The sequence below is a fragment of the Lathamus discolor genome, chromosome 3, assembly GCF_037157495.1.
Source record: "Lathamus discolor isolate bLatDis1 chromosome 3, bLatDis1.hap1, whole genome shotgun sequence".
Taxonomy (NCBI): Eukaryota; Metazoa; Chordata; class Aves; order Psittaciformes; family Psittacidae; genus Lathamus; species Lathamus discolor.
In genome coordinates this window covers 48698740-48770828 of record NC_088886.1, presented here as the reverse complement: position 1 = coordinate 48770828, position 72089 = coordinate 48698740, and the positions used below count along the sequence as shown (strand labels likewise).

General features: G+C 37.0%; 1 long non-coding RNA gene across 1 annotated transcript; it reads right to left on the bottom strand.

Annotated features, from left to right (window-relative positions):
* Positions 1–12229: 12229 nt before the first annotated feature.
* Positions 12230–70080, bottom strand: LOC136010977 (uncharacterized). The gene is made up of 4 exons (XR_010611120.1): positions 69815–70080; positions 43960–44013; positions 15852–15998; positions 12230–13587 (listed from the first exon to the last, which is right to left on the bottom strand). It is a non-coding gene; the product is annotated as an uncharacterized LOC136010977 (long non-coding RNA).
* Positions 70081–72089: the final 2009 nt, after the last annotated feature.

The window sequence follows — 72089 nt, the reverse complement described above, 5'->3', positions numbered from 1 at the left end:
CGCTGGAGGGAAGGGATGTCATCCTGAGGGACCTTGACACGCTTGTGAGGTGGGCTGACGTCAACCTTATGAAGTTTAACCATGCCAAGTTCAAGGTCCTACACCTGGGTCAGAGCAATCCCAGGCACAGCTAGAGGTAGGGCAGAGAAGAGATTCAGAGCAGCCCTGTGGAGAAGGACTTGTGGGTGCTGGTCGATGAGAAAATGAACATGAGCCGGCTTCAGTGTGCGCTCGCAGCCCAGAAAGCCAGCCGTGTCCTGGGCTGCATCAAAAGGAGCGTGACCAGCGGGTTGAAGGAGATGATCCTGCCCCTCTACTCTGCTCTCGTGAGACCTCATCTGGAGTGTTGTGTGCAGTTCTGGTGTCCTCAACATAAACAAGACATGGAACTGTTGGAACAAGTCCAGAGGAGGGCCATGAGGATGATCAGGGGACTGGAGCACCTCCCATATGGAGATAGGCTGAGAAAGTTGGGGCTGTTCAGCCTGGAGAAGAGAAGGCTGCGTGGAGACCTCATAGCAGCCACCCAGTGTCTGAAGGGGCCCTATAGGGATGCTGGAGAGGGACTGTTCATTAGGGACTGTAGTGATAGGGCAAGATGTAACGGGTTAAAACTTAAACAGGGGAAGTTTAGATTGGATATAAGGAAGAAATTCTTTCCTGTTAGGGTGCTGAGGCACTGGAATAGGTTGCCCAGACAGGTTGTGAGTGCTCCATCCCTGGCGGTGTTCAAGGCCAGGTTGGATGAAGCCTTGTGTGGGATGGTTTAGTGTGAGGTGTCCCTGCCCATGGCAAGGGGGGTTGAAACTACATGATCTTAAGGTCCTTTCCAACCCTAACTATTCTATGATTCTATAAAATACTTAGACATCTGCTATAAGAGAAATCTTTTATATTATAATTTTAGGTGGGCTCTGGAACATGATATTCATGAGGGCTACGTACAGCCTTTTGTGACAGTTTTCAAAACCAGGTGGGCTAATGTTGGTTATTGTTCCATGATGAAATTAAGTAGATGATATCACAAGGGTATGTCCATCCAGGTATTTTTATTCTTCTATGTCCCTCTAACAAAACACAGAATGTAAAATTGCACGGTCGCTGTAGGAATAGCATATAAAGAAGAAAGCACTACCATCACAGTTGTGCCAAAACTTATTTTTATATCACTAGAACAGAAAATAATCATTGCACTAAATACTGGCAATAACTGATATTGGAATGACAGGGACACAGCTTCAAAGCCAGCTCTATTTTAGAAAGAGGGGAAAAAAAGAAAAGAAAAGAAAAGGCTATCCTATCAGCACAGTACTTCACAGAAATGGCCTACTTCTCTAATTAGGTGCTTTGTCTGCAACAGCCACACTGCAAATACATCCAGTTCATATCTTCATAGCCTCAGAAGATGTTACTCATTTGCTACTTCCAAGTATTTTGTGAAAAGCTACACAATTTTTCTCTTGAGAGAGACAGGAAAAGAATAAAGAGAAGCAACTGGCTTCAAAGCAGAGGAAGTGAGTGCCAACACCTCCTAGAAATAAGAGCATGCCTACAGTGTCATGTGAAAGGAAAATACTATGAGCCAAGGCTGCTGCTCCTTCTGCAGGTTTAAAGGCACGTGAAGAGAATCAAATCAGTGCATCTGGATACAGGTAGAAGAGAACAAGAAATGCAAGATGGAAGGAACCAGAATAGCTAGGCACTGTCTGCCAAAAGAAGCTATTGCAAAGGGAAAAGTGGTAGACAGGAACGACCATAACCATCTCATCTACCTGGAATAACCTTCACCTACCCGTTTCAGCATAGACACTAATTGTAGTAATGAAGCTGCAGCAATAGCTGCAGCACATCTCCATCACCACTCAGTGGCAGGATGTGTCTGCTTTCCTCGCCCTTGCTCCCCTCACGCAGCATGCTCAGTGCTGCAATCAGCATCACTGTGCTTCCAAGTCAGCAGACTGCCTGATCTAGTGTAAAGCAAAGTGCAACCTGAACTAGTAATTCAAGAAGCTTTTAAATAAAAACTACTCAGGATGTTGCTATAAATGGACTGACAAGTATTTCACTCAATTAACTGTCAGGGTAACCACAGGTAAAATCTGAAGTGATAATACTTGTCAAATGCCCAAGCTGACCCGCTTACAGCAACTTCCACTCCATCATTTTTATGCATCTAGATGGACCTCAAAGCATCAGACTAATGTGTTGACAAAATTAGGAAAGGGGAATGACAGAGTCAGCTCTTAATCAGAGAACCTTGCTAGTTTCACTGCAGCCGAATCTCTTTTTAAGAAACAAATAGCTGGTTTAGCCCACTACAACTGCAACTGCCATTAATACACAAACATCCTTCATCTTCAAGAGCAGGCAGCTCTACTAAGTTCTTAATCTAGAAGACCAGATGCTACTCATTAACTTTACTCACCATTATTAATCATGTGACATTAAAATGCTTTTCAGATACTCTATATATCACTCTCCAAACCCAAAGTGAAAACAGCCTTATCACTGACCACAGCAACAAGATCTAAAATCTTGTTTTTCAAAGCTTGGGGAAAAAAAAAAAAAAAAAGTAAAAAAATTCTTACACAGTGAAGACCATTCTACACATCCATGTCTGACATTTTAGGGACTGACACTCACTTGAACTATAGTGTAGACTTCCATTTCCATTTCCTTCACACCATGCAGGGAAAACTCTGGTTGGTACAGAATGCCTGCAGCATGATTAATTACCAACAAGAGAAAAGCTGCTGCCATACTGTTCCTTCTTCAGTCTCCATAATGATATCTCAAAGTTTCAGGCTCATTTAGAAATGTTTATTCTCACATGGAGCATTCTCCAGGGCTATGACCTCCCTTATTTATCTGAGGAAACATGGGTCCCCTTATACTTTCCATTAGCAATTTATGTTCTCTATAGCTTAGCCTATTAATTATCCCAAAACAGAAGTTGGCAGACACCAGAGTCTTTGTAAAGTCTACATTATGGGGACTACTGACTTAGACATAGAATAACAGAATCAAATAATCAGCTATGATGGAAAAGACCTTTAATATGAAGTCCAACCATTCCCCCTAGGGCTGCAAAGTCAAACACTAAACCATGTCACTGGAAGCCTCATGTACACTTCCAGGGATGCTGATTACACCACTTCCCTGGGAAACTTGTTCCAATGCCTGATTACCTTTCAGTCCAACAGCCTCATCAGTATCTGAGTTTCAGATAAAATAAAACGGTTTGGGGAATTTTCTACAAGCTTTCAAATGCATCAAAAATTATTGTTCTGTCCTGCCCACATATCCCTTCCCTACACTAAACTTGTTACACATCAATATTAAAAAAAAGTTTTCAGCAAAAGATTTTTTATACTCTGATATAAAGGAAAAACTGATGAACTATAATCTGAAGTAGACAGTATCATTGCACTTCATTACTCTTGAATGACTGGCCTCCAAAGAACTTTTACTATCAAAAGGCAGAAAAGGCAAGAGCAAATGTTAATCTCTAATTAATCTGTGTGAGAAACATGAAAACCTTTTCAAAATCTTAATTTACTGTGCTTCATATAATAGCTTTAACAACTATTAGTTAGTTAGGAAAAAGTCATATATCAGGAAACCCCACATCCCTTAGAACTATCCATCTTCCAAAGATCCATGGACTCAGTCAGGTATCTTGTCTGAGACATCTACAGAAACCATCATGCTGTAGGAAAGCTGTGAGGGAGTCTGTGGAGAAGAGCCACACCAAACAAAGGTAAAACCGGCTTCACAAGAATTATTGAAATGGGGATTGTCAACTGTCCTAGTTTACAACAGTAAAAAAACACACTAACATGGTGAAGTATAAAACCCTACCAAATTAACAGGCAGTGGGCAGAAGATGGCAAGTCAGTAACATCACAAATCTATTTTGGAAAGCCACAGAGGCCAACTCTTCTCCTCCTGACTGATGGCTACCAGCAAAGGCTTTGTGAGTGTCTTATTCTAGGCAGTAAGCATACTAATGCTCAGCTTGTTAAATCATTTAAGTCCTAGATATCTTTTGAATATGTTAGCCAATAAATAAGCGTATTATACCTCTACGTTGTGTGCCTCCTTCTAACAGATTCTTTTTCTTATTCAGATATGTTCAGCTGTGCACAAAATGACCTCAAAAGGGAGAGTTACAAGGCCAAATTTCCTAAGGAATTAACAAGATTAAAGCATTCAAATGTTTAAAATAGATTTAAATCCTAATTAAATGAGCAACTATCAAGATACTTACTTTGTTTTTAATATGTACCTTGTTTCAACTATACTTCTTGTACATCTAACTTGGAAAATCTGATCCTAAGCTTATTGTTGTTCAGAATAATTGGCGGCAGTAAGGCCACCACAGGAATCTAAAGAGAAACACATGAATGGGCATACCCATAAGAATTATATTACTGAATCCTGGAGACAGTGAGTATTTTACTTCTATCACTGGTTTCAGAAGGAAAATCAAAACACACAAGTTAAATACAAGGATTAGAAAAAGTTAGAAAGTCCAGGGTATAGAGTCACTAGGAATATGTATTAGAGCACTGCTTTCACGAACAGACAGTACACATAGAGGAGGGTAGGATCTAAGACTTCATAAACATGAAAGACTAAGTTTAACTAAAAATGCTGATAGAAGACTGTAATAATACCCATACCCCTCTTTCCTGAGGGAAGGAAGGGTATTTTGTGAGAGGAAGTACAGACAACCGAGTTTGAGGAACCTGGCCCTATCTGAATGAGAACAATATTACAAGTAGTAGAAAACTTTTCTAGGACTTCTACATTTCATTTTTAAATTATAAACAACTCTATTACAATACCACACGGCAACTTGGCTCACAGTGTTCATCTGAACATTTTAGACAAGGGCTGAGAACAAGTCTGGAAAAAAATATGGGTGATTTTTGTTTTACTTTTTTAGTCTAAAGTACTCCCCTGTGCATTTACATAGAACTGGACATCTACCAGTTTAAAGGTTTTCAGTCTTTTCTGGATGTTTTTAATTTTTTACACCTGCAAGAATTTATAGATACAATAATACATTATTGCCAAACATCTAGAAAGGACCCTGCTTTTAGCAGAAACTGGTTTAAGCATAATTAAATCTTTGCCAAACTTCCAACCATTTATGTTCTTCTAAGGATCTCACTCATAGTCACTTCTCTGGAGTCAGTGTTTTCTGAAGTCATGAATATGTAAGGCAAGTTCTCTACAGATTCTTTAACACCTAACCCATTTACCACAGGTTTATGCACATGATACTTTTGTAAAGTAACAGTTATTCTGAACACTATATATTATTTTTTTTTGTGCAATTATTCCTTCTTTATGTTTTTTTTTAACCAGTCATTGATGCATAGGATTTTTTTCACTAATAAGCTGAAAGAAATCAACTGTTCACTTAGAATCATAGAATACTTAGGGTTGGAAAGGACCTTAAGATCATGTAGTTTCAACCCCCCTGTGGTGGGAAGGGGTACCTCACGCTAAACCACCTCACACTAAACCATCTCACCCAAGGCTTAATCCAACCTGGCCTTCAACACCAACAGGGATGGAGCATTCACAGCCCCCCTGGGCAACCCATTCCAGTGCCTCACCACCCTAACGAGGAAGAATTTCTTCCTTATATCCAGTCTAAACTTCCCCTGTTTAAGTTTGAACCTGTTACCCCTTGTAATGTCAATAAAGTCCCTAACGAAGAGTCCAAACCCAGCATCTTTATAGGCCCTCTTCAGACACTGAGTGGCTGCTATGAGGTCTCCATGCAGCCTTCTCTTCTCCAGGCTGAACAGCCCCAACTTTCTCAGCCTATCTCCATATGGGAGGTGCTCCAGTCCCCTGATCATCCTCGTGGCCCTCCTCTGGACTTGTTCCAACAGTTCCATGTCCTTTTTATGTTGAGGACACCAGAACTGCACACAACACTCCAGATGAGGTCTCACGAGAGCAGAGTAGAGGGGCAGGATCATCTCCTTCAACCCGCTGGTCACGCTCCTTTTGATGCAGCCCAGGACACGGCTGGCTTTCTGGGCTGCGAGCGCACACTGAAGCCGGCTCATGTTCATTTTCTCATCGACCAGCACCCACAAGTCCTTCTCCACAGGGCTGCTCTGAATCTCTTCTCTGCCCTACCTCTAGCTGTGCCTGGGATTGCTCTGACCCAGGTGTAGGACCTTGAACTTGGCATGGTTAAACTTCATAAGGTTGACGTCAGCCCACCTCACAAGCGTGTCAAGGTCCCTCAGGATGACATCCCTTCCCTCCAGCGTATCAACCGAACAACACAGCTTGGCGTCATTGGCAAACTTGATGAGGGTGCGCTTAATCCCACTGTCCATGTCAGCAACAAAGATGTCGAACAAGACCAGTCCCAGTAACTGCCCCTAAGGGACACCACTCGTTACTGGTCTCCATCCGAACATTGAGCCATGCCCACAACTCTTTGTGTGCGGCCATCCAGCCAGTTCTTTACCCACCAAGTGGTCCATCCATCAAACTGATGTCTGTCCAATTCAGAGACAAGGATGTCATGTGGCGCAGTGTTGAATGCTTTGCACAATTCCAGGTAGATGACATCAACTGCTCTACCCTTGTCCATCAGTTCCGTAGCCCCATCCTAGAAGGCCACCAAATTGGTCAGGCAGGATTTCCCCTTAGTGAAGCCATGCTGGCTGTCACCAAGCACCTTGTTGTTTTTCATGTGCCTTAGCATGCCTTCCAGGAGAATGTGCTCCAAGATTTTTCCAGGCCTGGAGGTGAGACTGACTGGTCTGTAATTCCCTGGGTCTTCCATTCTCCCCTTCTTGAAAATGGGGGTTATATTTCCCTTTTTCCAGTCATCGGGAACTTCACCTGACCGCCATGATTTTTCAAATATGATGGCCAGTGGCTTAGCAACTTCCTTCGCCAGCTCCTTCAGGACCCGCAGATGGATTTCATCAGGTCCCATGGACTTGTGCACGTTCAGATTTTTAAGATGGTCTCGAACCAGATCCTCTCCTACAGTGGGCACAAGGTCTTCATTCTCACAGTCCCTGTGTCTACCTTCTAAGACCTGGGTGGTGCAGTCAGAGCCTTTGCCAGTGAAGACCGAGGCAAAGAAGTCATTCAGAGCCTCAGTCTTGTCCAAATCCTTTGTAGCCAGTTCTCCCGATAGCCTCCTCAGGGGTCCTATTTTGTCCCTATTCTGTTTTTTGTTTGCTACGTAGCTGTAGAATCCCTTCTTGTTATCCTTAACCTCCCTAGCTAAGTTTAATTCTAACTGGGCCTTAGCTTTCCTAACCTGGTCCCTAGCTTCCCAGACAACATCCCTGTACTCTACCCAGGCTGCCTGTCCTTGCTTCCACTTTTTATAAGCCTCTTATTTCTTTTGAATTTTCCTCAGCAGCTCCTTATCCATCCAAGGAGATCTCCTGGCCCTCCTGCTGCATTTCCTTCTAGTTGGGATGCAGCACTCCTGAGGTTGTAGTAGGTGATCCTTGAATATTAACCAACAGTCTTGGGCCCCCCTCCCCTCCAGGGCTATATCCCACGGAACCTTACCAAGCAGGTTCCTGAAGAGGGCAAAATCTGCTCTTTTCAAGTCCAGGGCAGTGAGCTTGCTGCACGCTCTTCTCACTCTCCTGGGGATCTCAAATTCGACCATCTCATGATCGCTGCATCCAGGGCTGACCTGGAGCATCACATTTCCAACGAGCCCTTCCCTGTTGGTGAGCACAAGGTCAAGCATGGCACCTCTCCTTGTCAGCTCCTCTATTACTTGCAGAAGGAAGTTGTCTTCCACAGAATTGAGGAACCTCATGGATTGCTTGTGCCATGCAGTGCCATCTTTCCAACAGATGTCAGGGTGGTTGAAGTCACCCGTGAGAACAAGGGCCTGTGAGACAGAGTCCCCAGAGAGAGTTCCATACTCTCCAGCCTATCCCTTACATAAAGGGCAACTCCCCCTCCCCACCCGCTGGGCCTGTCTTTTCTAAAGAGCCTGTAACCTTCCATTCCAACACTCCAGTCACAGGAGCCATCCCACCATGTTTCTGTGATGCCTATTATATCATACCCCTGTAGACATGCACACATATCTAACTCCTCTTGTAATTCCACTAATTCCACTTGATGTATGGCAGCAGTATTACAATGTGCATCAAGACTCTACATATATTATGTACTCCCTGGTTTGCACAACAGCGTGTGTGTGGTCATGAAGTGGCCTGTATCTTAGAATAGGGGTCACAAGAGATTCATGAGGAAGGTTATTTCCACACTAGACGCAAGCATATTACTGAAGTGCTTTGCAGTGAAGTTATAACATGAACTGTGAGATCACAACCCTGGCACTAAAACCAATGTTATTACTGAATCGAGTTTTAAAATACATGAATTGAATTACCAGTAACTGATCATGGAATCATATTGCAATGTATAACAATACTGGTCTGTCTCTTAAGTATTATCCAACATCATCACCAACAACTCTTTCATTTTGACAGGAGAAAGCAGCCCATTATCAGGAATGGCAGGAACAGCCGATCCCTGACGCTGAGTTGTGTATTTATGACAGGCAAGGAAAAATGAGACAACATTCTCTGCCTCATGTGCAATCTACACTTCATTTTACTCGTCTATCCAAGCTAGATAATTTCTGAGACAAGAATTAACATACTATCATTAGTATGGACCTTTTCTGGAGAATCTTGAAGCACTAGTGTGAGCTTACTGCAAATGATTTATAAATATAGGAAATACTTAGTTCACTACTCCCTTACTATATTCAAACACATTAGAACAGCTCAACAGCAGAGGTTGTCTTTCAGAAAAAAAAAATTTGCTTTTAGCAGTTATTTCTGTATTACTTCCTTTTCCACTTCTGAACTGTTTTATTTTTCATTATACAAATTAATTTACAAAGAAATGTTTGTAATATCAGCCATTACATAAACCCTGGCTTGGAAAACATCTAAAAAAAGCAAAATATTTTGTAGCGTCCTTGGCAAGAAGGAAAAGGGCAGGCAAATTACCCAAAACTTCAGACAGTTTGCCATACATGAAGCACCCTTTACTGCTCAATGTGCTAAGTCTGAAGTACTTGAGTTACCCATTTTCTTTTACAGTTTATTACTTACTTCTTTGCATTTAAAAATATGAAAAAGCAAAAAAAAAAAAATAAATAAAATAAAATTACCCAAACAAAAACCCCCACAAAACCAAACCAACCAATCAAACAAACAAAACCCAAAACAAAACAAAACAACAACCCACAAACATCATAAAAGCAAAGGAAGTGAAGTTAGAAACCACTTCACTACCAAGCAAGCAGTAACATCCACTGAGGCATAAAGGAGAATTGCCGGATATTGTGTAAAGGACAGAAATGTCTCCTGGAATCCTAAAATGATATATTCTTTTCCATTTTAGAAAAAAATACCTCACTGACTGCAAACCCAAATCACTTTTCCTCTTTCCTTGCAGTAGCAATCCAGTTACATTAGTATCTTTTATGTGCTGACTACAGACAGTTCACTTCATTTTTTCATTTTAGATGTTACTCTAACAGAAAAAATGGTTACCCAGCTTTAGATTCTGATGCTTATTTATTTTGAGTAATCTTTCCTCTGATATTTTCATAGCTCAGAGTGGAGTATGTGAGCTTAGCTGACAGATAAGTAGAAATATGTCCTGTAGTTGTATCAGTAGCAAAACAATGATTATGGTACTGTGGGTATATGGTCTTTCCTTTTCCCAGTTTATCAAGAATAAGGGACCTGAAAAAGGCAGTCTTGTAATATTTGGACAAACTTTCTTAAATCCAGCGTGCAGTTTTCATTGTGTAACATCTAGTATTATTTCAAGCAAAGTGTTTCCCCAGTATTTCTCAGTATTACCTCTAGGTGTTTTACTGCTGTTTAACTAACATTCTCGCAATTATTTTCTCAGATTAGTATCTAAATTACACGCTGTTGTTGCAGATTGTCTTACTGTGACATTGGGAATTTCAAATTGTATCTATCATATTATTGTCCTATCTCAAAGACTTGTAAAATATGACTGTCCTGAGTTCACCAGTAGCAGTTTTTCTCCTTCTTAGTAGCTGGTGCAGTGCTGTGTTTTGACTTCCAGCTTGGGAACAGAGCTGATAACACTGATTGTTTTTAATTGTTGCTAAGTAATGCTTATTCTGGCTAGGGACTTTGTGAGTCTCATGCTCTGCCAGGGACGAGGGGAGGCCGGGAGGAAGCAGAGACAGGACACCTGACCCAAGCTAGCCAAAGAGGTATTCCACACTACAGTACGTCATGCCCAGGGAGGTAACTGGGAGTTACCCGGAAGGGCACGGGCTCTCTTCGGGGGGACCCAAACTCGTTCGGTGGTGCTATTGTATTCTCTTCTCTTGTTATTTCCTTTATCATTATTACTATTGGTGGTAGCAGTAGTGATTCTCCTCCCCATCCCTCCCGGAACAGAAACAGCCCTGTAACTAAGGTATAACACAATTAATTAATACAGGAATCTTCTCTCTTATCAAACACTGAGGAACTAACACTTCCTAATTTTGGTAAATTCTCAGATGTTTCTTTGTAATTCTCCATTTGGAAAAAGAAATGGCTATCCTCCAGACACCTAGGGAACAGCAACACACTTGTGCTTGGTGCTTACACTTTGCCAGTTACCATCCTTGTCTGAAATAAGGTACTGGATACCTAGTAAGGATTAGTATTAACACAGATCAATACCTTAATTCCTTGACTGGGTAAATCTGTTTCAGTCAGACAAAGAAAGTGCAAGAAGTGCAAGAAGTAAGACAACAATAAATATGTCCAAATTGGACCACTAAGGAATTTCTGCAGTCAAGTACAGTGTTTTAGAAGTTCCTCTAGATGTACCCAAGTTTGTCTTCCCCAGGAGTTCAATATATAACTTAATTTGCCTGAATTTTAAAGCAGAAACACTTAAATGCCGTTCAAATTTCTTAGTTATAAATTTGAAACCGGAAGTTTGCCTGGTTTATACTACTTTCTGCACTTTTTCCGAGTGCCTGTATCTCTGACTGATCAAGCATTTATAGCGGTGTTCAAAGTACATACTATGCATGATGCTGTTCTATTAATACAACATAGTAAAGCAAACAGCAAGCTAAAGCCTGATGAAATGATCTCATAATTTTTTTCTAAATTGTAGCACTGCCTGGATTTGAGGGGGGAAAAAAACCCAAAACAATCTGCTACAAAATGCTTCAGTAAATTGCATATATTCTTCATGCATTAGGGAAAGAGATCTGAGTGTTCTGTAGTTAGCATAATACTATAATTGGGTAAGTCACTATGGTGGTGACAATGACAAAACAGTATCTCAGACTCCATAATTACACAAAGCTGATTTAACATAAGTGAAAGATTGTATTAATCTTGGACATTCTTCACCTGAAGAAAGGGGTAAGTACTACAGGGCTAGGCCCTTAAATACAAAATGTATCAATTCTCATCCGTCCAATATTAGATTTGAAACATAGAAGGAAGATTTTTTCAACTGTTCCATTGGGCACTGAGAGTTGGGTTTAATACTGAACTCTGGTAAGACTCCCTGTGAAAGTCTGAGCTCATCTTCTTGTCAAAAATTTTCACCTAAAAATTTACAATTCTGGACTCAAAATAAACATTTGAAATTCCTGAGTAGGTTGCCTAAAATGCTAAGTGTGTCCTTCACAGCTACTCTCTTCGTGGATTATCTCATGTTACACAAAAGAACTATTTACAGTTTTGTGCATAGTATAACGACTGATAAGCTGACATGAGTTTTGAAAAGATGTGGAAAAAACCATAATTTTCTATTTTATATGTTTACAAACTAATATATTTGTTATTAATACTAGTAGTCTTATAAATACTAGTTCTCATTCATTTTCAAAAGAAAACTTAAACCTATGTAAAAAACTGTATTTAAAAAGACTATAGAGCAACATTAAATTTCCTTAAATCTATATCCCCCTATAAAATACTGCCTGATACAAAGACTGAAGTATTTTAGTTAATGAGTTCAATAAATTGTATCCTTAAATACCATGAGGATTAGGGCGATAATGAAAGGTTTAACAGATGTCTTTGGAAAAAAAAATAATAAAAACCTCACCAAAACCCCCACAGAAATTAGGTAAGAGTTTATTTTAAAGAACAGAGTTCACTTCTGAAGTTCACATATGCAGAGATTTTGGATTCACTTGAAAGATTCACTTTAAATTACACAAACACACTCTCAAACTGGCTGCTTTAGAACTTTTTACAAATCAACAGATACAGACAAACTAATAATTATCAGAGTGAAAATAAACAAGTAATTTTTGTAGATAGATAATACACCGTTGTATTTTTTGTATTAAGATCAAGCAAAATCCTTCTGCTGACTTGACATGAATTGACTGGACCACAAGAAATTTTGGGCTAAATGCTGCAAGTATCTGAAATGAGCACACCATATCAAGAGATTTGCCTAATTCTGGTATATGGCTATTAATCCAGGCCTCAAAATCAGACAGCTTACATGAGTGTTGCTTTCCTTAGAAGAAATAGTGAAAAAATGATTGGAAAATGAAGAGCACCAAATCGTATTGGCTTTGCTTGCAGTAATCACGAACATATAAAATTTTGAAATATCTGCAAAAATCCTAAAACACACCATAATTGATGACAAACAGTCTCTGCAATCTCTAAGTGTAACATTAATGGTGAAAGATGAGGTAAGTGAAATGATATCTTACATATTTCCCATTTCAGGAAGTTGCTGAAGGGCTGAAAGAAGTTCATCTAAGAAATGAAACATTAAGAATACAGGAATTGATTTCAGAAATTAAAAGACAACACTTTTACTACATAAGAGGTGGTTGGTATCTGGGACATCTAGTATTTGTCTAATACAAATAGAGGCTACACAAGACAACTCCATGAAACTTCAACTATCCCATTAACAAGTCAATACAGCCTTACGCAGAAACTTTTTGGTAAGAAAAGTTTTGGTAAGCCAGTATTTTTATGGAATTTCTCAAGCTATTTCTTTAATTTATACATTTGAAAAGTCAGCCTGCCTGAGATTACACAACCGTAGTAAATGAAAGTAATTTATGATGCAAGATCAGTGTGTTACTTTAAGTCATACAAAAATTCAGAGAAATTTCTTCTCCTCCTCCCCCCAGAGAAATATTTTTCATCTTGTATGCATTATTTAGTATCTCAAGCCTTCAAGCCATGGCTTACTGCAGGAAGCTCATAAATCATATCTTCCATATCAGTCAACTAACCTTAGAAAAGCATACAAAACAGGGGTGCTTATACAGTATCTCTCTGTAACCACAATTACTTTACCATATAAATATATTTCATCTGCAGACTAATATGAGTTGATTTTGATATAGTAGTACACTAGATCATTAGCAAATAAATGTTTGTGTCTGAACCTGATAGAGCTATTTCAAGAGGAAAATTTATTCATGAGACAAACAAATCAACACCAGACTGTCCCAAAGCATGTGGTACCAATACGGGAAAGTCATGGCTTTTATTTTCTTGTTTCCTGCAAATAAATAGATTAAAAAAGGGTCAGGACCAGCCTCAGGTTTACCCTGTCACAGACAATTATAACACACGCTGCATAATCTCAAGAAAATGCTTGTTATTCTTCTTTATTTCACCTGTTGTTAACATTGATAAAAGATGACAACATTTGTTATCGTTAACTTTCCAGTCTGAAGCAATTACATTTTCTTTTAGCTGCAACGTATTCTAGGAAATAGTAATCACTTTCATTCACATCAAGCTTTCTGGAGAAAGCTGATTCTTCTAATGACAGAGCACCACAAAACACAGCTGTTTGTGATGGAAAGTGGCAATGTAAAAATGGCATTGTATGTGTTGAAGAGAAAAGTCCAGTAAACAATGTCCCTCCCAATACCTCTCAGCTCTAAGTATGTTAAAAAAGGAAACTGAACATTACATACCAAATTGCACTTGATAGGCACAATCTAGACATTATTATTTATAGTAACCTACAAAATCAGCTATCAAAAGGGGTGGCACTAAATTTCACACACAAGTAGCTTGTTGTTTACAGAAATGTTTTTGTTCACCTAAAAAGCCACAAAGGCATTAGTCCCAATCAATTGCGCTTCAGAGAGTATAAACCCAATGTTTTATATATATGAGTGGATATCATTAATTATCATATATATACTGGGCATTTTTCATTTAAAACTGTAATTAAGAACACCCTACAAAGGATAATATACAATAATCTAATCAGGGAGAAACTTTCTATTTCTTTAGAAAAATCACCTAGTGTTAAGTATCAGAATTACGTTATTGATTTAGGCTCATTGTTCTAAATTGTTAAAAATTCCCACTGCATGAAGCTAGACAGGTGGTATAAAACCTACCATGAGCACTTTCAAGTTTCAGTACTTATGCTTATGTATTAACTGTTCACAATGAAACACACATACACAAATAAATGTGAGGAATGCCACACACGGAGACAAGAGACCAAAAGAATACCCTGAAACCAGTAAGTATCACTTTTATTGGAGAAACAGCAAACTAGTGAAATAGATCACTGCTATGTAAGCCACTAATAAAAGCATACTGAATGAAAATTCACAGTGAAAGGAAACTTTAGAAAGAAAAAGGTTTCCTAAAGGAATGCAGAAATCAACATACATTGATTTAAGGTAAGGCAAAAATGTTAAGATTATCAAATCTATAGGATGCTTTATGGCAGGGGAAAAGAGGCGGGGGGAAGGGAGGAAACAAAAACAAACAAAAAAAAAAAACACCCCAAAACAAACACACCAGACACGAAACCAAAAACCAAACCACCTTTGTGTTACTTAAAACACTTACTAGACTTCCCAACTCCTAAGTGCTGTTCATGCCAATTTAAAATGAGAAGTGAAAAGCAGTGATGTTTAAAGCTCACTTTTGCTTTTCAATAAACATCTGCATCAATTATTTAGAGCTTATCACAGAACCAGAGCAGTGTTACAACTACTATACCTTTACAGTAAGCCTCAGAAGAGGCCTGATCCTTAAAGATCAATCATTATCTAATGCAATTTGGCATGTGATCTTCAGTATCCTTTAACATAGTTAAGAGCTCAGAGGTACTGGAAGGAACATTGGTCACTGAACTTTTTCTCCTGAACACATTGTAATCAATTTTACATTGGCACTTTCAGCCAAAGGCACTTTTCAAAGCATTATATCCAAAAGACTTTAATTTTTTAATTACTGCATTTATACACTAAATTTCAAAACAAGCATTTTGACATGGTTATCAAGTATTATCCACTTTGGCACATAACATAGCTTTTCATGTAGGCAGAGTTGTTAAAGTTTGGTTTGGTTTTTAAACTTTCCGTGTCTAATTTTAACTGAGTTGAACACAAAGATGAACTTTAATACAGAGGGAAAGGACATTTCTTATCTAGCATGACAGGCTGAACCACCTCCAGGGTGTCCATTCACTGAAGAAGTCATATTCTATCTTACTCAATGCAGTTATGAAAAATGACAACACTACCCAGAAGATATCAGTGCACTTGAGCAGACTGTTCAATCTTGCCATTGCAAAATTTGGTCAACCGACTCTCCCTCATGGCATTCATGAGTCAAGACTATGAACAGGTCCTGAAACACCACTTTCAGAGGACAGTCTGCCTGCTATGGTAACAGATTACATAACCTTTTAGTACGTTTATATGCAATCTTAATGAATCCATATAAAAGAAAGCACACTCATAGAAGAGTATTAGCATCCAACACAAAGTGACTCCAAGTGCTCACCTGGGTTGCTGGGAAAGGCTGCACTACCATCTCACCAGTTTTGGAGATGCTGGGAACAGTAGCAGGAAAACATGACCCACAAGCTTCATACACCACCAAGTCCATAGCATGACAGATCAGCTTTGCCTCATCTATTCATCTAGGTAACTTAAGAAATGAAAATGAAATTAAACAGAGACATCTTGCCAGCACTGTAGGAAACTACTGCTGCTGGATGGGTTATGATAATTACTGAACTTCTACTGAGTGATTGTGACAACAATTTCTACAATCCTTTTGACTATTCCTTTGGAAAAAGTTCATACTAACACAAAAATTAAGTCTTGTCTATAGAGCATTTCTGTAACATACATTGTTTCAAATATTTCAGTATTTTATGCTGTTCTGCAGTGGTACCAATCAGAAGCAACATGTGAGACCTTGATGACATCTGGCCAGCTCTGACTCATGCCTCAATGATGGCACTCAATGCACAGCCTGTAAGGAGGGAATTTCCTTCAGAAAGTACGCTCCTGACTCAAAATAGTATGTTAATATAGAGATACCCAGTATTTTATATAGTGATGAGAGTACAGACTGATTCTTCTAATATGATGTACCTATCACATACATTTTCCCCACATCCTGCAGAGAGAGTTGAGTAGGCTACTTCAGTACATGCCTAACTTTAGATGCCATAAGGTATTCAAGTACTTAAAAAAGTGATGTTTAAGAGCTCCACTAAATAAGTGAATAAGCCTTTCTAACAAAGCAGCTGAACACTGCCACAAGCATCTACAGTCTTCCAGAAATCCTGGGGCAGAGGGTGGCAACAACAAACCTCTAGGCATTTAGTTCTGGAAGTTAATAGTAAGAAGGCACAGTGAGCAGGCAAGGCTATGCTTATGTTTTGTCAAATGCTTTCTGTCTTTTCCCACAAAATATGTATCGGATATGTAATCTCTTCTTCCTAACTTTTTAACCTGTAGACACTATAATAAAAGGACTTAGTTGCACACTTATCAGTCATCAGTTTCGGATCTTCTAAAGACTTTTGAAAGCCAATGTAACCAACTGTTAAAACAGATTCATTATGAAAAATGATGTTTTCACTCTTGGCAGACATGACTATGCCATACTCCAATGAAAGTCCATCAAAACTCTAAAAAAGATTCCACAGCTTCCCAAACCTGCTGAAAGCCCTGAGAGATGTGTCCTGGATTTGCTAAAGTTCCATTTTATTAACCTCTCAGAAAAGGTGGGGAATAGTGTAGGGCATCTTCCTGCATAAAATCTATACTTATTTGCTGCTTACACTGTAGCTGCACATAAATGTGATGTTTCATTTTTTTACAGTACTCTTCTTGCCATAGCCTTAGTGAGACAATAGAAAACATTTCACATACTTTTGGGCTTATATTTATCCTCAGTGTATTCTGCAATTCTCAGCTCCATATTTCTTCACCATAACTAATAGGCTCAGATGCTGCTAAAGAATTTAACACACATACGTTCTCTCATATGACTCCTATAAAAGCTTCCTCCCTTTCAGGAAGGGGCTTCCTATAGATGTATAAAGAGTGGTATAGAACAAACTTCTGTGTAACATTGTAGTGGCATTAATATATAAATTATGAAAAAAGAAATAGTACAAACTGGAATTCAAATATTACTTCCGTTTGAAAATCAACTATTTTTCATCAGGAAACCCAGAATTATTGTTAGACTGTATAGTCCTTATTACGTCGTCTTCTTTGACAGACTACTGACCTATGTGGGCTTTAACTTCTGGATATGAAAGCAACATATCATTCTCGGTCTGGAGACCTAGACTATCTTGTTAAATAGCATACCCATATTAACAGTATGCATGCTGACAGAGGATTCAGACCATTAATTTCAAAGTCATCTGCCCTTGCTTTAGTTTATTAGGCTGACAGTTTCACTACTAACAAAAGATAAATATGCAAGCTTATAATTAGAATTATTAGAATATTTGCTCCCCTATAGTACTAAAGCAAAATAATAGCTTTTATTGGTAGGTTGCCTATATAAGCAGACACATCAGTGTTGCTCAGCTTACATATTAAACCAGTGACAATTTCTCCTTTTGGCTAAAAAGAGGGAGGAGGGAGCAATGGTACAAGTTATATTAGTTTTATTTTAAAGATGACCTCAGAGTGGTATTTCTCCTAACAGACCATTATTCGCATTATTGATTTCTCAGAAGTTACCAGCTGACGGTCACCTTGACTAAATGTCAGATTCTTTAAAATGTCATTTACAAAGAGGGTTGACTTTCAATTATGAGTGCAGATGAGCAAAAGGTTCATGGAATCATCTGAAGTAAAGCATGATCCTACCTTAACTCTGACTGGCATGCTTAACTCAATCCAGTGCTTTTTAGTATCAAGACAATACATGGGAGTTCACATTTGCCTTATGTACCTAATGTGAAGATTCCTCATCAGTGGAGCAATGAGGTACAGCTCAGCCAACAGAGAGAACTGGAACTTGGCAGAGAAAAATCAGGACTCAGATTTCTGCTCTAGAACTAGCACAAACCACCACCAAGCAGCCCCTCATCATCTGGTATAATTCAGTCCCCATTCATTCCCACCTGCCCCAGCCTCACTCTCATCATCCCTTCAGCCATATAAATTTCTGCTTGAGAGCACATACACTATAGGGAACAGAAAGATACCGCTGGAGGATTGTCAGATTAGTATTTTAGCAAGATTAGTATTAGATTAGTATTATCCAGCAGATTGGCATTTCGGAGAAACCCTAAGAAAATAATATTTATCTTGCTTCATTCTTTCATCAGCATTAGCAAGTCCAGTCTCTTGCAAAAGTCAGTGTAATTGCTTAGAAGATTCAGTTCTTTGCAGCCTAATTTTCTGGGAAACTGGAAGTTCTATAAATAGCTATGCTTTTCAGTAAGATAGAGAACGAGCCATTATTTATCTTAAAGCACTGACAATTTTCTCAGCTACTTTTGGCTTAGTACGTCACAGAAAATTTGCAAAACTCAAGCTATAAAGATTTGGGGGCTGAATTTGATAACTTCAGAGGACACTAAAAATGTAAAAGGGCCTGAAATTATACTGCAAGTCAGGTCAAGGTCTTCCAGTCACATGTTGTGGGAGCAGACAGCATCCTACACAGGGGTGATTCACTAAGATAATGACAGTTCTCAGTAAGTCATGAGCTGGAGACAGCACAACCACCTCCACTATGCATAATTTGGAGTACTCTTCAGAGAATAGCATAACGTCATTTTTTGGGTGAAACAACTTATATCTTATCTTAGACTGCAAGACTGCTTTAAGCTCTAAAATGTTCAGTTTAACTGTGCCTTTTGGTCAATGGACTATTAACAGAATATTCCTAATCAAACATCTTTTAAAGCTTGTATGTTGTGTCTAAATATTCGACTCATATGAATCCTTTCTGTACCTAGTTATTTACAAAAATTAGACTGGTAAACAGAAATGTACAGTCCATGCTTTTGCTACAATGCTGTAAAGTCACCTCCTGACCCAAGTCCATCCTGGAGTGCCTTTTCTGGTACAGGACGAAATGCATTTCAGACTGATATACTGCTTGGCTCAGTGACTTTGATATCTTTCGGAATTTCTAGTGTCACGTTAAAAAAAAGAGTGGCTATTTTGTCTAGAGTGTTTTTTTAATGCTGTAGCTGGTTCTCATTAATTTTTTGTGACATGCCTAGTTGCCATGGAGCCTAGAGTTCACGTACAGCTTGTTCATTCTATTTAATTTACTACCATTTAATTTTAAAATAGCTCAGCATGCAAAAACTCTGAAATTTCCAAAATTTGAGATTTGGATTTGGGATTTTGACTCACATCCACATTTAGTAAAAATCAATGTCCCCCTAAAAATAAAGGGATTGTTATCATACTTAAGGTAAGCACTAGGGTTTTGAATGAGACCAAAACATTCAACACAAATGGGTAAACCAAGGTTCTGCCAAAGTAATGGTGTAATTATAGCCATGTTTTGCATATTTTTATTCAAAATACAAATACTGTCCATACATGTTAGAATTCTTTGCATTAAGTATGATGTCCAAAATCTGTTCTAGTAAAAACCTCTGAGATTTCACTTCACATAGTTATGACTTAAGTTGAATGAAATGTCTAAAAGCTGTGCCCTTTCAAATAGACTGTCCCAAGAGGAAGGGGAAAAGAATAATGCGGCACATTTATGGCCTATAAATGGCACACAATATAAAGGAAATGGGGAAAGTACAAGGGAACTATCCTTGTGACACAACAGCAAAAAGTACAGCCAGTCACACATGCTTCCTCAGCTTTTTCACTTACATCCTCTGAGAAACTATGTGTAATGGTAACTAATCACCAAAGATGTGCATACGGAAACCAGCATCTCCTCTGACCCTAATTTGTTGCTTGTGCCCTACTTTTACCAAGTTTTCTTTTCAACACCTCTCTTCAGCGTCTGCTCAGCTAGTCTAATATTGAAGACTAATCACAGGTTAAAATTCCAAAACCATTAAATGAATACTTAGCTTCGCTTTCAAGTACATAAGCTGTACAGTACCCTGGATGACAGAATCGCAAGACACAGACCCCTTGCTTATTCTTACTTCAAACCCATTTCTCTTTCCCAGGCATTTAGAGGGATAATAGTCTGGTTCAAAAATACATTTCCTCCAAAACTCCACATGTATGCAAGTGTTTGTACAAACATTGCTAGTTGTTAGATCCTAGTAAAACTGCATACTGCTGAAAATAATTGCAACAGAGATAAGTGCAGAAGGTCTTGTATTTCATCTCCGAGAATCTACTGCTAAACTAATTTTCCCCTTAACAACACAAGACAGACTGTAATGCAAAATCCATGTTCAAGGCCTGATTGGACAGAGCTTTGGGTGGCACAGTTTAGTGTGAGGTGTCCCTGTCCATGGCAGGAGGGTTGGAACTACATGATCTTAAGGTCCTTTCCAACCCTATCTATTCTATGCTTCTATGTAAAATGAAAACTTTGCAGTTGCTTTAATCTTTTGGCTGCAATCTCCATCTCTGTTGGGGCATGCTTTGAAAGTCTTAGATCACTGCCTTAAACCCCTTTGTTTTCTCATCTTTCTCAGCACATTAGTGTATGGAAAGGAGCTATTGAAAACAGCTTTGCTTATTCCTTACAACGGGTCAAAACAGGTCAGCGACTGATTTTTCCTTTGGTCTCTGTATTAACAGGCCTGGTCAGATAGGGAGGTGCTGGCACTTAGCTTCATTACCTTCAGGGGACATTAGAACCCTCCTGAGGGCAGCCCTCACTATTCTGTTTTAGGATTATGGCCTCCCAGCATTAAAATAAGAGATATTTGGAAATGCAGTACAAGCCTAAACCTTTTTATAAGTCTTTGGTTTCACTTTAAGTTTCTCATAGTAAAATCTTCCCTAACAAGAAGAATAAATTCATCAAATACCTCCCTGAACCTATAATTCGGTCATTCAAAATATGATGAAGACTAGATCTCCTAGAGACCACTAATTATTCTTTTTAATGACAATAAGTCCGTTAGTTCCTAATACCAGTGAACTCATCACAAATAAACTCTATTGTGCATGTTATTCTTGTATACAAAATATTTCCTTAAAAATTCATATTGTATTACCATCAGTAATTAAATTAACTTAGAATTTAGGAGGACATCACCCTATACATATGTCAAAGTTGGAAACAGCAAAACAAGCCTCTAAAGAAGCCAATTATTAGTTTCCTGTTAGTTTTAGAAGCTTTGTATATACATATATAGAAGTTATGATTCACATATTCCACTTAAAGTACAATTCCAAGTGGAATTTCTGTAAATTCATTTCACCTGGCAAAGTTGCAGGGAGGAAGACCAAAGCATGTTTTCTCATTACACATTTTTAGGCTTCTTACCCAATTTTCTGGGAAAATCCAAGTGATAGAGTGAAAGCAGAGTCAGTCCTTCATACCGTTTTTTCCTCTATTTGCACATTATTACTTTATTTGAGCTACTATTTATTAATGTGAAAGGAAAAAAAAAAAAGACACATTTCTCTATTCCTAGATTAATACTTTCTGAAGGGCACAGGATCAAGAAAGAGGTCTCAGGTTTGAAAACTAGACCATCAAAGCACCTACTAATAAGGTATGAGAAACCATGGATTATTTGGCAGCTCTATAGCCAAAGAACAGGAGACACAGAAAGCGTAAAAAATATGCATGACATGGAAGACTAAGCAGAAAAGAATAAATGGACTTAAATAAAGAAGGTAAAGTAAGAGAGGAAAAAAATATTCTTGAAGAAATTACATTATAAAAAAGAAAAACTGAGAATATAACCGAAATAATTTAGTATGAATGAGGAAACAAAGAAAAGCACCAGCATACACATGTTCTCTTTTATAGAGTATTCCTGGATAAATCTCTTTCTAATATTAAAGCAAAAATCACCTATTTGAAGCACATACAACCATCACTGCGCTGCCTGGAACTTTTACTGAAGCCTGCAACACTATCAAATACGAAAAGTAAACAACTAAGCAGTTGCAAAACCTTGCTTTCAAGAGGGGTGAAAAAAGCTATGAAGTATTACCACTGGTCTTGGAAGAATCATGCTCTTAGATGACTGAGTGTACTTTGTCTCTCATTTATCTGAACACAGCAGTTCAGTATACCTGCATGTATCTGTGGCAGCACAAAATAGTAATAATAATCTTTCCCTCCATTCCCACAGAAATTTTAGCTGATGTGTAGTGCTAACAAAAAGATCTGCAAGCAGCTGCTAGAGTCAACATTATAATTTATGGAGGTAAAATCAGCAAAGCAGTATATCCATATTACTTTTGTCCAGGAAATTCATCTCCACTGAAACATACTCTCCAATATTTCCATGAGTGAAAGCGCCACTCATTTGTTTCAAAATAAAGTCAAACTCAACTTCACAGGTCTCTTGACTTTAACTTGACATAGGTTTCTAAAAAAAGATGATGTCCACTCATGCCTTACCCCTTGGGAAGGCACCTACCATTTAACAGCATGGTTTGGCTGGCTGGTTTTCTGTTAATTTTGTTAATTGTCTAGTTTTTAATGTAAATAAAGCCTTTTTTCCCTTTGCTTTGAAGGTGGCTTAGATAACCATCTAGAGTGACCAATTTATCATTACAGGGCTTTTTGTCAGGGGCTTTTTTGTGATTTGAGAGTTTCTGCAGCTGTGTCACTTTCAAAACTCAGTTGTTTGTTCTGCCACAGTGAAAGACAATTAAAAATAGATGACTCACAAATTTGGATTCATTTCAATTCTAGATAGAATATACTTTGACAAGTTTGCAGTTCTTTTTCTGGTACTCTTTTGAAAGCTCTTCTAGAAACAGAGTTTGCTCAATAAGAAGCAACAACTTAATGCAATTATTAGGGCAAATATCAGATCAGCTTGCTTATGAAAGTTTTCTCCACATAATGAGGAAACAATTTTCAAATTCTTTCAATGTATACAACCAAATAGCTTCAAATTCCAATGTTATGTAGTTAGAATAACCGCTGTCAAACAGAAAAAAATCTAGTGGGACACATTTGGGGGGGAGGCGGGGGAGGAATAAATAATAATTCAGTTCTTTTAAGTTTTAAAGAATATATATTCAGAAAAAAACATGCAAGTGCAGAAAGGTCAACTTTCATCAAATGCATTATTTTACCAGTTCTAAAGCTTTTCTGATCCAAAACATTTCTAACAGTAATGCTTCTTAGTGATTAGAGACATGTTTTGAAAATAGCCCAGGTCCCAACAGCTTATATCCACCTCCAATCAATACTAAACCTAATTTAAAATAAGCAAGCAGAAGCCAAGTGTTTCTCACTGATTCGTGCAGATGCATTAGAAATTATTAGCAGCCACAGGTTTTTGATATATGAAGATATGCCAGAACCAGTTCACCTTCCACACATCACGGGAAAATTCTGAAGTTTATTTAATTGCTTGTAAATCATTACAAGAACAAAGTTATAACTCAAAGTATTCTTAATGTATGTGTCCAACAGACAGTGAATTCCTGTCCAATTGTCCCACCCAGACAGCAGTTATTCAGAACTAGCAGTACTTTCACCTGGTGGATCTTCAATAGCCAAAGCATCCATTCATTTATTACTTAGATTTGTTTAAACACATAATATTCATGCAAGATTTTTCAGGATATATATCTGTTTTGCATACATAGGTGCATGTATAATTGTGTTTGGTTTAGGTGGGATAGAGTCGATTTTCTTCATAGCAGCTAATATATGGGCTATGTTTTGGATTTGTACTAAATATAGGGACATTTTACTTATTGCTGAGCATTGCTTACAGAGTCAAGGCCTCTTCTGATTCTCACACCACCTCATCAGCAAGTAGGCTGTGGGTGCACAAGAGTGGACACAGCCAGGACAGCTGACACCAAGTCACCAGAGGGATATTCCATACCATATGACATTATTGCTATATATATGTGATAGATATATAATACATAATAACATATATAATTTTTATAATGGAAAGAGCTGTTATAAAGCTTTTTTTTTTCTTAGTTCTTTTTTAATACCTTTGTGTTTAGTTAGGGACTCAGAAATACACAATTCAGATTCCACACCAGCTGAATCTACTGGAAAATAAACACAAACTACTGGGTGTCACTGTATGGCTGAGCAACACATAGAAAAATAATTATAAATCAGTTGGCAAACTAAAAACATCACCAGGGCTCTGAACCCTGAATCTGAAACTTTCTAATCAGACTGAATAACTAAAACTGTCTGCTCTCTCTCCTCCCCATACCTCACCCTTCACAGAGACACAGAAACCAAACATACTCTTCTTGCCATTAATGTTAAAAAAGTATTGCAGACTATTTAACCAGATTTAGATCACAATTCAAAACTCACTGAAGTCAACTAGAATTTTTCCTGATACCGTCTGTAGGTGCAAGATTAACAAACAATGCCCGTGCTGATTTCTAGAGTCAGCATGACAAGAACTTCCACTGAAGCCAGTGATACATACAGAAAGAACAAACTCTGAAAGCCTAAACCCATCAAGGAAATAACTTCCCAGATAATTATCTTTACTTTTATCCAGAAGGTTATCTTTGCTTTCATGTGGATGCTGTCAGCATCCGATTACTCTAGTCAGTTCAACCTCATTTACAGGTGTTAATCAGAGCAGATTCAGCCTCACCTTTTAAAGCATATTAAATCTTTGAAGGCTTCTTTATATAAAGTACTTCCTTGCAAAGGTCTTAGTACATTCAATTCCAGTCGATTCAGTAGAAACTGAATGGGCTTAGCAACCTTCAGGAATCAGTAATTTCTTGGACTTTTAGAGCCAGAACAGACCCTTGTGACCACTTAGTCAGGCTTTCTGCATGCAGTTTTACTGAAGTCCTGAGAGAAATACCTAGAATGCCAAGCAATTATTGGGAGAATGAGAAGCAGCTGCCTAAGACAGACAACTGCATTTGGAACAGGTGAGACTGGGGTATTTTCTGTGTTTGTTTTTTTTTCTCCGAAGTTTACTTCCTAGAAAATATTGTGAGTAACTGGGAGGTGGGGTGTGTGTGTTGGGGTTTGGGTTTGACTATTTTGTTGACTGGTTGTTAACTTGTTTGGGTTTTTTCTTAAACAAAAGTCATCATGACAGAAGTGGAAATAAAATACAGTAACTTTTAACTCATTTTCTAGACAAAGACTGCTTAACTGAAAGCTTATGATGAAGATCTGGAATTTACTTTGCATTCTGTGTGGGTCACTAATGAAATAAGGGTTACGATTTTTTGTAAGAAAAGAAGAATAAGAGTAGTCACAGGGAAAGATGCTAGGGAAATGTCAACAAGTCCATTTAACCACACAGAAATAGGGCAGGCATTCAGACATTGCTCCTAAATTTTTTGAGTATGTTAATCAATATTAAGTACCTCATCTCAAGGAAAAACTACTCAATTCAAAACCTAGAAATCAATCCACTATCAAAGCAGTTTGATTTATTAGCAACACTTAATCAATAGTGCATGAACTATATATTCAGGATCCATATCAGCAATGCAACACATGAACCACAATATTAGACAATTACAAAATATTGACATAAGGCTACTAATTTCTCAAGCACCCTTCAATAACTAATCCCCAAAAGCTGTAACACTGAACCCCTCGTGTTACCTTCAGTTATTGGTACTCCCTCCACCTCTTAGAGGTGTAGGTTCCCCCATTCACATACATCTCCTGCTTGAGCTGTGACTGCTGCAGCTTTGTGTGTAGCCCTGCTGCTCCCTGGAACCTGCTATTCCACTCATGCTTGTGAGAAAGCCAAAAAACGGCAGATTAAGAGACAATCAGTACAGATCTCTTAGCAAGTCTTCACACACACAGAGGGAAGCAATTACCCACTGATTTTGCATTCCAGTGAATATGTCAAGGTGAGAAAGTCATATGGAGTAGTCCAAGATTATTATTATTATTGGAATATCATTACAACTATAAAACATTCAGATACTATAATAAGACAATAATTCATTCACCAGTGGAATTTTCAGATTGAAATCCCTTTATTTGAAAATAGAAGAGTTTGTTGTAAGGCATCAGGATATGTTAGGTTCTGTGAATGTAGAGGGAGAGTGGAAGAAACTAAATAATATATAGTGCAATAACATGAGCTCTGTACTTATTGAAATAGCAATGAATCAAGCTAATCAGATTTTTCCAATGACCTTTCCAAACGGATCTGTAAAAACTCTGAGGCACAAAAATTGGTATAGTACATCACATCATCTTAAAATATGATATATGGCAGTACCATAACCTGGTATGCACTAATAATAACTGAAATAAGTTTTTAGATCTTGTATCCTGTTCATATACTCAATGCAACAGCTGTTACCTGATATAAACACACTCTGGTCAATAACAGTACAACGAACTTATGAATTTTCTCAACATCCACAAGTTCAGCAGAATTCTTCAACATCTTCCTGATCTATTGAATGTTCCTTGTAACAATGAGAGAAGATTAAAAGCTATTATGCTTTTTAGATAGCAGAGCACATTTTTAATGCTTAAATTTACAAAATCTGTGTAACTACCAATGCCAGTTAGTCATGATCTTTCAGCAAGACACATTTTGATTCACTGTACAGAAAAAAATTTGCAGAGGCACCACAGCTGAATTTCATGCAATCTCTGACAATAAAATGTGTTTGGGTTATTGCTATATGAATAAACCATTTCCCAGAGAAAGCAATGTAGTTTCTAGCACATATTGCACAAACTCACCAGCTAGCAACCCAGAGGAAAACTGTCATTAAAAAAGCAATTTGGTAAGTTTGATTCCAAGAATTCTACCAGAAGTACATCATCTGAACAGAATTACTGAAGTCAGTTCTAGGATGCAAAGATTGAAATAAATAAATAGGAAAAAAATCAATACCAAAATAGACAACATAAGGAAAAAAAGAGGTCCTGAAAGAAGAAATGCAGCACTCTATGTATTAAATATTATTGTTAACAGATATATATTTATAATTTATGTATTTTGTATTGGACATATATATATTTATTGTTAATCTGAAAAAGCAGTTAAGTGGTTCATTGCCATCACTGCTTTCAAATCAATATGCTTAAGCAGAGTAAACAGATCTCCATGTGGCATACGTCTTTGGTGCCAAATAGCAGCAGTGAGCACTGACAGTTTACCCATTTCTGAAACAGCAAAACTGTGCTTCCTTTCATGTACCAACACAAATAGTTTCACTGCACTGGCTATTTCAGATGATGGGAGACCTATTTGTCAAAAATCAGTCTGTGGCTGGGAGGATGTTTCTTTGTAGTCACATGCTACACCATACAGGAAATCACAGCAGTTTAATCTCAAGATCTGTAGAATTTTTCAGATATTCTAGAGAGGTTTAGCTTCTATTCAGATGAAATTAGTTTTCTTACAATAACAAAAAAGTACCTAGAAGTTGGATTACAAGTCCTTCCTACTTCCTAGTCATGGGTGCATATAATCTTATTAATACAATTTAAAAGGCAGACATTGGGAATGGTAGAAAGCCATGAATTAAGGTCACAATTAGAGACAAGCATTTCCAGCAATTAACTTTTAAATAAGAACATAATAAATATAGTCTTTTAAGGTTTTACAGGACAAGCTCTGGTTTAGTCAACATTTTTAGTTCCATAATTTAACAACATAATTAAAACTCATTCTATTTTGTAAGAAAGTCTGATATGAAGACTATAGAAATATACCTGGAAGTGTTCTGACTGCCTCTGAGGAGGTTTATGCCACCAAAACAAACAAAAAACAACAAAAAAACAAAAACACCCCCTCCCTACCTCCCCCCCCCCCCCCCCCCCCCCCCAAACAAGCAAACAAACAAACAAAAACCCAGGTTTAAAAAAAAAAAAAAAAGGAAGTTTCCTTTCAGGTTCTTATGCCATTGCAAAACAAATCCGAGTTAAACCAAACATCCATTCGAATCTAGTAACCCATCTTCAGTAGCGGGCAAAAGAACAGTTTAAGCAGTTCATGCACTTTTTCTATAAATGCATCATGCCTAAAATTCATGTTTTCAAACTAACTTTTATAGTACTATAAAGTTAAAACCATATTGCTAAGCTAATGCTACTGTTTCTGTTTCCACACAACAGGTAATATCACAACTGAATAGTGCAAAGGTACAAGTATCTTGTCATTTTTCTCATCTTTAAAGCTATGCAAGTAGGCACCTGAGCACCACATCTGAAGTTTTTATTTGCCAACAATACATTAAAGGAGAATTTCTGATTAATTCTTTAAGAACTATTCTTTCACTTTTGTCATATTATCACTTAAAATTAATTCTAGGAATAGAACTGAATTAGAAAAGAAACCTCTACTGGCTATTATTTCTCCTCTTCTGGGCTTAAACCACAAAAACTGGTATTTGCTCTCAACTTATTTTAATTCTGAACAGCCTGTGTCATGTATAAGGCACACAACAAACATTGCCTTTACCCTTACTTTTGATTAACTTGTCATCCAGTTTATTTTTCAGAAAAGCAAACTGAGTATCAAGGCATGGAACAAACACATAATGTACAGGTACATTCATAGCTTATGGAGATTACGAGTGTACTCAAAAGTACTTTCCACATAAATGTGAAGTTCTTGCAGACTTTCATGAAGAGAAAAAGAATTAGCCATATGAGAGCTACAGATCTTTTTAATCATCTTATTTCTGCTCTACATGCCTATGCCCAAGAGGCATTTTGTACTCATTTACACAGGGAATGAAACGTCAAAAGCACAGATGCAATATTCTGCAACTAAGGACATTTCATCCGAATTTTGTGTTCCAATGTCCAAGAAATACCAACAACTTTAAATTTATCCATACAACCCAACAAGTTCAGCTTTTAGAAATGTCCTATTCCCTTCTATATTGTCAATATATTGTTGAAAGTCTCAGCTGCTCACAGAACAGTATTTAAAACAAACCAGAAAACTGTGTTATGCCTTTCACTTTTCTACCACAAATAGGAATTAACCCAGAAGTCCAAATGCCTAACAAGAGTTCAGAAAAAGACATTGTCAAACAGGAATCAGCATTTAAATTTTATGTCTACCACTAATAGCAACAGTGAACTCCATAAGGAAGAGAAAAACCTCCCAAAACAACCACCAGCAAACCCAAAATAAAAATGCCCAAGCAAACCATAACAGCGATGTTACTGTTAAGTGTTAGGATAAGTCAAATGCTTTTCCTTCAGAAATCAAAATCCAAGTTAATACCCACCCCTCCATAATAAGTCACCTGTATTGTCTCTTAATGAAAAATTGCAGCATATATTAAACACTTCCCATCAGGACTACCAGACTAGCAAAATGTAAATTAACAAAATGCTAACAGAGAATCTGAGATTTTAAGGAATCTGACTTTGGTTTTATCTGTAATAAATCAAACTTCAAAATCTTGAACATCTACAGTTCTGTCTTAGAGCACCATTGCTTCTTGACTTGCCATCCAACTTGAATTCACCTAGAACACTCAGTTCAGCTGCTGCAAGGAAGCCCTTCTAACAAGTAATCATGGTATCCTCCAGGGTACATCTTTCCTTTGTGTAAGGCTAAGTTTAATTTCAAAAATAAAAATAACAGCAGCTTCCTTTGATTTAAATTCAAAAGTCATCCCTGGATTTTATTCATTGCTCATTCAAACTCATGCAGACAATTTCCTAGAAATAAGAATTTTCTCAATAGAAGTTGCAGGCATTTGTGTTCAAATACTATGCCTGGGCCTTACATGAAAGTATGACTTTCCTCAAGGTAAAACAAGAGGTAAGACCCACAAACACACACACAAATATTGTTCTCTATTTCTTATCTTTGCCGACCAAACTCATGGTGATTTTAACTGCTAGCAAGACCAGAGAGCTCAGCAGCTGTGTCCTGTTTTCATACCCAAGTGAAGCAGTCACAGAAACTCAACAACACAAAAGTACAAAGTGAGCCAGATGTGAGTCTAACAAGTAAACAGCAGGGAATGAGCTCAAAGTCTTGAATATGTTAGTCAGGGTTCGTATCTTTGGCAAATAAATTACTTGCATGTAATTCCAAGTAACAACTCCCTTGACATGTGAAACTGCATGCCCAGACTTGCAGATTTTATATTGAGAATAGACATAATTGTGGGATTAACTCTGTCAAGTCAAAAGTAATTACTTTCTAGTTATGTTTTTACTATTCTTTCAATAACCAATTAAAGTATCTGTAATTGTGCTTGCAACACAACTATAATGCAATACTCAATGTTTTCTGATTTAACCTTGGGAATAATGTATTAGAGTTAACACCCAAAGAAACCCTACTGCACTTCATCTTGGAAATCAGGCCAAAGATTGCTTTGATATCAGTATATTCAATAAAAGTCCAGGCCTTACCCTGGGTCACTGAAGATAAAGAGTAAAGACATTTCTTAAAAATAGACGGTCACAGAATCACTATGAGTCTTTTTTAACATGTTATTCTAAAAGTTTTGTTAAACATTATTGTTGAATTTACTCTACAAAAAGGAACTGTTCCTGGCTGCAAAGAAAACTTCTGATTATTCAAGAATAATGTCTATGGAATTTTTGTCTAAGAAATATAAACTATTGATTAAATGACAGGTTTCCTTCCTTCAATCCAAATGTCCTGAAAAAGTACTTCAACAATAAGTCCACATTTCCAAAAAATACTAAAAATTCGGAAGCATAGAATAGTCCAACAGCATTCAGTCAACGTATCTTCTAAACACTGATCCACAGTGAAACTGCTTAGCAGCTTTTGATGACCCAGACTTCATGCCTTGGTTAGTATATTACACGTTTTGAGACAGATTCTTAAGTAACAGTCAGGTATGAAAATAAATCTATTTTACAGTTAGGAAGCCAGTAAGGATTTTTTTTTTTCCCCTGTATACATGAACACTTTTTATTTAAAAAGGAAACCAAAACACCACTTCCTTTCTTAACTGGCTATGTTAGCCATGGGTATAGAACAGAAATAAAGAATTACACAAATAATTTGTTCTTCCAACCATTTTGTCTTTTTCACCCAAGAGGAATGCTTAAGGCTCTAATCACAGACTGATTTTCTATCTCACATTCACAGATTTTTTGTCCCTTTTGCTTTCACTTTTAAGCAACACTAGTCTGTTGAAATGACTGTGTGTCATCTTAAATCACTGAAAAGCATACACAGAAAGCCACAAACACTTTTTTCTACTAATTGAGTTTATCAAGACCAACACAGGCACAGTCTCTTTTCTCCTCTCCAATTTTCATCTGATTTTTCAACCACTAGTGCTGATGAAATGGGAAATAAAAGAAACTGTGGGGGACAGAGTTGGCAATGAAAACTCACTACTGAGAAAAATCGCACTGGGGGCGCTCGATCCGTTACTAATGATCGTGAGACCCAAATGAGAGCCCTGTCCTCTTCACTGTATGTTCATAGTTCATCAAATCCCAGAAAACTTTTCCCTTTCCATTTTCCATAGGCTTTATTCCTCCCCAAAACAGCCCGTAACCAGTAAAGGTTTTGCTGCAGCTCTAGCATTAATTTATGTTTCATTGACTTTAAAACACAAGTGTTCTTCATGTGATTTCTCCTTTCGCCCTATAGGCAGTATGTTAAAAGGCTGACAGAACTGATAGAAGCCTGATAGAACAGCTTTGTGGATATTTAAAGTCACACAGTTTCCATATCTTATGAAAATGTGTCTGAACAGCAGTTTGTAACTTCTGTCATTAATAACGAAGCGATGTTACAGAAATATTTTGTCACGTCAAAACCTGCTGCTAACAGGATATGTAGCAATGAATAAAATCAGGGTCTCTTTGTTCACTTCCACAGTAACATTTATGTCAAAAAATTTTCACCTTCAATGACTTGGTTCCTTACCACACAACATTAATTTGTTGCCCATAATGTTTTTCTGTTCATTTCTGAATTGACAGAATCATAGAATAGTTAGGGTTGGAAAGGACCTTAAGATCATCTAGTTCCAACCCTGCTGCCATGGGCAGGGATGCCTCACACTAAACAATGTCACCCAAGGCTCTGTCCAACCTGGCCTTGAACACCACTAGGGATGGAGCATTCACAACTTCCTTGGGGAAGTGATGTCCTACTTGCCTTTAAGAGGAGGAATTCCATATGCCTATGATTGGGGTTGACATGTTGAACAGTCTTGTGAAAAGGAGAGTATGGAAGAAGTCTTGCTAAACTTAAAGGCATCCAGAGGTGACATGCCCTGTGAGACCAACACATCTTCCTGTATAGAAGCCTGACATGTCCTAATGCATATTTCCATCCTCTTCATCTGCCATTCCCATATAATTTTCTGTTTCCTCAGCCTATTCAAAAGCCAAAGTCCTTCAATGTCTCAATTCTTCCCACACTCTAAGTTTCACCTCAAGTTTTCCCATGCTGCTCTACCTTTAAAACAGAGAAGTATACGCCTTGTGAATCAAGGCTCATTAGTTTTAGACAAGATCTCTGACACAGGTCAAGTCTGTGAGTGACATCATTTTCCTTCCCCGCATACCCCCTCATTTATCACATTTGAACTCTGAAATGTAATAGATTCAACTGTAAATTCCAAGAGTTCAGATGAATCAGCAATGAGAACTAGTGAAATTATGATTTTCAGAGAACTGTAGACCGAAACACGGACAATACACCGCAGTAATCTCTCAAATAAAGTATTATGTGAACATGTGAGCTCAACAGGGCAACATGGTTATTGAATTGCTATTTCTTCCCTCCCTGAAATGGACACCCCCCTCCCAAAAAAAAAAAAAAAAAAAAACCACATTTAATTTGGTGTTCATTAACATTGGTGGGATTGAGGACACAAAATTATTTTTCAAATAAAGAAAAAAAAAACCTAACCAAAAACCTCACCAAAAATTACAATGGCAGGTTATGACAGTTGTGTACTGAAGGGGGAAAAACCAACAGAAAAAATCCCAACAAGCCAAAAAAACCACAAACAGCACCCTTCTCCCCCCTCCCCCTCCCCCAACATTTCTATCCCAAATATTCCCCAAAATGTAAAGAAACAAAATCCAAGGCTCAGTGAGGCCATATGAATTTTCTTTACTGTTTTCTAATAGAACTTCTGCACACCATGCTACGTATAAACACACGACTTGGCCATTTCTCATTACATTTCTGTGTAATGCTGTTTCCAGATAGCAAATATCAAATTAACCTCTCTCAAACTGCTGTTGGCTTTACTGTCTGGGTTTTGTTTGGTGGGGCTTTTTTTTGGTTGCTTGGTTGTTGTTTTGTTTGGGTTGTTTTTGGTTTTTTTTGCGGGGGGAAGTTTCTTTGGTTGGGTTTTTTGTTTGTTTGTGAGGGTTTTTTGTTTTGTTTGTTTTGGTTTGGTTTTTAACAGAAATGAAGGCAGAAGTTATGTTCAGAGATTTCCAAATCATAAAGATGTTAAGTTTAAAATCAAAGCACCCTCAGACACACTGATACATGCATTAACCTATCGCTCACTTTTCATTAATTTCCCACAGTAATAAATACAATCTCCCACTCTGTGTAATTAATTAGTGATATTTCATTTATGCATCAGTGGGAAATATTCAAAAAATCTTAAATTTAGCCTTTTATGTTTCCAACAAAGCAAGCCCCCTCATTTGCAAGAGCTTAGGTCACCAAAATGCTGATGGGACCATACTCTGTCAGTGTCCAAAGGCAGTACTGAAGCTCAAGATTTTTGCTGGCATCCAAGAGGTCAAAAGTTTAACACCCGAAGCATTGAAATCTCTGGATTCAGGTTCTGCTCAATTTTAAGTCTCCCTCTTAATTAATTTTATTTAAACAAAAATAATGCCTTAGAAATACTGTAAAGCCTCTATTCTCTCTAGTAAGATCTAATAATAGTTAACAAAAAAAGATAAGGCATTTTACACTACATTTACAGACTCTAAATTAGTCTTTTTGCTATGCAACTACAACAGGATGTAAAGCCAGCAGTCCCTTGCGTAAGACCAAAAAACATTCAGTGCAAAACTGACTTTATAACTGAAGCTCATGAAACAAGTCAAAATCACATAAAAATTGTAATACTTTATTTAAAGTTCATAACATGTACTTAATTACTTTTGTATTTAATTTTATAACATTGACAATTCCAGCCCAGATGTGGCTGAAATCTTGACATAATTATTATGCTGCTTAAATTAAATCACTTAACCATTATTTAAGCTGGTTTTACTGAAGAAAGCTTTTGTTACATGCAGTAAGGGCACAAAGTTTCTCTATTCATCATTCTCTTTCCACAGAATCATAGAATGGTTTGGGTTGGAAGGGACATTAAAGATCACCTAGTTTCAACACCCCTACCATGGGCAAGGACACCTTCCACTACACCAGGATGCTCAAAGCCCCATCCAGCCTGGCCTTGAACACTTCTAAGAATGAAGCCTCCACAACTTCTCTGGGTAACCTGTTCCACACTCACAGTGAAGCATTTCTTTTCAACATCTATTCTAAATCTACCCTCTTTCAGTTTAAAGCCATTCCCCCTTGCCCTATCACTACATACCCTTCCAGAAAGTCGCTATCCGGACTTCTTGTGGGCCCCATTTTGGTATTAGAAGGCTGACAGAAGGTATCCCAGGAGTCTTCTTTTCTCCAGGATCTTCTTTCTGTGAATGCTTTTAAGCGGAATCTGCATCTATAGCAGTTTGCTTATATCATTATAAGGGCAGTTACACACCTACATACATGTAGAAAAATAGTTATTACAGAGGCATCGCAAGAACTAGCAACTTTGGAAGCCCAGACAATTTTTATTTTCTTCCTTGAAAGGGCATCAAAATTGCCCAGTTTACTTACTGTTGCAATCTTACTGAATTAGTGCTATAACTTCTCAAAAAAAAAAAAAACCAAACAAACAAAACAAAACAAACCAAGTAATTTCTGTTCTGATCATTGTGCCCTTTTTGCTACAGATGTGTTACAGAGTAATTTCAAATAGGTATTGGGCTTTTCTGCTGGGAGGTTTTTCACCAAATACTTCTGTTCACACTTAAAGGAAATAAGCAAGTTTAAATTAGGTCTATAAGCTCACTTACAGCAGAAGCAGAGCAAAATCTGCCCTTAAGTTCCAGACAATTGTAGTATTGTGAAGGCTTGTTCTTAAGTCCTACCCAGATGAGCATTCCCAATTAGATGGGCAAATCCGGTATTAGGGTACATACTTTAAATCTTGAATTTGGGAAACTGATTCCTTGGAATGCTTCTTTTATGGCAAGCAAGTACAGTCAGTCAGAGGAGAACACTGCAACCCTTAAACTATAAAGGAAAGATGTCTGTACTTGACCTTCTCTGAGCCCAACACAGTATTAATAATACTTGAATAAAGAAAATATTAAAGCTACTAAATAGCTCTAAATTATTAAATTCTGCCAATTATAAGTATAATAAATATTGCATGAAACCAACGTATGAAGCATTTCTTGAAATTTTATCTGAAGGGGTAATCAAAGTTAGCGGTGACAATATGGAAATGATCACTGCTTTTTTCTCTCCTGTGAAAGATAATAAGTGCTTCCAAAAAAGCTGTAATTAGAACAGTGAAACTTCTCCCTTCTCTTTTTTAAAAGGGATTCTGCAATTGTCCATATTTCACAAAAAGTGAGTGATCAGAATAAAGACAATTTTCATGTAACTTGACAGATGAGTCTTCTAACTCCCTCCTTATTTGCAATAATGAATGACTTCTTTGCTCAGTTTATCTGGAATACATCACATTAGGATGGACAGATTACAATAAAATCCAGGGGAAGGAACTGAACTGAGAAATTCTTCGCAGTATGTAATAATATGCAGGCAAGAGTCATCAGTTACTATTACAATAAATCAGAAGGTTGAAGAGAGACTAGCCAGAGTTGTAAGTTTGTGGGTTTTGGTTTTTTGTATTTTTTTTTTTTTTATTTCTGTCTGCATAACACACACCATGTGAAGAGATGTCAATCATAGTTTCCATTGACTGTGCGCACACTGAGCTGTGTTGTTGTGAACAGAGACACCACATCTCCAGCCTCCCTAGCCTGTCATAAAGGCAGAATTCCCTCTCAGCTCCTAAATGCAGAAGGAAACCTCATAGGGACAAAAAACTTAGGAATACCAAGTTAGATTGGTCACACATACCACCCACCTCAGATGTTGGAACAAACAAGAAAGATTAGTTCAATGTTCCACCTTTTTCCTAATGACAAGCTCGTCTATCAGTTAGTCCTGATAGCCTCTTTCCAACTAGCCCCATATTCAGACAGTTTTAGCGAAAGTTTAAAGTATGTTTTTTATCCCTTTTCTATAGATTATGTCCAGTCCAGCTTTATTATACACTAAGTACATCTCTGTCATTGCAGAAAAGCCATTTATTTTTTTTTTCTATCACCTTTTATTTCTTTACAAATCCAGTTTTTTTTTTTTTTCATGCTAAGGATGAATATAAGGTTGCTTTAGTTCAAACTGTTATTCACTTATGGGTAATTGAAGAGCACATCACAGCATTATGTATACCATATGGCCTCTCTATAAAAATTAACTTTAGGAACATAATTCTCAACAAGACTTGGTGGCAATATGTTCCACGTAGTTAAGAAAATAATATGATCAGTGATGTGGGGGAAAGGTTAAGACTAATTTAGAACATTATGCAGTCCAACAAAGGCCAGAAAAATTATATATATATATAGTGCACATATATATATTGTATGCACGCTTCGGTGGAGCACTGAAGGCACTTTAAGCACACTATTTTCCTGTTTGATAACTTAAAAGGTATCTTCTAGTATGTTAGCTGGAAGCTAAGAGGAATGCTGTAGAAGCTAAAGAAACCAAATAACCATCAAAGAATAGTACACACATCCCAGGGAAGTACTTTGCAAAAACAGCTGCCTTCCCATGCTAAGACAGATGCTTTACAGCAACTAGGGAAATAGAGTATATTTTTGAATTATTTATTAATAGCAAAAGTGAAGGTGTGGAAATGATTTAAAACCACCTCTTGCAGCGTGTTCTGTTCAAGGACTTGCAGACCACACATCCAGAATAGAATGTGTACTTGTAGAATGGCTAACTGCATCTCAATATCTTGGGCCATGGGGCAATACATTGAGAATAGAGTTCAGTCATAGGGAATAAAATACTTAGAGCTCTGGGCTGAAGAAAGGTGAAATGTATTAATATACATACACACACAGAGAAATGCTGGAATGCTGCAGAGTCCAAGTCCCATTCTGTTCCCCACCCTCCCCCCAAAAAATCTAAAGATCTCAAGAGAAAAGCAGGCCATGTATCATTTCACTAGGATGTTCATACATTGCCTTTGCCTGAAGATACCTATTATCTAAAAATGCATTTTGGCTTCAGGCTGCATTCAACATAGATCACCCTAAATGCCTGTTGTAAGATATTAACCAAAGGATATAAATCCAAAGTCCAAAACAGGGGAAGAAACAACCCCTCCCCCCAAAAAAAACCAACCACACACACACAAAAAACAAACCCACATCACAAAAAAAAAAAAAACAAAAACAAAACAAAACCACAAAAAATCAACTGCTTCCCGTCATCGTGGACAAAAAGCCCCCTAAGCCTAATTGAGTAACTTATTAACTTCAGTATCTTATATTCTTCTAAAGAAATTAATTGCCATAAATAAATGCAGGGAACCTGTCTTTCAGAAGTAGAGTCTTGCTCAGTTCCAGAATATTCGTATGTAAAAGCAAACAAACAAAATCAGTAAAGTCCAGAGGTCTGGTCTTTTAATGAATCACCTCACATAAGCACAAAGTTTATACAAGGAACAAGAAGTTCTTACAAGCTACCAAATTACACCTATGGTAGTTCAACTGAACATAAATCAAGGTCATTTCTTCATATTATCTGCTGTGACAAATAGAGACAGCAGAGATGAACATGCCCCAGTGTGGTCACATACTCCCTGGATTATTTTGAATAAGCTAACAAGTGCAGCAATTTAAAGCACTCAAAAATATGTTGAAATACACATTAACATGAATCTTAGCATGCAAACTTTGCATCTATTTAGCATGTAGTGTGTCTCAGTATACCTGTAGAAAAAAAACCCTCAAACACCAAAAACTTAGCTCTGAGGATCTGATGCATTTCAGTTGTATTTTCCACAGTTTTTGCACACTGAACCAGCTCTTGCACTTGGAGTGTATTCAATCTACACCTGGAAAAGATCAGCCAACTTAAATGGTTCATTTGTAAAAATTTACAAAATTCACAAAAAATTTACTTATAAAGAATTACTTACCCAAACCCTCTTGAATATTAATAAATATTTTGAAGAATCCATTAATAAAATATTGAGCCTAATAAACACTTCAATAAAACGCTTTCTAACTGTTAGTGCTCTGGAGAAAGTTATAACATTTGGGATTTGGGGAAATACATGTTATTTCTAGATGTGTCACAGGCCTTTGTAGTTAGGTAGTAGCAGCCTATTTTTCCCAACAGTACCTTTCCATCCTACAGATATTATGATAGACAAAAGATCCTTTAATAGACATACCCAGTATCACATGATGTTAAGAAAACCATATTAGTACAGAAATGCATTACTAGGAAATGCATCTCTGAAACTCAACTGAAGAGCAATCAAGTAGTATTCCTGAGTAAATTCTAAATGTTATAACCAAAAGGAAAAACATTCACATTAATCAAAACAGTGATTACAGAAACATGACCATCCTTAGAGGATATTTTAAATCAAAGTTCACTTAAATAGTGAAAAGATGATGTATTTGTATTTACTACAAGAAAACAGGCAACACAAACAATGAGAAAATTTTATTTAAGATGAATACGTGTTTCTTGGGCATGTTTTTTGATACTTTGCAACCTGTTATGTATAACCTGAAGCTTACTTACTGAAGAAGTCTTTCCAATGAGGTAATTAACCTTGAGCAAAATACATTGCTAATCCTAGCCTTGTCTTAAATGAAGAATTAAAGTTTTAAATAAAGTGTTGCTAATACAAAATAAAGGTTGAGTGAGCTTTGTTTCACTTTCTAATACAGAACATTAGCAGGATTACTATCAGATATTTACAAGGCACAGATTCAACTCCTTCACTAACTGAATGAAATATCCACTTACATTCTCAAGTTACTTTTCACAAAAAACACAACTAAAAATATTTACAGTATATATGGATACTTGAGATGGTGTTCTCTAATTTCACTTCCAGAATGCAACATAAAATACTCTCTTAAAAAAGGACAGCAAAGCTTTTGGCTTATTTCTAGCAGTTTCTGTAAACAGCAAGCAGCTTTTTGCATAACAGAGGATGAGTAGACTGAAACACCTCTTTTAAATGCAAAATGATGCATGGTCACTGAAAATGCAAAGGTTTCCACCAATCAAACAACAAATGAGAAAAAAAAAGTATTCAAATTTTAAAGCCATGTTTTAAACTCAGCTTGTCCTATCATTTATGAAACATCAAATACAGTCCAAGGAGCTGAATCGGAGGCAGATTCACAGCAATTTCATTCAAGTTTCCAAAAAATGTTCATGTTGTGCTTCTCCCACCCTCTATCATCCCCCTAAAAGACAGAATACAAGCAAGTATTTCATAAAGCTGGAAATTGTAGTGTGACAGGAATTCCTTATCACAGTTCAGTCCAAAACAGAGTGTGTTAAAGTGATGGATGAGAATTCACTTTCTGCATTTCCTCTGTGACCATTCACAACATTTCCTATCAGAACTGAAACACACACAGCTGTGCTTGCTTTGATTGAAAAAGGACTAAATTGGAGACAATCCCATGGTAATTACACACTTTATTTAAAATAAATACATCTGCATTCATGTACTCACACTTTTTAAGCTTCTTTAGTGTACTGAAAACAATAGAGGATTTGATCCCCTCGCAATTTTTTCCCTAAAGAACATACTTTTAAATATTATAGTTGGGTTTGGTTTGTTTTTTTCAAAAAAAAAAAAAAAAAAAAAAAAAAGCAATCTAGTTTATCCTTGTTGAAACCTGAAGAACAGTGGGCCATTTACCATAGTGAAAATGAAGAACAGTATGCGCTGAGGCACCAGTGGATTTCCATGTCATTTCCATGAAAATGCTAGACCTTCTTACTGTTTTCTGACAGTTCTGTACCATATTGATTTCATCTAGTTGATTTTTCTCTCACACACACATATTAATGCTAGGCTTCTCTATCCATCTTTAACATGAGGACCTTGTGTCCACATTCCCTGAAAAATTCTATGCCATGTTTGATAACCACATACCCATCACATTGAAATTCCATGTAATGCCTGAATAGTTTAACAGCTATCTGCTGCTAAAAGTATAAACCCACACACACACAAAAAAAAAAAAAAGAAAAATCAAGAGTCCTCACCAAGTGTAGCTCTCCTACTCTGTTCACTATCTGCTCCAAAGCACCAGAAGCAGTTCAAGGAAAGGAACTCATTGTAGTAACAAAGACAACCCTCTTTCCTTTGGCTGCAGATAGCTTTTGAAATGATGCAGCTTCCCAAAATAAAGTTTCAGCTTTATCAAGTGACTTAATGTAGTTCTACTTTTCCCTCTGTAATGGGATGGTATGCATTTGTGCCTTTAATATAACTAGTTGGAGGGTCTGAAGTTTTCTTTCAGACCTCTGTGGAGCCTCTCAGATTTTACTTGACCAATTCAGTGTCATACTGAAACCTGCTGGGTTTACTTTGCTACTACTCTCCCTTCCTATACCAGGGATCATGATTTAGACTGTTTGACAGCTGCTCTCACTCACTTAGTCTTCCTTCAACCTTGACTTTGATAACACTTTTCTTCTTACCTGTCATAATTAAATCTTCCAAAGCCTATGCCTAATTGCATTCTACTTTGTATGAAAATACTCTCCGAACACATTTAAGCACTGTGTTCTGTTTCATCTCCTTACCCACAGATCTCTGGGCAGTTAATCTCCTACAGCCATCAAGTCATGCATTTCAAATCATAGCAAAAAAACCCCACAAAACCCCCCAAAAGCACATTCACCTATGATTCACTTAGCTATCTTTTTTTGAAGGGAAGGTAAAAGTTACTTAATAATTTCTAAGCCTACTTTAACTTAATGATGCTTCCCACTGCAAACAAAACTCAGCAGTACATGAAAACTTTACCATGCTATTTTTCCTTTCACATAAATGAGGAAAAAAAATTGTTTTATTCATCTTGATTTTGACTTCTGACCAACGTGCTGGTCTCTAAACCTACTGCAGCCTCACTAGATACATAGACAGACTTTACCAATTGCAACAAAAAAACTTGCAAGTAGGGAGCAGTGTAAATGTCCCCAGTGGAAGCCTCCAAAGGAATTATCCAGAAAATAAAGTAGGCAATTGTTTTAACACAGAAAACAAACTGGGTTTTGTGTGCTTTGGAACAAGCAAAACCATGGGTATCATTAGTTGTATCCTACTGGCCTCCCAATAATACCTAAACCATAAAAAAAATTCTATGGCAATACTATACGCTTTCATACCTTCCTCATTATGCTAGGAAAATCATCTAAGATAACACCGCTTCTGATGTAAGTCCAAAAATATTTAGGCATTGAAGAGTTTAATATTTAATTAGACTTCATTAGAAAAGAAATCAGACCATTATCCTAACGTTAATTTACACAAGGCTGAATTAACTCTCCCAATAAACGTATGTATTCACTGAGTCTAAATTGATTAGACAAACACACACTGTTACACAAGGTTCTGCTTCACATAATGCTACAGACCTACAGTTAAACTTGTTAAAGAGCTAATCTAAAACTGCATTAAATTATATTGTTGGCATTTCTTAATTTTCAAAATGCTTAACTATCCAACATTATTACCTATCTTTTAAAAACAGTATATTAAACAGAACAGCTATCACACTCTAGCCTAGTCTCTGCTGTATGCAGCTTTCCTGGCTATTGGAACACTAAGGTCTATTAATACTTCCAGCAATTAAGAATTATTTATGAGTATTCTAACAATGTGGTGAGAGCACCTCAAAAAGAAACTGCATCTGCTCTGAGGATTTTATTATGAAAGAGAAAAGAAACATAGAAACACAGTCAAGGAATGCTAATGACAAACAGGGTTTTGGCTTTTTGTTAAGTTTTCCGCTAGAACTTCATTGTGTACTGTACCCACAAGCAAACTAAAAGGGGACAATGAAGAGTCACACCTTGCCTCTTGAATACTATGAAGAGGCAGGAAAAACAACCATAGGGATACTAACTAGTGGTTGGATAAATAAAGAACTTATAAGGTGCCTCAAGAAATAGGGTGGGAGTTTGTTTCTATAAGGAAACATGACACAGCCCTTTATACAATAAACTGACATGCTATTTCAGACTTTTCAAAACATTTCATGTAAATTTGCAAGATTAATTTACAACTTAACTTTCTCTCCAATTCTTTTCTCCTAACCTGAAGATTTTTTTTTTTTTATACTGTTATTTAAAAGGTATTCAGTGCAAGTTAGTATTCAAATAGTGAAAGTTTTATTTTAAGGTGATGGGCTTCCACAATAATCATAGTCCTACACAGCTTTTAAGTTGAAGCCTCACTCACTGTAGATGAATTACTCTAATAGAAAATATATTTGCTGGTGCAAGAATATGTCATAAGTGTATCATGAAGTACAGATATGGATATGTACTCGTGACCTGGCAAAAAAACTATTGCCCACTTGCTTCAGACAACTTAATCACAAGAGTCAAAGTACAAAGGAAAAGATGAAGAAAATGTGCAAACAATGATCTACATGTTCACAGCTGTCAGCATAGTTTTCAAATAGTCCCATAATGGGACTTCTCAGTTTGAAAAGTACAATCTGTCTGACTTGCAAGTTTGCCACTGAACAAAAATTTGTTAATGCCGGGAAAGGAAAGTGTGGGAATTGAAAGTCACTCATCATTGTATCACTTTACCACAGACTAAACGGAGATAAAAGATTCTGTACAGGCCATAGTTTCCAGTATACCAGCCTTTCTATTAACTTCTCATATTGGATCTTACAAGATGCTTACTTACAAAATGATTATTTCCTATTCCCAGGGAAAAACCTACAATATTTTCCAAGTTATTTTTACCATTGAGTAAAATTATTCTAATTCCACCCCAAGAACATCATTAGTCAAGCACTGTTACCCTCTATAAAGATTTTATTATAGGTTTATGTAGTTTTACATTTATGGGGTTTTTTTAGATAGTTTTATTGGCATCTTGGAAACATGGTGGAATGGCTCCTATGCCTGGAGTGTTGGAATGGAAAGTTAGAGGCTCTTTAGGAAAGACAGGTCAGGCAGACAGGGAAGGGGAGTAGCTCCAACTTGGAGCAGATTGCCCTGGAAAGCATACTAAGGCACATGAAAAACCACAAGGTAGTTGGTGACAGCCAACATGGCATCACTAAGGGGAAATCTTGTCTGACCTATTTGGTGGTCTTCTATGATGGGCCTACAGAACTAATGGATAGGGGCAAACCAGTTGACGTCACCTACCTGGACTTGTGCAACGCATTCAACACTGTCCCAGATGACATCCTTGTCTCTAAACTAGAGAGAGACATAAATATAGATGGATTGCTTGGTGGCAAAATTATATAGTACAGATATTTCACACAATTCATGTACACAAGATATTTGATGACATTCAGTAACATTCCTCCTCTCAGAAACTAATCATGTAATGATTTTCCTTAATATTAACAGCTTCCATACTATCCAGAATTGATCCTGAGTCAGGATAATGGTGAAGAACATTAACTTGAATAGTTTAAGAGCAGTTATTCTATAACCTGTCTACCCGCAACCCTTATGATTATATAGTATACTGACGCTGAGTCATGTTTTAGTGAAACAGCAGAAAACATATATCCTGAGTTTTAAGCATCTTGTTTTACTGCAAACATGAAAAGTTTTGAGGTTTAAATCTGTATGTGCCTGTTCATGTTTAATACTGTGCATAATCATCTACAGAAAAATGGTTTTGCAATGAACACCTGCATGGCTCACCTCTTTCCATAGAAAGAGGCAGTATTGGAACAGGAAAGCATAAGATAATTTTTTCACTTCCCTGAAGTACTTTAGAATGTAATTTAGGCTAATTCTTATGCTGCCATTGACAAAATGCTCATGTAGATGATAATGTCAACAGAAACAAATTCAGTGTTCAAATCAGCTGAAGACTTTTATTTTCTGTCATTTCATATCACCAATTCAAATATTCGCATCCCCAAAGTAGCATAACAATTATAGCCCTTCATGAAAATTCAGAAATCTACACATTCTACTTGGAACAAAGGTCATCATGTGGAGGGAAAAATGTGCTGTAATGCAAGAAAACACACTTTTTAAAGTAAATTGTTGCCTTTTTTATATTCTTTGTAAATTGCAGAATCTATTTTGAAATAGGAAATGGACAACAGGTGATTATGAATTGCTGTAAAAAAAGAAAAAGTAATTTCCTTCTTTATTGATCCAAGTTTTAGGTGGGAAAAAGTCAAAGGATTCAAAGGCAAGTAAGTCTGATGCATTTGATTTTCTCAATAGCGAAGTTGCAGACACTTTAGAAGCACCAACTTTTGTCGGAGTTGCTTATACTGCTTTTGAGAACAGAATTTAAGGTTCTAATTCACCTAAAAAGTCAGTTTATTTACTGCCATGCCTGAATTTGATTTCCACCACATAACAAAAGAATTTATACCCTTCCAATTCTATTGATTTCTTCCAAAACAAATTAAAACCTTAGACTCTTTTTAGCTTCACCAAAGAACTTAATTAGCACACACTTAAAGCGTGCATATTTATGGAAATACAGCAAACATTCTGCTGCAGTTCATCTGTTTATTCCTCTGTACTTTTTCCATGATGCTCCCTACTGACGTTTTATCCTCAAAGAAAGGGGTCACCCAGAGTCTTCAATTTTAATAATATCTCAGGTAACTATAAACATCTTTGGACCTTAGCTTTTCTTCACCCATTTCCAATGGTTACAAATCATCACATATCAATATCTAAGTAAATAATTTACTTCCTGCAGAGTTACACCAATCTCGAGAAAAAAACAACAAAAAACAAAACAAAAAAAAAAAAGAATTAAGAATCATCTGTGTCATCTACTCATATTTTGGTTGATTCCAAGAAAAGAGCATTCAGAGTTCCAGGTAATAGAATACATTAGTTACAAACAGAAAAGACAAAAGCAATGGTTACTTAGCTATAAATGAAATAGAGCAGGCGTACAACTGGTCACAGAGCCTTCCCCAACATGCCTAAGAACACACTGTCTTAGCATGTCTTTGTTTACAAACAACAGCCTTAAAGAATGCTGAGGTCTGAAAGCATACAGTAAGCCAGTCAAGAACTAAAGCATGCTATGAATCACTGTACTTTCAAGTTCAGGTCACCCAGCCGGTGTGCCTTTAAACATAACATTTTTCAGAAAAGATTAAAACACCCATTTCTATTCCTCAATAGTCTTTGGAACATGTAATTCTGCTCTAAAACTGGGAGAACAAAATTCACTTAACAGTGCTCACACAGCACAAGAATTGAAACTGCAATTTCAGGGAGAATTATTTTACTCCCTTTAGCTCTTCTCAGACAGCAATAGCTGTTTGACTGTCTTCACTAGCAATTGGGTGGATCTCCCACACAATTTCACAACAAAACAAAAAGTACAATTAAAGATAACAGATCTGTAACAAGGAAATCTACATATCACCTAGCTTGCCAGCAAGAACATAGAAACACTGAATCATCAGACAATGCTAGCAATTGTAACGATAGCCCCAGTCCTTTATTTTCAGATTTTCTTTCTTTCCTTCAAGACATATAACACATAAGAATAAATCATTATCTTTCCCCTTATTTCTGATGCTATTTTGTGTATCTACATGGACCTTCATAGTGAAATAGCAGCAATTTTTAACCTTTAGAAACATGAGTACACATATATTTTGACTTCCTCTGAAATCACTGTAGCATATCACCATAGCTAGCTTTACAAGAACAGTTCCACTTGTTTAATAGTCCCTGTGAGTTAATAAACATATCTTTAATGTTCAGTGACTACATTAGATAAGTAGTAATTAAACCCACCTTGCAATAACCACATTTAAAACACATTTATTTAAGACAATAGGAAAATAGAACAGGTCTGGGAATATACACTACTACTCTCAAACTGAGAAAATTCAAACCTTTTTTGGTTATGGTAAGTATGCTGCAGAAATACTAAGTTAATGATCTGTTTCGATAGCAATATAATACCACATATTCTGTATCATTGCTCCTATTACCACTTCCTCTTGCTTCAGCTGCCCACCACTGTCCCAACACTTCAGCCAACAGGTTGTAGGAGATTAAGTTTCTTTTAAAGGTAACACAGCACATATAAGACGGCAGTTTAAGAAATCTGCAACTGTGTGCACTGTGCAACTGTGTCTAGAGCCTCACTTTTCTGCTTCATCCCAGCACTGGTGCCAAGCAGCAGGCCACAAATGTAAACAAAGCATCTCCTTTCATGCATTTAAAAAAGATCAACGGATGGAGATTTTCTGCGTGCATTAAAACAGCATGAAAAGCATTCTGTCCCATCAAGTGTAACATCACTAGAACCCCGTCAAAGTAGTCATTTGGTATCTTACTCAAACTTCTCATAAAAAAAAAAACCATTGATTTTAAATCCTACATATGGGCAATAATGAAATTGCACAAAGATTAAGGTTTTTCATTTCTTCAATCTAAAAAAAAGGCATCAAGACTGTGCAAGAATTTTTAAACTAAGATGACATTCTCAATATTACCAATTACAGTCACAATAGTAAACTACCACCAAGAATTCGGTTAAAAGGAAAAATCACTTCCAAAAGACAAACCACCATGACTGTCAACAAAAGGTTTCCATTAATACTCCATTTTATTTAAGCTATTGCAATTCCAGAATGAGAATGTCTTGATGAATTTTCAACTGAACAGTACATTTTTCAAGATCAGCTACTTCCATATACGGGTAGTGTGATTAATATTTAAATCTATGTTTGGCATTTTTATGGTAGTCCCCACCAATGTTATGATCTATTGCACTCTAGATGGCTGTGATATAGCTAGAAAATGTCAGCAGTTGGCAGCAGTATCAATAGCAGTGATGAACTTGTATCAGAAGAGTTACTGAGTTTCTATATTCCAAGACTAAGAAATGCTCATGTTTTCTAGCTCTAGACTTAGGTTTTTACCTCTAAATTGCTTTCCGGATATATTAAAAAAATAAACACACATATTCTTAAAGTTCCTGGAATGAAAGAAAACAACATAAGAATCACTTAGCAACAATCTAAATTTGAACCCTGAAGCACATAGTTTTTATTTTGTTTTATAGCAAGATGAAGATTCTAAAGACTTTTAGCATTAAACATTATGAACTCCAAAAATGAGCAGCCTAACACACCCAAACAAAGCAGGCTTTGAAAGTGTTTTGAGTGATTCCAGTGGGATGCTCTGGACTTAACCAGACTACATGAGACCAACACAAAGTCTTTTCTGTTTATATTTTTCTTTTAAAGGCCTGCAATCCTAATTCTCTCAGTTGTCTGATGAAAAGATAACTAATGGGAGAAGTTTCACAAACAAGGGTTTTGGCAGCTTTGCCACTGTAGGAATGGTCTTCTCCTACCTGCAGTTACAGATTCTGTACCATTGTCCCTCCTTACCTTGTGCCAATAAAACTGTTTGTAAGGCTGAACTGAGAATCAAACAGGTCTGGTTAAAATAAAGAGACTATTCTTCACCCTCATAGATGTCCTAATTCAGTCCCTGCCAGTTCTGCACAAACACTTGTTTTAGTATACCTGTAAAACAACACACTGAACGACAGAGGCAGGAACCAACAGGCTAAGATGGGAACTCTGCAAACCAGAACTGCTATGTGACAAAACAGCATCCTTGCTATATTAGCTTCCCTTGCCAAGGCTAACTATCTAGTTATGAACTGTTCAAGAAGGAATGAAAAGGCTTTATGCTAAATTCTTCTTTAATTAGAATACAATGAAGGGAAAATAATGATTAGTGGTTAAAGGCTTTATAAGTCTTAAAAGAATTACTGTCAACAGCTGCTCCCTACCAGGATTAAAATTCATCTCTAAAATTTAATAGTTACATGATCAGTTGTCACGGTACAGTTTCCTCGCCCAACAGACAACTGTAAACTTTACTTCATAAATGGGGAGAGACATTTAGACAGCAATTACCGTACCACAAGCAAAGGTTTTGGGCTGATCCAGGACTGGAAATTGCAACCAGTTACGTACATACAAGGCATGATCAATGTAAGGATGAAGGACATAAAGCGATAAATTTCAAGCTATTAAGCAGCCAGGCAAAGAATAAGGCTTTTTATTTCACCTGTGGTAATGAAATAGTAATTTGTTACAGCAAAATACTGCATCCAGATCTTTCCCTGGTGTCTTGGTAGTTCTTTCTCATCATCAGTGATTGGAATATTTTAAAAAAAGCATGATCAAAAGACAAATGTGTATTCCACAGTAGCAGTAAGGCAAGATAGTCTGCAGAATGAAACAATGACATACTAGTACAGTCAAGAAAGCAAGTTACATTTTTAAACATAGGTTTCTGCTGATGATTTTTTCCCCACATCAGAACATATTCCTGATAGAGCATAAAAGTAATGTCAGCTAAGGGATGTCACTATTCAAAAGCAGAATTCTTCATTTTTACAAATGGAGACAGTTGAACAGCATATAATGAATCTACAATGTTGAATCACTCTGAGAAAGTCTAGGGCCTCTTAATAAGTTCCTAATTCTATCTGTGACTTAACACATACAAGGTTGGTGGCAACTGAATTGCATAAACTACGATCTGTGAAAGGATGTTTTAGTCCAAAGTAAATCAGTGCTATGCTAGATTGAACTTAGGTTCTATACAAGAAAAGTCGTAATAACCACCATCTCCTCATGCAATGCATGAAGGCAGATAAAAGAAATAAGCAGCAGTAGGGACTCACTGAGCAGCCTGAGTAGGACAGTCAAAGCAGGTTACTTGGACTTACTCAGTAGGACTATGACTGGTTCAGTGCCAATGGAGTAAAGGTGCTATGTGAAATCACAAAACATAATAAAACCAGAAAAGATAAGATTTACCTTATTTTCTGACTGAAATGTTCATGTCAGTAAGGGAAAATGGGGGAGGGTTGTGCTTATCTCCCCAGAAGCATCAGAGACTAAGAGAATAGATAATTAACCGTCTTCAAAAACAGACTGGGAGATCAAAGATGGAATGGAGAAGAGTAGAGGATAACCCAAGAGTGGTACTGAAAGCTATTATATGGAATAGGGTCCAACTTTGCTCACATCTCACCCTGGCTCCCACACTTGTAAAGTGAAGTGAGTTTTCCCTCTCTTTTTCTGAGTGATAATAATCTGAAAACCAGGCTAAAAAACAACTTCACGTTTTCTTACCTTTATTTTTTTCACAGCTCTTGTCATATTGTCTTGATAGCAGTCCAGAGCAGCTATTTCATGACACAGAAATTGTATCTAGTACTGGTACAATGAATAAAGGCAGAAGGAAATTCACCGAAGTAGACTGATGATAGAACCCTCAGGCAAACACAAGCTGCTACTAAAAAAGTCATACTAATGGCTGCACAGAGCTTTTCCTGCAGTGCAACTGTGCACATCTGACTAGAAGCAACGGTATGTATCTCAGCTTGTAGGAGAAAGTAAAACAGTAAGTAGGAGGAATAAGTAATCAATGCTGTTTCTTCAAGCATTGATTATAGCATTCACATCTACAGAGAAAAAAATCTGACATAAAAGAGAATCCCCATCCCTATCATGCCTCTACAAATAAACAGCAACACTTAAGAAGGCTCAGTTTTCTTTACAGATGTTAAAATGATCTCTCTGTGTGTTAGTACAAGTGTACGAATAAATGTTCTGATTCTGTAGTTTACAGTCAGCATCTCCCAGAGTTTGTAAGCCTCCTGTAAGTCAATACTGACTCTCTTGGCTATAGAACCAATCCCAGAATTAAAACCTCAAAATCTTTAATTTAAAAACAAACAAACAAAGAAAACACAACTTTTTTTCGTTTCTTTTTTTTTTTTTTTTTAATGGAAAAAGATATGGCAGTGCGAAGGCAATTTAGGTTGACATAAGTGCATTACTCACATTAAAAAACCAAACTATAACAAGATCTATGTGCCATCAGTAATCCCTATTTTTCTGCACTTGTTGCTGGACAGTGTTGTTATACACACTACAAAACATAAAATAAGGGCATACTGCTGAAGAGCAGCAGGAATACCGCTAGAGCAGCTCAAGAATCAGCTAGGAAACAAGCTGTGAAACTTTCTAAAATCTCAAATGTCAAACCACCAGCATTTTCTCTGTTAACTGCAAGTGTATATTCAACCCAAAACAAAGAAATAAAAGATTACAGACTCTATAACTGCTCTGTGGTTCATTTCAGGGTTTTTTTCCTCTTTTCTTTCTTAAAGACAGAAATAGTTATCAATATGTCTATGACATGAACAATATCCTCTTATGGAAACAGTGTTTTATACTACATAAACTGGAAGACTAAAGGGAAAGAATGGGGATTCCATCTGCTAGCATCTGGAGAATCAGCTTCTAATAAACCATGTTTGCCTGACTCCTAATATTTATTGCTTTTCGCTATAGTCCAGAGCCCATTTCTTTGACAATAAATCATTTTCTTGCAATGTATTACTCAAACTAGATGATCTAATGATAACCTCTGCCCTTAAACATAAAAAGTAAGTCCATGAAAAAGATCTGACATTTCTTATAAATAGTATTTTTATTTAATTTAAAACTTCCTGTTTCAACATTCAATACTAATTTTCCAGTTGCAAGACCAGACAAGGAAGTATTTATCTACCTTTTTCAGAGACCCTGAATTTACACACAGGCAAAATATTACGAAGGGAGATCTTAATAAGGGGAAAAAAAAAAAAAATCAGCTGAAGAATTTATGGATGTCCTGGATTTAGCAGCAGCAGTCATTTTTTTCTCCTTCTTAGAAGCTGGTGCAGTGCTGTGGTTTTGACTTTCGGCCTGTGAACAGAGCTGATAACACCAATGATTTTAGTTACTGCTCAAATGTTTAGACTGGCCATAGGACTTTGTGAGTCTCATGCTCTTCCAGGGAGGAGGGGAAGCCGGGAGGAAGTAGAGACAGGACACCTGACCCAAACTAGCCAAAGAGGTATTCCATACCACAGCATGTCATGCCTAGGGAGGTAACTGGGGGTTACCCGGAAGGGCACTCTCTTCTCTCTCGGGCTCATTCCGGCAGGTGGTATCGTATTCTCTTCCCTTGTTATTTCTCTTATCATTATTATTATTGGTGGTAGCAGTAGTGATTTATGTTATACCTTAGTTACTCTTCTTATCTTAATCTGTGGGAGTTACATTCTTTCGATTCTCCTCCCCATCCCTCCGGGAGCAGGGGCAGGAGACCACAACAATGGAAAAGTAGTTTTGTTCAAGTAACATTTTGGGTAAATGAAAATATTTTTATTTCATAATTAAAGACATATAAAGGTACAAATGCAGGAGTGTAGGGGACAGACTAAAACTACTAGCAGTTTTACTACTTCTCCATAATTTTCCAAATAATTTCCTTATGGAGGTGATCACAGAAGCCTTTTAATTAAACAGCCAGTACATATCTGAAAATATTCACAAAGTTTATCTTATTACTTAGGTTAGGGCCTATTGGAATGCTAAGGAAACATTTTCTGGCTTTAGTTGCCTGAAGACTGTGTCAATAGTTATTACATAACACAAAGAGCACTAAAGACATACCACCTTTTACTGAATTCTTGTGCTCTTCCCCTCTTGCCAAATTTCAATTTATCAAGCACTTAGCAATTAAAGGTCAACACTTTATAGATTTTATCTAAAGGTCATATAAAGGTCATAATACTTTGTGTGTGTGTGTGTGCGTGTGTGAACACTTGCTGGATAACTTCCTTCCTCAAAATGGCTTTCAAACTTTTCCCTTCAAAATTATAAAGGCTAGTATTTCCATGAATATATTCCTCTGTTACATAGAGCTCAACTGGCATAAATTTACATAGTTCTACTCACATGCTCCACTATTTGCTACAGTTTATATTAGATCTAAAAATTAAATTCTCTGTGCATGTATAAAAATACAAAGCACCACTTAGCACACTGGTAATGACAATGATTAAATACTAGAGGGATATATAGCAGAACTCCTATTGTTTTGGAATATGCCCCTTCAATTACCCACAGTTAATTAAATTTAGGGTATGATAATCCTGTTTACCTTAGCAGCACCAATCTCGTACATGAGTATGTACGCTGCAAACAGTCAGTACCTATAGCACTACATGTATTAATTTCTTTTTGATGCATAAGCACTATGTATTCCTTCCCAGTTTCATACTGAATAAACAACTAAAAAACTATTTAGTCAAGTAATGAGTTCAACAAATGTTCTTATCCCTGATCATGTTAATTGGGTGCTCACAAATGGAAGAATATTTGTTTCAACACATTAACAAAAATTAAATCTAATCCAGCACTGACAAAGGAAGTTTTATGGGATTTGGTGCTAATGAGTCCAAATTTATGACTTGGTCTACTTTTTTGTGTATGTATTCAAACAGACACGGTACACTACAAAGATAGCAGGCAGACACCGGCAGAGACAGAAAGTAACAAAGTGATACCAGTCAGCCTGGCAGCAGAGGTATCAGCGTTCCGCTTACAAAAAAACAAACCCAAAACAAAAAACCAAACCAGAAATCAGCAAGTTAACGACAAAGTTACAAGAGCTTTATACCCTTGGAATACGTGGGTAGTAGATTAACAAAAGCAAAATGCAGGTTCTTAAGAACATACAGTTGAATAATTCTTGGATTTGCATAGCATAATGACTACACAGCGACTATAAATGTACACAGATGAGCATATGCAGATAACAGTTTTGCACACAGAAGTTTCTGTAAGACTTAGCTGACAGAAAACTACATTACAGAAAGATTAAAATAAATTTATATATTTCTTTGTGCAATTTGTTATATAGGAGTTTGACAAGAGGGTTGTTTAGGTTTTTAAATATAGACGGGTAGTTCCTGAAGCCTGGAAAACCTTGAGTTTACTGATCACAGGTCAACAGTTACTCTTTCCCCAAGTGATCATAACTTGCTTGGTTTCTACTCCAACTATCTCAAGAGCAACAAAGAAATTTTTTTTTTTTTTTTTCTTAAAAGAAGTTTTCCAAAGCTAGAGGCTGTTGCCAGCAAGAACATTGTCAGGCTTTAATTGCTCCCTAAATATTATTAAATTAAGCTTGTTTTCTGCAACAGTTGTTCCTGTCTCCATAGTAAATGGCAGTGGGTTATTAAAAAATAATGTAACTGGAACAGGTAGATAAAAACCTCCTTAAAATCTCTCATCAAGCATCATGAATATGTCAGATGGTGTTCACCAGATACCATCACATGTTCATTTTATTTTAACCAAAAAAAAGTAAATCCAGGATTTACATTAAAATCCCTCATTCGGGAGGACAGAACTTTTTAAAGGTCTACATATTTCTCCTAAATGCCTAGCAACTTTGTATGTAGGAATCTTATTTGTTTGCTCAAGTTTGAGCACCTTTCAGATATCTGAATATTTTGTTCCAATAGTCTTAGAACTATTATATAACATTCAAAAAGTTATTGGATGCTGTGCTGTCTATACTAAGGACAAGCAGCCCAATTTTGGTCTAGAACATCTTTTCCATGATGGGGCTATTGCTTTTTTGACCATAACCTACAGAAACGAGCAGAGCAAAACCTGAAACATAAATACAGCCTATTTCTATATCCCTAACTCCCAAAGAGAGGTAACAAAATACTGTTCATTCAGTGCAAGTTCAAAGACATTCACACTATCTTTTTTTCTGAAAATAGAGAATGGACAAGTACTACATTTCACTCCATAAGGTCAGTGAACAGGATCAAGTGACTTATAGTATAGTTAAATAGCTCAAAGAGCACAAATGCAATGTATAGACAAGAAATAGAACTCTTTTTAGGAACCAGTAACATTTGTAGAAATTAGCTGCTTCTCTGAAAATTTATTCAAGCTGCCCTCCTTAATAAAATCTTCTGTTACGGCTAGGTCAAAGGATTACAGTAAAGAGGGCCACTGCTTTTGCTGTATATGCTTTTTGCTCTTGTACACACTGCACAAATGCAAGCACACCCATATTACGATGCAATAGTCATCTGGACTTTGCCTTCATAGCTGACGTTAAAGTCAATAGCAGCACAGAAATATCTAAAACATTTAATTGTTGTATCTGTACATCTGTCTCCTTTCGTCATTGCTAATAGCAGAGGAAAGATTACACTAACACATCATGACAAGAAAACACCTAAGTAATGAAAACAACACAATTACCTTCTCTATTGAATACTGAAAACCAATAACCTGAATAAAGGTTATCAAGCTTGGGGAAAAAAAGAAGCCTTTGATAATACAGTTAGGGGCTGTTCTATAACATATGGAGCATACATTATGCATATGCAAGAGCCATGAATTCCTGTCCTGTATGACTAGACAATCACCTTATACTGAATCTAAAGTATGCAACTATGTGGAACCAGTATAGCTATCTCAGAAAAAAATACAATGCTACTCACAGAGAAATATATTTATCTGCTCTACAGAACATATGAAAGCATAGGATCTTATTTTGGGAGCAGCCTCACTTAGCTAATTATACCACTGGAAGTCACTTTTGTTACAGAAAAATAAAACAGTAGACAAGCTCTTTGAGAAACAGGATGCCAAACAGTTTTTTAAACAGATTCTCTACTTGCCTTTTCTGTTTTGCCCACGTTCTTGGTCATCTGGAACAGAAATCTACCCATGCAGCAACTTCACATCTGCTCACAGAACTCTGAAAACACTGAACATCATGAACAATTCCATTAAATTAATGAAATGGACAATACGCTTAAAATTAAGCCCATGCTTCAAGTGTTCTGATGAGCTAGATCTTCATTCAAAGCCCATAAAATCCAATGAGAGTTTTCACTTTCATTCCAGCAAGTTTGGGCTTCAAAATGCTTTGGATTTTAAATGCTCTCGTCAACTAGTTTTGAATCTTTCCTGACAACACAGATGTACATTTTATCTTTGTTCATGTTTCTTGATTTAGCTTTTGTTTACCAAAAATTTCAGGTTGAATAATTACATTCAACATTTATGGCAGGAATTCCCACTGGAAATGCAAAGTTAAATCTCTGATACAGTTTTGTTTTCTTTCTATAAAGAAATTAAACAAAACAAGAAAAGCCCCAAACCAACCCTGAAATACAGTATCGTCATTATCTCTGAACTGGCAAACACTCAAGCTTAGCGTTACCCAATTTAATATTGGACCTCTTTGTACATGATAAATTCAAGCCATTCTCCCTCAAACAGACCTCCTGAATAATGAAAATTGCCTGTCAAATGTTTACAGTCTGTTGCATTAACTCTTAATCGTAATATTAACCATTTTTTTCCAGCTTTCTGAAGACTAATGATGCTTCCCTTAAAAATAGGGATTGCCTTAACATTTCTTTCCATATGTTGGCTTTAAAACTGCTGCCTGAGTCCAGTAAAGACAAAAAGAGACAAAGCACCTCCCCCTGTTTTCACTTCTCTGCTCTGAATGGGGTACTGAAACACCAGTCTTGAATCAAACCATTTTTTATCTTCTTCTTGCAATTAAACAAAATGAATCTGTCATACTAGCCTGTCTCACAAATAGAGTCTTAATTAGATAAAAGCTATTCACCAGTACAGGAGTACCCTTTGTAAGCTGACTGGCCATAGATTCTCGTATTTATGATGCTGTTACACTTAGAATCATAGAATAGTTAGGGTTGGAAAGGACCTTAAGATCATCTAGTTCCAATCCCCCTGCCATGGGCAGGGACACCTCACACTAAGCCATGTTACCCAAGACTCTGTCCAGCCTGGCCTTGAACACCACCAGGGATGGAGCATTCACAACTTCCTTGAGCACCACTTAACACCATAAACCAAAAAAAAAAAAAAAAAAAAAAAAAAAAGCTTTCTAGTATATAATGTCTTATGCTTTTAAAGATACATACAGCCTTTTTTTCTGATTTAATTTCAACTGTTGCAATACCTGTAAGTAACATCAAAAGAACCCAATTGTTTATTACATGTTGTTAATATAAACTCCTAAGCCACAAAATTAAAAAGAAAAAGAAAAAAAAAAGAAAAAAATATTTTCTAACCAGATCATCTCCATTGTGTTACTATTCGGAATAAGCATTCTTTTCCAAGGAGACTGTTTTTCAGATACTGTGGTACTTAATATTATTCTATCAAAAGTTTCCAATGGGGATGGCAGACTCAGATATATTAATGTAAATTGATAAAGAAAATAGATTGTATAAAATAATAGACAAGTACACATTTAAAATATATAAAACAAACATATAAAAATACAGAATGAATATAAACCAGATTCAATAAATACTTGCATAAAATCATAATGGAAATTGATAAAAGATAAAGATTGGTTCCTGACCATTTGTACTCTAATCACATAGTGCTTTTAAGAGCAGTTTTGGTCTCAGTCTACAAGAATGCTGCCAAATAGAACACAGGTAATTAAGTTCTTCCTAAAGTTCCCCTTTCATTCAGCTAGTCAAACTGATTTTTATTTCCTTTACATTTTCCAATATTGCTGAAACAAAACTGATGCTTCCTTCCACGTGTGTCATGTTTGAATTGCTATGTTCTTGTACCTGTACTTGCACCACAAATTGCAAGCCTTCTGCAGATGTGAAAAGCCTGCTAACTGCAAATAATAATCAGCCTCTTACTTCTACCTGAATAAATGAACAAGTCTAAGTGCATCTCTGTGACAGACATGTGGTTCGCCGCTTGGATGAAGCTTGGATTTGAGGCTCCCTGCATCACTTTTTCCACTGTTCCTGTCCACACTGTGGCTACCCTTATTTCTGCCACTAAAGCCACAACTCTATTATTTTTTTTTTATCTCATTGCTCTTTCTTATTAAATCAGAGCTTATGGCAAAAACATTTAACAGTCCCATTGTCTATGCTGCCCTGCAAAAATAAAGCAACCACATAAATCCACTCAATACTGCTAATAACACATACATATTTTAAAAGGATTAAATATAAACAAGGTTGCAGGCTGGGTCTGCTGATATTCTGGACCACAGCTTTTAAACAGAAGAGTTAACATTGCTCCTTATAAATAAAATCCCACAATGACACATCAGAGAAATGAAAAGGCAGCCATGTTCCTGTTGAATGTCAAGAAGTTTGAGACACAAATCTTATCTTCAAAGTCTCACTTGAGCTCATACAGCCCCAGTCAAGTGCTTTGTATCCATTTAAGCCACATTTTGTCTAATGATACTGTAGCATTACTACATGCTAAGCAGAATATCATAATTCTTTCTACAAACATGCCCTTAAATAAGATCTACTTGTTTAGTAAAACCCCAACAGTTTCTCCACCGAAACATTAAATTTTCCACATGACCACAGCTGAAATCCTCTACTGTGTAAATTCTCCATCTCTGGGAAACTTATCCACAAGATCAATCAAGATTTAAAAAAAAATAAAAATCAAAAAAAATCCTCCCATGTGTTTACAACTGATTTATTTTTTGACTTATGCTGAAAGGAGAAATTTTTTTTATGATAACCTAAAAACAATTCTAACTTTGTCATTATTGTTTCTACTGTTCTACAGTAATGCCTTTTCTAAAAGGTTTGTTCCTGTTAAAGAAAATAGCAAAATTCTAAATGGCATCATTTGGACAAGGATCAGATTTGATACACTGTTCAAAACAGTGGAGGCAAGGATGGATTTAATGAGATTCTCCTTGGAAGAAACAGGAAAAATGTAGTATGTCTGAAATATAAAAATCTGTTTCATATAGTGGCAATGTCAAGGCTCTTTCTTATTTACATGTTTCAAGCACTTCCTGCTATTAAAAAAAATATTTCTATGTGTCAAACACTTTCAAATAGACCAGTTGTTTCCAAAACTCAGAATTCCAGCAGAGTGCAGGGATTTGTAGGGAGTTGCTAGTATACACAAAGAATATAATGCATCTCCTTATAAATGTGCCCATGTCATTAATATTACAAATGATTCAACTCAGATCTGTCTGAAGCATTTCAATTCTTAAATGTCAAGTCTGCTTTCCACACAATTATGCTGCCCAGTGGCTTTTTAATGAACATCTCATATTTCATAGACTTAGCAAACAAATGTGATTGGTTCTTTGTTGCGATCTTTGTGGGAGGGTGTTAATTCCTGTCATCTTTAATAACTCTTTTATGATTATACAGAAGATCCAGGATGCTCAGAGTACAATACCAAAACCTGAAAAAGCTACCTTTTGTGAGGGTTGCAGTTTTGTTCACAAGTTTAAGATAGTTGAGATTTTACATAGCACACACTAGCAAAATGCCTTTAGTCTGTCTATATTCTTTGATAATTCTTTTTCTGAAAGCTACAGGTCAATAACTTGGTAATGCCTTAACTGCTAATATAAATACTATTACTTTTAAGCTTCATCTACCACAAGCGTTATTTGCAAAAAAAAAAAAAAAAAAGAAAATACTCAAACCAAAATGGGGGGGAGGCCAGGGCGAAGGAATGTGAGCTGGGGAATTGTTCAGTAGCACTACATGGACATGGATTTCACTAGCCATGCTCTATTTATTTCATTTATTTCACTATCAGTGCTCTATTGAGTGGCACTTTGATCACTGTCAGTATGTGTATAATAAATACAACTTTAATGGAGTTACTGATTCAAATAAGTTAGGATCTCATATTTGAATTCTATTTCCTCTATCCCAAAGAGGGATTGAAATCTCCAACCATTACAAGCACTGAGCCATGAAATATATACTCTTATCCCCCCAGTAATAAAATTTCTCTGCTATCTAGAACAGTAATAAAATTTCTCTAAGCCTTCAGTTTCCAGCTCAGCAGACCAGCATTGTCCAGACTGCCAATGGGTGCAACACAACTGGCATCCTGACACTTACAGTAACGTATAGGTTTATGATTGACATAGTGGCAGGACTGTTTAGTGCAGGACAAATTATCAGCTCACAAGCTCATTTTCTACAGAATCCTACCATCTAATTATCAGCCTCCTGGGAGATTACTCTCAAGATAATTTCCTTTCCTAGCAAGGAAAAACAAAAGCAAAAAAGCCAAAACCCACACACAAAAGAAATCCCACACAAAAACCCCCAAAACAACTAATACACTCAAAATACAAGGAGCATGAGCCAAGGAACAAAGGACAAAAATCAACAGAATGGGAAGAACTGTTCTCAGATTATTGAAAAACACAGTCAAATGATGTCATAAGCAGACAATTTACTGTAATAACCCATGAATGTTTTAATACATATATTTAATATATATAAATTAGAGCTCTACTTCTGTTATTTTAAGCAACAAAGAACTAGAGCATCCTTTTACATTACCAAAACAGTGGTTACACTAGTTAAGTAACGTATATATACACACTGTCATTTCGGTTATAAAAATATTTAACATGAAGCTTAACTTGGATTCAGCTTTCACACCAGTGTAAATCTGAAGTTAAACCATTAATTTCAGCAATATTTGTCTATATTTATAGCCGCATAACACACTAAATTGGTATTCACCAAGGCTTTAATTTGCTTGACCATTTGAAGAAACTAAAAGCTAAGAAATTATTAAAAACCTGTCATACTGCTACAAGATACAATACTTTTAGCCCTATTTCGATGACATCTTTTTTCTCACCAGCAATTATCTTTCTAAAATCTACATATCAGCAAGACAGTACTGTAACCTAGATGCAGTCACTACAAGCCCTCCTAAATACTGTAATTAAGGCAAAATTGCTTATGAATATAACTGTCAAGATTCAAAATTAGAGCACACACACATAAAAAGAGGTTATTTAGTGACAAGTTGCCTTCAGTCACCAAGGGAAACACCATAACGCTCTAGAGACAAATAGGTACAAAAGGCAAGTTTCCATTCCCAACATTAATATCCCCACATATTTTAATCAGCATATAAACAAGACTCTTGCTTCCAGCAATGGGCAAGACTGAATTCTAACTTCCAAGAGCATTAGTGTGTATTTAAAATTATAACAACAAAATCAGGAATAAAGTTCAAAATCTTCAATATTTTGACTATACATGGGAACATACATGTTTAGAACACCTACCTATTTTCAATTTGAGTACCCTCTCTGATTTTCATTGTCTATATTCTTGACTAAAAGTCTACAGTTTGCTATTTTTCCTCTCTGCTTTGCTCTTGACCAGTAACCAGTTTTGCCATTTAAAATGCTGATTTTCTTTACTTCAGCTGCTTAATTCTGGAACGCACAGGTGTATTTATAACCTGTTACCTCAACACACTGATAGGTTGTTTTCCACTGATATCACTAATGAAGATAGTGATAACACTCTTGGAAGAGCAGTAATATGAGCACAGACAACTTAAATAACCTGTTCTGCTTCACATAAAATTACAGAACAATACAAAATGTTGCATGTCAAACATACTGCCAGACAGTCAAACTGCAAGAGACATCAACATATAATTTCAATGTCATTACTCCTGTGTTAACATGAATTTAATGTGCAATCTCACATAACTCCCCCATTTGTATGTTCTACAAATATCACAAAGCTATTAGTAAGAGTCAAAATAATCATGCCTAGTTAGATAGGTTTAAATTAGTCTAGTTTATTTCTTCCATTTTGAAGCATCTCTTACTATTGCTTCTGATTCAAAGTCATCATTCATGCTAGGTTTCATTTGCTCACAAGAGCAGACTCTGAACTCAGGGTTTCTACTGAATAGAAGTAATCGTACAACAGATGAACCAAAAAACCCAAAGACAGTCAAAACCTACCCAGTAATAACTGTAGTGTATCAAATGCAGCACACCAAGACTCTGCTGAGCACTACACAGCTTTTATCAATGGACAGCTATGTACAGAGCAGCATATAGCACTACCTGAATAGCCCTCAGGAAGGACAAAGTAGGTTGGGCCATAATCTTACTAATACAGCTATGCTGCTTCTCTTCCCCAAACCAGCTTCTACAGACTATTCTGTGTTCCATTCGTTACCCAACTGTTTTAAGAAAAAAATAACAGCAAAAAAAATCACCAGCCACTGCTGCAAAATATTTGGAACAATTCACAGTAAATGAAATAGTATTAAGTTATTAATGTTTTAACTTTAGGAGAATACTATTATAGGAAGATGAAAACAGTAATGCATAGATTGATGCAAGGATTTTTTTTTTTTTTTTTTTTTACATTTTCTTTTTTTTTCCTTTACAGAGAGAAAAGCTATCTTTTAAATTACTACAGCATTTTCACTCAAAGAAGCTGCTGGAAAGCTGGATGAGCACAACCACAGAAGGTACTTCGTTTAAGTAGAGGTGTGGTAGCATATCTAAAGATGAGACAGCTATGCCTTTCTTTAAGGAAGTACTAGGTAGAAATACTGCTACACTTTCACTGAAGTTCTGTTCAGTTTCTGAAGCAGCTATACTTCATGCATTTTTATTCTTAGTAACCCTTTGCCTTGTTCAGTGTATATTTAACATGAGACTTTAGGATCTCAAAAAAAAATACAAATTTCTACTCCATCTTTTAACAGAGCTCCTATGTGCACATGCAATAAAATAATGCTTTATGCGACACATGCATTACATTACAGCAACTTAAGAGCTCTCAGTAAGCCCCTGTCTTTTATATAGACAAAGTTTAATTTCACTGTTAGGCAGCACGTGAAGAAAACAGAAAATGTGCAAATATATACAAATATACACTTTCATATTCATTTTACAGTATATTGTACATAACAGATATCATGCATACACAAAGATTCTGAGCTTAGGTAGAGAAAACAGTCTTCATCAAGATATACAAATAAAATTAATTTCAACACTAAACGCATGTAAAAGGCATATGTGGACATATATTCAAAATTACACCCCAAAAGAACTTTTATTTCATAGCATTACAACCCTTATTTTTAATTATTTGGCTTAAGGCTATGACTACAACTCCTAGCCATCAAATTCTGCAACTTACTAATTCTGTACATACTAAATAAAATAAGATCCCGGCTACATATCAGGTCCTTTTAGTGAGTAAGTGATGAACATTTGTCATCATAAGGCTTTCCTGTATCACTACAAACTTTCATTGCCATAGACTCCCTAAGGTCTATTTTATAGATACGAAATCCATCTGGTTCAGTGTTTTGAGACAGTTATGAAACAGAGGGACCAGCTGTCCAAACAGCCCATCACAGAGCCTGACTATCTCGGCGGTTCTTGCAACAAAAATAAGACTGCAAGGTCTGCCTCCCCAAACATACGCTTGAGAGGAGCTGTCAGAGGTTTATGCCAGTTTTTGTAACAACCACTCATCATAAGAAGTAAAAGTTTTAAACTTGTCCCTTTCTTAAATGCTCTATTGGAAAAAAACAAAAGTGGAGTATACACAAAAATTACTAAGTAACAGCTGATATCGCAGGACACTGGCCTGAATATTCCAGCTAAAATTGCAATCAGACATAGTTATTCACTTTGGACTGCAAGTTGTAGCTAAATACATGTTTAATCTTTGTAGTCAGCATTTAACACAGCTGGGTCCCTGCACCATTCCTAGGCACTAGTCTTAGCAACAGTAGATAAACATTCTAGAAACCCTTTCAAGTTTCTTTCCCAACTCCTAGGAATGATTCTCATCTTGAGAACATGACTTAACCCTCTCTAACGTGGTCCACTGTATTGCATTTGGATACGCTACTCCAAATGTGAGACTGTAGCAACCTACTCCATTCACAGCAGCAATTTGTCATCTAAACTGCGAGTACACTAAACTGCACTTCAGTAGGCTACAGTAATTTCCATCTTCTTAAAAATTAAACTGCAACACATAAAAAGATGGTTGTTGACCTCACTCTCATAACAGAAGTATTAACAATCTGTTTCAAGGATGCTTGTAGATGAGTTTCATCATTTTATTTCTCAACATTTCACAGCTCAAGATCACAAATTCTCAACTGCAAAACTATACCATATATTCTTTGACTGTAAAGAAGTGACACACCTCTGATGTGTCTAGCATTAGTTGATGTCATCTACCTGGACTTGTGTAAAGTATTCGACATTGTCCTACACGACATTCTTGTCTCTAAATTGGAGAGACATCAATTTGATAGGTGGACCACTCGGTGGATAAAGAACTGGCTGGATCCCACACTTAAAGAGATGTGGTCATTGTCCAGGTGGAGACCCCTAACGAGTGGTATCTCTCAGGGACAGTTATTGGGACTGGTCTTGTTCAACATCTTAGTCGGTGACATGGATAGTGGGATTGAGTGAGCCCTCAACAACTTTGCTGATGACACCAAGCTGTGTGGTTCGGTTGATAACGCTGGAGGGAAGGGATGCCATCCAGAGGGACCTTGACACGCTTGTGAGGTGGGCTGATGCCAGCCTTATGAAGTTTAACCATGCCAAGTGCTAGGTCCTACACCTGGGTCAGAGCAATCCCAGGCACAGCTAGAGGTAGGGCAGAGAAGAGATTCAGAGCAGCCCTGCAGAGAAGGACTTGGGGGTGCTGGTCGATGAGAAAACGAACATGAGCTGGCTTCAGTGTGCGCTCGCAGCCCAGAAAGCCAACCGTATCCTGGGCTGCATCAAAAGGAGCGTGACCAGCAGGTGGAAGGAGGTGATCCTGCCCCTCTACTCTGCTCTTGTGAGACCTCACCTGGAGTATTGTGTGCAGTTCGGGTGTCCTCAACATAAAAAGGACATGGAACTGTTGGAACAAGTCCAGAGGAGGGCCATGAGGATGATCAGGGGACTGGAGCACCTCCCATATGAAGACAGGCTGAGAAAGTTGGGGCTGTTCAGCCTGGAGAAGAGAAGGCTGCGTGGGGACCTAATAGCTGCCTTCCAGCGTCTGAAGCGGGTCTAAAGGGATGTTGGGGATGGGCTATTCATTAGGGACTGTAGTGACAGGACAAGGGGTAACAGGGTTCAAGCTTTAACAGGGGAAGTTTAGATTGGATATAAGGAGGAAGTTCTTTCCTGTTAGGGTGGTGAGACACTGGAATCGGTTGCCCAGGGAGGTTGTGAATGCTCCATCCCTGTTGGTGTTCAAGGCCAGGTTGGACAGAGCCTTGTGTGGGATGGTTTAGTGTGAGGTGTCCCTGTCCATGGCAGGGGGGTTGGAACGAGATGATCTTAAGGTCCTTTCCAACCCTAACTATTCTATGATTCTATGATTCTATGATTCTACTTTTGAAATTATGTTTGAATAGTGAGAAAAAGGCAATCAAAAGAAAAATTTAAAATCTCATTTAAAAGATTCGATGCTTGGATTATGAAATAATCATCAATAACTCTCTTCAGCAAAACCACAAATGATAAAAGAAAAACTGTCTTCTTTCTCAGTGCATTCCAGTTCTGCAAGAAGAATCAATGTTTTCTTACATAAACTAAGATTAACAACCATTCTACCTAACAGCTACCTAGGTTTGTTCAGATATTAGCTTAAACTGATCAACTCTGATGGGCAGCACACGAGATTTCAAGCTAAACTTTAACTCATGGTTTACTACAGTCTGCAAATAAAACTTTTAGCATAAGAAAGAGGTGGGTTTTTTTCCCCAAGTAAGCATAGTATTAACTTCATGGACTCAATTCTTGTCAACAAAACGGGAAAGCACTACATGAAAGCATCAAGTGTTAACATATAATGTTAAATGTTGCAACAGGAAGTTTTTAAAATGTACTTTGCCATAATGTTCCAATCCCCATGAGCAAGTAGAGCAGACTCCACTCTGCCGAAGTGTTTGTCTTTTCTAGCTGACAAAGATACTTTTGACTTCCTAACTTGTACCAAAATGGCTCATACTGAAGTAACTTCTCAACATTAGGCTTGAAATGAGTTTATAGGAAGTAGTGCAACTTGCTTATTTCCTTGCTTTTTTCTGGATAACAGAATCTGGAAAGGACACCAATTTAAACCTGTCAGCTGTGTATGTATATGTTCAAAACCAGTTTATATGTGTTTTTCAAGCTTAAATTGTGAAACATGAATATCAGAAATTTTCATATACAAATACCATTTACATTATAACCACAGTCACCAGATAACTGTTCTTCTAGCTTCTTTTTTTTTTTTTTTTTTAAAGGTTATTTTTGTTTGATTTGTTGTTAGGCTTCAAGGAGCTGTTTTCATACATTCTTCACTATGCACATCCTTGTCCTGACAGATTTTCCATAAATAAAGGGACATATTTTTAGCTGCAAATAAAATTATTATTGCTTTATTTTAAAGGTGCATTTGTTTTCAATTAAAGCATGCATATGTTTGCTTTGGGAAATTGAAGTTGATACAAATGATATGTCAATGATATGTCATCTCTTTAAATTGAGTACAACATCAATGAAAACTCCATCAACTCTTAACTAGTAAGTAATCCCAGTCCTGCCAAAACCAGAAATTAAACACAATAAAAATGCTGCAACTCACTATATCTTAACTAGATTTCTTTTATGAACATTATTTCTAACATGCAGAACTGTGACCTAATTAATTGCACACAATTAAACAGAGTCACAAATATGGTGTGGCTGCCGACTGCAAATACCAAGAGCCTTCAGGGGATGAAAAGTTTTAAAAATCACCTTAATTTGTTCAGGCCTCATGAATTTTCTACCAGTGAAATGTTAGGTGTCCTAATCTACACGTTGAGCATCACTAATACGCAATGGAAGATTTACTCTAGAACGTTCCATTTCTAGGATGCGAATGTATACGTAACTAACCTAAAAAATCTTATAATCACTTAGCCAAATAGATTATGTGACAGCCAAAAGCTACTGTAAAACTACTCTAGCAGAGATGCAACCAAATTCCTAAAAGCTGTTCTTGCAAACGGTAGTTATGGACATCTTAGCTGGCAACACAACTGAAAAGCTAACCATGGAAAGGTTCTTCTATAAAATTAGCCTGGAACTTTGACTGGGTTTGCATTCACATGTTTGTTTTAAAAATAATTAATGTTGGTTAGGAAACATAAGGCTTTTAAGAAGGCAACAAAGCCATCACAGCTTTATTCTGCCAGTATGAACTCCACAACTATAATATTAAGATCTTGCCCAAGTTGACTATAAACAAATTCTATATATTTAGGTTTTTTTTTTTTAATCTCTCCTGAAGATCAAGAAACCAACCCACAATGAGAAATACACTACATTTCTCAACAGTGCACATCTTCCATAAAAAGAAAATCATACATGTTAGTAGCTTTAATCAGGCATTCAGTTTCCTGAAGATTTTTTTTGCTCTGAAAGTAACATAAAATATAACAGAGCCAATGCAAGCCTGACACTACAATGATTAATTGTTCTGCAGTAAGCACGAACAGTCCAGACCATGAGCAGTCTAATGCAGACACAGTACTGTAAGTCATCACTAATTCTCACATTCACAACACAAAAATAAAAGTTAAAAAAAAAAAAAAAAAAAAAACCAAACAAACAGATTGGTCACTGGTCAGGCTGAATTCTGATTTAGAGTAACACTGGAGGTAGGCATAAATGTAACATTTTCATGAGTATCATTACATACATTAGTGGCTGCAATAAATGAATAATGATGCAAGTGAGAATAAAGCCCATATTTTCTCTGAGACAGTAAAGCAGAATAACCTTTGTCTCAAATTGGTTTCACTTCTTAGTGAAAAAACAAACAAACAAACAAAACCAAAACACAACACAAAAAAAAAAAAAGTGACTTCTTGTTTTTAATAGTGTTATTTGCTTTAAGTGTTGAATTTTAAGAAACTGATCTGCCCTCTTTACTAAGTAAATACTGTACTGCCCTCGAACACACTGGAGTAGGTACAAACATGAATTTGTCAGAAGGGAAAAACAGGGAAGAAGTAAAGTCTAAAGAAAAAAATGAGGTGAATGATACATATATAGAAAGTCATTCTGTTTCCTCATCTGCCTTGTTGTGCTTCTGACTGAAACAAGATTGAAAAAATACAGTAAATATTAGTGCTTGGTATTCATTAGCAAAAAAATAATTAGTTTTGGAAAGAAAAAAGCTCACACAAAGCAGGTAGAAGTAGCAAAAATACTGCTTTAGTTTGAAAATATAATGTGTAATTTAACACAAGCCTTTACTAATTTCTCAAGTGAGTTAATCATTGATATAATGTACAGATTTAGCTATCATATAACCAAGGTTCCATAAGCCTTAATTTCAATACAGGCATGTAACTTCTGTGTGCTAGCAAAATTTTATTTAAAATATTTTAAGCTGCTACACAAAAAAAAAAAAATGGATAAGACCACTTCAGACACTCATTTTCTGCTTTTCTTGAAACAAGTGGGCAAGTGGAACCTTCACAGAGAGGGGCTAAATTCACTTGACAGCATTTTGATTATTCTTTTGCAATTGACTTTTTTTAGATCATCGTGCTTATAAAACAAAAAGAAGAAATCACAATCTTTTTGACCAGAAACACACTTAGTTTAATAGTGAATCATTTAAAAGTAGTTTTCTCTTGATCTTGAGTTCCCCCAATTTAAAGAAACATTTAAACAAACTGGAAAATTCATTTTCCATTGTGTCACATTTGAAATACAGCCATGTTAACATATCATATATTTAGATATTAATATTGTGTGTATTTGGGAGCACGGCGGATTCCCAACAGGAAAAAACTGACCGCTTGAAAAAAGTTTTAAGGCTACTCATATGCAAAATACAACAAACACTAACAGTAGAAAATATTGAAACTCAAATTCTGGTAGCTCAATGTCTGGTAGCAGTCCAGACAAGACTCAGCTGAGCTTTGCAATTTCATTTGCCTCAAAGCATTTTCCATATACATGTGAATACATGTCTTCTGAAAACTCGAGCCATGTTTAAAGTTTTGGAAGTTAGTAAGGTACACAACGCAGAGTAAGAGGGCACAAGAACACACGGCTTGTATCAACAGAAGTTTAATACCCAATTTGTAAAAATTGCAGGTGTGAAAAAACAGGCATTGCTACTTTAAACATCTACCACTGACATGATTGATTTACACAGCCTCACTATTTCTCTCAGCTCAGACAGCATCCAGTTGAAAGTAATAAAGGCAGTCTAGGAATCAATGGCTTCACCATTTCAATCCTTACTGAAAATTCCAGCATTATGGTCCTGGCTTGTAAGCACCACCTCCACATGCCACTGAGGGCCAAAATGTGCTTCAGCAATACAGTGCTATATGAATTTGTCTTTTAAAACAAGTAATAACACAAATTCAATTCTCAAACTTAACTGGATAAAGACACAATTAAAAATTGAGTGCCATCTGACAAAAAGATACAAAGTTACAACTAACTTGTTAGTAAGAAACTCTGATTTGCACAATGGAAAGCTATAAATACACTACCTCCCTTGCTAGGAAGGAACTGAAGGTCTGAAGGAGCTAACACAAAGAAAATTCCAGTGAGAATACTTTGACAAAAACAATGCTTGCTTTTCCAAGAATGAAAACATGCAAGCTTCAAGAGGGATAGCGATTAGTCACTGGAACCAGAGACACAGTGTGATGTGCCAGCACACTCTGGAGAAGAACGTCCATATGAGATCAGGTATTAGCATCCCACAAACAAAAAAACACCAGAGACATCGAAAGTATTCACACAGGAACCGGAGGGTGGGACACAGAGCAGCAAGAGGCAGAGGGGCAGGGGTGAAATGCGCTCAACTCTCCCAGGGGCACAGGCGGCCAGCAACGCACAGCACTGCACTTGCTCTCCCATGGGGGCCCACTGCAGCAGGAGGCCTGTTACCACCCACTACTCCTACCGGTGCAGCTCCCACCCCCACGGCTCACACTCCAAGGAAATGCTCATGAGGCACCATGTGAGGTTCCATGAGGCTCCTGGATTGCCACTTGCCTCCATTTTCAAAAAGACAAACTCACTGTATTTCAGATATTACATGCAAAATGTGGATTTCTTTTCACAACTTCTTCATAAGTGAAAAAACCTAGTGCTTCTACAGTACCTCAGCAACAAGAACCAGAAACAACTCAGCTACATGCTAAGGAAGTTCCAAATTCCTCAGACACCCTATAGTTGCAAAACTAACAAAGCCCCAACACACACATAAACATAATGGAAATTTCTCTCTTACCTCAGGAACGGCATCAAGCTGGGAGCCACAGCATTCAAGGTAAGCAGTCACCAATGGACACCAACAACCCTGAGGAGTGCACGAGGCCAGTGCTGCTCAGGACACCCCATCAGAGGCAGTAGGTACAGGGGGCTGGAGAACAGTACGGGGCCACCCACGAGGGACGGGCAAGACCTCAGGCACGAGCTTCCTCAGAATGGCGGGCTGACCCAAGCACAGGGGAAGCTGTGATGCTGCATGTGAGGCATGGCTCAGCCCCCTCAGACCGCCCCACCCGCCAGCTGAGGGGTCTGTGAAGGGCAGGGTTAAGAGGGGACGGGCATCTCCCCTGGACAGCCAGCGGGAGGAGTGAGCAAGGCGATGGGGCAGGCACGTGTGTGCAGCTTCACACCTTCCTCAGTGCTGGGCCGCACAGCTCTGAAAACGTGCGTTCGCCAAGGCGGTCCGGTCACAAGCTGCGGTTCACCCGCTGAGTGCACCACTATTCCGGCTGGGACAAACATTAAACTCGCTCTCGCATGGGTTCGGTAACGTATTTAAAACACACCAGCACCTTGAAGGAGTGCAAACGGCTGTCAGAGGGCACTGATGGGCCTTAATTGCCTGAGCACCCTCACCTGCCTATAACACACCCTGGTCTGGCCCTCTTAAACACAGCCTGGCTTAATATATTGTTCTGGATGCATCAAAATCGATCAAGATTCATCAAACATCTGTGTGTTTCAGTAGAATATTTTAAATACAGCTCTTCCTCTGTGAGTCAGGAAATGAAACTTTTGTTAAATATCAGTAATCATGCTCGGAACTTTATGAAAACAAGACGTGTGCATCTGCACATGTGGAAAGCCTTATCCAGCTCCAACAGTTCTTGAACTGGGTCATGCAAAGATTTCTGGTTTGTTCTCAGAGATGAAAGTAAGCAACAAAGATAATTTAAGATGCTGCCATATTAGGAAGCATCATAATTACTTTAATCAGCCTAGACAGATGCTAGGAATTTTAATTATTATTTAGTAAGATCATGGAATAGTTATTAGTGTGTTATGGCAACAGTTTTAGAAAGGGTAACTAAAATTCTCAAAGTACTCAGGAGTTCTGCTTTCTTTTCCTAAGTCTTCATTATCTCTAAGTGAATCTCACAAGCATGATTCTGGGCACAAAGCATGGTTAATAATGAACTGCTATTTTAATCTACCCGAAATCTACAAAAATCATCTGTTTTGGAAGCATTCCTAATATAACAGGATACGTATTTACCCAGGAAAGATTGGCTGTAGTTAGTTTTGAATATTCCTAGTTATCCAGTGAAATAATTTTGAACCCATTGGAGTTCTAGGTCTGTCTTCAATGGGAAATGCATTTCACTGTTAGTATTGCAAATAATTGTGAAATGCTGAGCAATGACATTGTGGTTAGGCACCTAAAAATAGCCCCTAAAACCTGTAACTCAACTTCAGAACTATTCTTTCAACCTGGGCACTGCACATAAGCGAGACAATATAGAAATCTATTTGGTAAGAAGAAGTGACGAAATGCAATGCACCTTTTAACTGATACACAGTCTCAAGGAACTTAATTATAAAACTAATTTTGTCCAACAAGGACTGCATGGGAAATGTTACAAGAACTTTCAGCAATGCTGTCTAGTAGGTTCCGAACCAGCCTTATTGTCACAAGGCAGGAGGGGAGTATCACCACTTTCCCTACAATGCTTGTCAGCTTGCCACTGCCATCAAAGGAACTGCATTCATAAGTTTACAGAGCTAGTATTGCAAATGCTTGAATTATCCAATTTCCCATTAAAAGCAGAGTGTCACAGATAAGTCTATTAAGGCACCCAATATTTGCCCAATGCTAAGTACTGTTGAATATTGACATCATATGCTAAGTGTCAATTTGACCTGCACTTCAAAATCTTTTTGTCAGCATTTCCCTCCTCACCTCATATCATTCTATTTCTATGTGAATAACATAAATGTTTCCCATTGCAATGTGCTTTAATAGCATTTTTAAAACCTTCTGTAAAAAGAAATAATTGAGGTTCTATTCTTGAGCATAAATGAGATGGATGGAAATTGGATGAGTAATTATATCTGACATTAACAAATAAACTTGTGCTATATTCACTGGGGAGGTCACATGATTATTATAATTTTACATCAAATTATTCAGCAAAATTCCAGATTTAACTGAGTTTTAATCAAAGTATAGCTACAGAATTGCTAAATGTAACCTACAGGCAACAGATGACACTCCTGCTCAAATTCTTATTCCT